Source organism: Malania oleifera, chromosome 3 (genome assembly GCF_029873635.1).
Source record: "Malania oleifera isolate guangnan ecotype guangnan chromosome 3, ASM2987363v1, whole genome shotgun sequence".
NCBI classification, from domain to species: Eukaryota; Viridiplantae; Streptophyta; class Magnoliopsida; order Santalales; family Ximeniaceae; genus Malania; species Malania oleifera.
The window spans coordinates 112431266-112503354 of NC_080419.1; the positions used below are offsets into that span (position 1 = coordinate 112431266).

The following is a 72089-nucleotide window of genomic DNA, read 5'->3' on the forward strand; positions in this document are numbered from 1 at the left end:
AGTGAACAATCAATTAAAAATTTGAGAACTGATAGCAACGAAGTATACTGTTTAAAATGATATTTTTAATGAAAAATGGTAATGTTAATCGTCAGTTATATACACTTTATAGCAAAATGGAGTGGTGGAGAAGAAGAATATGATAGTTGTAGATATGTTTAGATATGCATTTTTAAACGGTATTCTTGATAGGAAGTATATGTTGAACAACATATAGATTATGTAAAAAAAAGGAGAAGTGAATAAAGTCTACAAACTTAATAGGGTTTTGTATGATTCAAGCAAGGCCTAAGAGTATGGTATGCACATATTGATTCATATTTCTTAGATCACAAACTTTAGAGACATCCTCATTATCAACTTTATTTGTTAAGTCGGATTTGTAAGGTGGTATTCTTATGATATGATTATACGTGGATGATTTTTTTTTTTACTGATTTTTAGGAATGTCATGATTCATCAGTTTGAGATAACTTATTTGGGTTTGATGCTGTATTTTTTGGCATTGAATTTGTTCAATAGATGAAGGCATACTTGTTTCCTAAAAAAAAAATATGCCGATATATTTTGAAAAGATCTCAAATGAAATCAATTCTGACTCTTGTTGAAACTAAAATTTATAGTTGCTACTAATTTTTTCAAAAGGTTAGTGGTAGTTTGCAATACTTAAGTCGCACTAAACTTGCTATTATTTATAGAATTGATCTTATAAATAGAATTATGGAGTTTTTGTCTTAATCACATGTGTAGGCAGATAAAATTGTTTTGACATGTTGTTAGACTTGGAGAAAGACATTTTTCTTTATATTATTCAGCATTACATGGGTATGTATATATACATGAGTCAATGAAACAAGACTTCAAATTAATCCTAAATATCTGCTCTATAATAATTATACAATAATTGAAAAATGAAAAGTATAGATATTTCTCTAATACATATGTTAAAGGTTCAAAATCTCATGATTTTTTTTATTTGAATGTTAACGAAGTAGAGATTGTGTTGCATAAATAATGATTAGGCTGAAGAAAAAAAATTAGTCATGTTATGCTTTTCATCCCGGCTCCGAAAATTTATTTTGTTCTTTTGAAAATTAGTAAGTAATTGCTTTTTTCAGTTTTGTGTGTAAGAAATCTTAGGAACCTTTCTATTTATAATAATACCGTTATTCATAATTATCGTAATAAAATATTATCATTATGAATAAATTTTGTGAATATGCATTTTTAAAATGTTTTAATTACCAATTTTCATGCTCATATGCTTTCCATTAACTTGGGAAAATTATGACTGTTAAAAAAAATTTTATCATTAAAAGAGGGCTGGGAAGCTTGCTGCAAAAGAAAACAAAGCGATCGAAAATAAGAACTTGAAGAGCCGGAAAAGTTTTCCGAAGCCGCAAGACACTTCGCGAAATTCAAACTAAACCGACTCTGGAGTTCGGTCTTCGGAAAAACGACCTTGAGGAAGATACCTTGTTAATGTGGACACTCGAAGCTTGAATTAGGAGAGAGTTATGGAAACCCAAACCCTGGTGGTTCAGTAGCTTGATACTGTGATTGATGAAAAATCCTAAATCACGAGAGAGAGAGAGAGAGAGGGTGGGCACGTAGATTTAGTCATGCTCTGCTTGTGATTGTTTCGAATCATCGATGAAAAGCCCTAGGATCGAGGCATCGATCAAAGCGGGGGCGGCGTAGATGCATGTCTCTGGAGTCTCGCTCGATCTGAACTGGTTTCTCCAATTCATCTTTACAGCTTTCGTAATTGCGCTCGTATTGCTCCATCTGGCCAAGAAGACGGCGTCGAAGTACTTCGAGGTCGACGCCAGTTTCGAATCCGGCGGTGACGGTGTTGTGTCCGGTGATCAGACAAACCAGATGCCAGGTGTTTCCAGGAGCGGCGACGCCTGTGTTGCGTGTGGCAATTCTGCTAAAAAGTGTTGCTCAGGTTGCAAAGTGGTTCGATACTGGTAATGCTTTGTTTGGTTTTCATTATATCCTGTTAAATTTTCGCAAGGGCTGTGTGAAATTTTTGTGTTTGATTTTTACTGTTCCCATGCTGCTTGGAATATTTTCGTCACAAAGATCAGAAAATCGTTATTTTAATGGAAAAAGAGCGGTTTGGTGTTAATTAATATTTTTTTTCAAGAATTGTACTAGTTTGTGGTTCAGATATTTCCAGCCTATTCAAGTAGTAGAACTTTTTATACAGTGACCTAAATGGTTGCATATCATTATCCTCATTCACATGGCTGTGGCATGGCCTTTATCCATGTTTCATGCTCCAGGGGACGTTGGTTTAAAACATCTTTCCCTCCTACATTAGCTGGTGTAGTCAGAATTCTAACCTTTTCCATCAAGTTCTAATGCCCTGTTTTGGTGATTGACTTTTGCACTTCGTTCACAAGGCAGAATTATAAATAGTTTGCTGTAAGTCTTCAAAAGAAGTGTGGGGCTTGTAAGCACGACTAGAAGTTGCATGCCATGTTTTTAATTGAGGTGAAATTATGAAGGTTCATGCTACATCAATTATGAAAAAGTCAGATGATGTTTTACCCTCACGAGTCACGACTCATGAGTTTATAACAGGAAAAAATTTGTAATTTTGTAGTCATTGGCTGGAAGTTTTGGAGCTTCTTGTGCCATATATTGGGTTTTTGTGAAAAGAAACTGTATTTTAGGTTTGATCATTGATGCTCAGATTGAAGTGATGATTCTGGTTCCTATGTACCAGCTGATAGTAGGATTTTTTGTGAATTTTGAAGTGGCTAAGAAGGAAAAGGAGTGTGTGTGGGGAACTAGTGAAGCTGGATGTTTCAATTGGTTTCTGTGTGTCAACACAGCTTGGAAGGTTTGCATGTTTCTTAGTAGTCCAAACACCATCCCTGCTAGTAATAGATGAAAGAAACAATTACTTTAATAAAATTGTAGAAGCGACCATACTGCTAAGATAAAGGGCGTCCCCGGACCATAAGGCTCCCCGCATTGTAAGGGTAAGGGGAGGGTCATCACAGTGTACGCAACCTTACCCCTTCTTTTATGTACAGAGGCTGTTTCCTTGGACTTGAACCCATGACCAACTGGTCACATGAATGGATGCAGTTGTGGAGATACAACTGCATCCACAACTGGTGCATGATGCAGATACAATTTCATAGTATTAGAGTGCTTTTGATGGGGTTCATCTGATCTTCGATGCAACCTTGGTGCATGATGCAGTTGTGGAGTTTCTCAAAAGAAAGGGTAAAAGACATTTTGAAATTAGATTTTGAAAGACTTATGATAGAGTTTATTGGGGTTTTCTCGATAAGATTTCAGACAAAAGGTGATTAGGGTGTGGTGGATTAAATAAGTTGGAGGTTATCTCTTTGCTGTATTCTTTGTTATTGTGAATGGGGAACTTTATCTTGGCTTAGAGTCTGTACAGGTGTTAGGCAAGGAAATCCTGGTTCGCCTTTTCTTTTCACACCTGTGATTCATCTTTTGAGTGTGATGGTTCTTAAAAGGGCGGATGGAGACTTGGTGAAAGAAATTACCAGAATAGAAAAAAAACTGTGCAGCACCATACTCCCTTCACATCCTTATGCCTCCCTAAATTTCTAACAGCAATCATTAGAAAAGCCTCCAAGGCACTGGGGCGCACTGGACACTTCCAAACAAACCAAAAAAGTTATTCCATAAGCTCCCAGCTGTGGAGTATTATAGCAATGAAGATAAAATGAGCATGAGATTAACTCCCAATATTTTCTTACATTGCGATTTCACCCGGAGGATTTGGAACAAGCTATTTAATTATTTTTGGGAATTCTGGATTTGTAAATACAGTCGAGGAGTTTTTGGCAATTCATTTTGTTGGTTTTGGCAGGAAAAAGGAGGGTAAGGAGTTATGGAATTATGCCTTATTTGCTGTATATTGGGGGTTTGTGGATGGGACAAAATGCGCACATTTTTTTAAGGGAAGAAGCCGCCTGTTTTGCTATATGGGAGAAGATTCACCATTTGGCTTCTCTTTGGTGCGTCGGTAATGGGAACTTCAGGGGGATGCATTTTTAAGATATTCAGCATGATTGACTTTCCTTGTTGAATTGATAGGGCATGCTGGTTATTTCGGGTTGTTTCTAGTGTTCTTTTTGGTTTTTTATTTTTAATTTTTCTGGGGTAACCCAGGGTTTTGATAGGAGATGTCTTATTTTCTTGCTTGTACATTCCTATTCTATCAATGAAATTCTTTAGTTATAAAAAAAATAATGCAGAATGTACATATCTGGAGACAAAGCCTTAAAATGTTTTCTAGTCTGCTATAGGTTGTTGGTATGAACTCTATTAAGGCTGGCCAGCCACACAAAATCCTGTAACTTACATGGAATTTTAGCTTTTCACAAATGATTAGCGAGAGGAAAGGAGTCGGAGGAGTAAATAAAAAAGATTACAAAAGAATACACCAAAGGTGTCTTAAATTCAATTCCTGACATCCCCTCTTTAGGAGGGACAAAAATACTCCAACAAAGTAGAAGCAAAGAAAGCTCCTCAGCGTCCCTATTGTTGAGGTCCCTTTGAAAATGAAAATCCCAGGAAATAATAAAAACAAAGTTATAGGAGCATCATGATGCATGGTAGGGTGAAAAAGAGTAAGAAAAGCAACAAAAAAAGAATTCCTCTATCCAATTGTCATCTCGAAAGTAAACCTGAGGGCAATCCCCCACTTTATATTTAACACAGGGAAAGGAAAGGGGAGAAACTTTGAGTTGAATTTCCGTGGGCGTTCATGGGAACTTCAGCTCCAACATTAGCATCCCCTGCACCAATTCACTTGCAGATCTAATTTACTATTTATTAATTTATGCCAAGAAGAGTTAAGTTTCCAATGGGAAACACCATAACCACTTACCCACAAAGGCTATTCTTTTTAGACACTAACTTTCCAAGATCCATCCTCCTTCATTCTTAGTCCCACCATTAACCTCCCAATTTAATATGACCTGTCCTCTTGGCTCTCATCCATGCTTGAGCAAAGAAAGTTTTGTAATTCTCTCCAGCTTAGCTACGGCCTTAAAGAGAAACCTTAAAAAAGACAATTAATGAAGTGGAACCAAAGAAAGAGAAGTCTGGATCAGAGCATTATGAAGCCACTAGGAAAAGATGCACCCGTCCAACTAGGGGAGTACAAAAATTACTGAAAAACTGAAAATTGGATGTGACTGAGCCATTTTATGTTTTGCATTTTGGTAGTTTTTCAGTTCCAATATTCGGTTTCTATTTTACCAGAAAACTGAACTGAATGTTCATATATTTATTTAATCTGAACTTATTAATATTTCTATTTTTTGCTGGGAAAATTTTTTTTTTCCTAATTATTAAATTTATGTTCTTTCAAACATTTGGAGTGCGAACTACAAAATGAAGAAGAGGGTTGGAGATATTATAAAGGAGGGGCTCCCTCACCTTGCTCTTTGCCGATGTGTGACAAGGGAGAATGCTTCCACAGTGCCTAGTGCCCAGACCCTCGCTGGAGGGCTTTGGCAGCACATTGCTGCCTTTTATTTGTCCCACATAAACTAGAATGAGAACTTGGGAAGGAAAGACCCTTCCCCCTCTTAAAAATGCTCAACTTAAACAGTTTAGTTCACTACACCGTGGTCCTCAGCTAAATAACATTTGCTGTCTTTTGAGCTCAATTTTTTTAGTTCACATAACTTATAGCAAATTAGCTTGGTTCACTATGCCATGGTCCTCAGCTAAATTGCATTTGTTGTCTTTTTGGCTCAATTTCTTTAGTTCACATAACTTTATGGCAAATTAGCTTGGTTTGACAGTTAAAAATTTTTAAAACCAATAATTACCCAATTGACCAATTAAACTGATGGTTTGGTTTTTATTGAACTCTTGGTTTTTGGTCCAGTTTTGGTTTGCAAGTTTAGAAAACCGAGTAGTTTGGTTCAGCTATGATTGAATTAATTACGTCCCTACCTCCAACCATCAAGACGCTTAGAAACCTGTATTGGATCCTAAAACTGTAAGAAGTGGGGACTACCACTAGGAACTCCTAAATGAATTAAATCAAAGGCGATTGTAAATTCCAACTCAACTGTGAGTAGCAGAACTAGAAATCACCTATAGAGTCAGATTAATAGCAGCTAGACCATACATACGCAACTTAATCTTTAGCATTGCTGCTAACTCTAAAATAATAAGTACAATAGGAATATTATTGAAGGAAGACCTATAATTGACCCAAAAAATTGGTATCTGCAAACTGCAAATGCTAACTACATCTTCCCCTCTAAAAGATCCTGAATGAAACCCATATCAATGACCCTATCAATCGTCCTGCTCAAAACATCACCAACTAAAATAGAGAGAAAAGCAGACATTGAAACCCCTTGTCTCACCCTTACAAGCTGAAAACAAAGCCTTAGGTTCTTATTGGTAATCACAAAAAGGAAACAAAAGTTCCTAAGCCTACTTCTACATGTTGAACCAAAGCCCTTCCTATCTAAAATTCTATCCAAAAAACTCCAACTCACTCTATAATAAGCCTTCTCAAAATCCAGCAAGTCACAAACCTAGACTCCCCCCTCCCAAACCAAAAAAAGGGGGAAAAAAAAAAGAAAAAGAAAAAGACATGCTTCCTCTGAATAAAGTCATGCTCTTATCTACATTCACATCCAGATTTCTAACATCTCCTCACTAGTTTTGATATCTTTAATCTTGTTCTTTCTCCATCTTACCTTATGAAAAAAAACTTAGTGTTACAATCCCACTCTTTTGCCTATTTAAATGCAACCTTTTGCCTCCTACTCATATCGTCCTCCAACAACAAATGTTCCAACTCATACTTAAAACTTAGAAGATACTCTCCTCAAGGCTAAATTTTGTAGAGTACCCAAATCCTCCAAATGATCAGTGGCATCAATCTCATTTAAAATATTTGACTTCTTATTCCTCACATAACGAAAGATGTCAACATCCCAGTTCATCAAAGCCACCTTATGATGTTTCAACTTATTTATAAACCTAAAACCCTCCTACAGACTTATCACACCAAAGGAAAAATCCTCCAAATCTCCTTAATAAAATGATGAAAACAAGAGTAAGCCTCAGTTTTCAAACCTAGGACCCACCTAGTTCTGGAGATTCCAAGAAAAGAGGAAAGTGGCCAGAGGCTGCTTAACTAAACCCGAGGAAACAATAGGAATGGCACTCTCCCATTCACTGCATCATGAAACCTATCTCAACAACTAGCCAAATAGTTGTCCTCTACAATAGACCAAGTAAACAGAGCATTAGCTGAAAGGAAATCCATCAAACCATTCTGTTTAATAAAACTGTCAAAAGACCACATGCTAGAAAGAACCCTAGAGCCTACCACTTTTGGAAATCCTAACTAGAGGAACAACACTAAACATGTAAAAAAGCTCACCGCAGAACAGAGATGCAAGTCCATACGTAGATGGCTCTTAAAGCAAAGAAACCCTCCACTGATCCTTCCCTTGAAAATCCAGCAAAATAGGAAGTGTGAAAGATCAAGGAAGACTATTGACTATGGAGGCAGACCTAGTATACGACAACTCTGTTTGACCCCTCAAGGCACCAGAAGAAGGAAAACACACTCAATCAGTAAAATTAAAGTCCCAAATACTTCTAAGCTGACTTATCAACTAATTGAAGCTTAGTTTCCTACCGTAAAACAACTTAAAGGAAACTCAGAATAATCTCTTGGACTGCCTGACTTGTTCACATTCCTAAACCCTCCCACATTCTAACTAAAGATCCTTATAAAAGCTATCTACTGCCTCCCTTACCTCGGTTCTTCTTCCATCTGCACCCCACCACAGTTAATAAAGGTTGCTAATTTTTGCAACTCCTTCTCAACTCTTTTTTATTTTTTCTCCTGGTAGATCTTAAGCAAGAATGACGCCTTAAATCTTTTTTTTCCAAAAGCACTAATTTGAAACCACAAACCACAAAAAATATTTGAGGATTTGGTTTGTCTCTTTCACTATCAATGGACCCCATACACTAAAGTTCTGAACAGGAACAAGAGCTTGATCTTCCTCCTTGGTTAAGGCAATATTTGAACTTGCAGCTCCTTTGAATGGCTAATGGCAATGAGCAGATCTGGAAAGACCAAAGAGACCACTCTTTTCCTCTTTCATCACCCCCTCCTTAATAAGAACATCAACACTGTTTTTCAGGCCAAATATATTACAGTCACATCTACCCCAATAAATTTATTCTTGGGTTTGACTAGCCGATTCTTTACATTAGCTTCTATTTAACTCAACTTATCAATGTGCATTCCCTCCTCTGCCTCCAAGAGATTCTCTACATCTTTGTTATCCTCCATATCAAGATTTGAACGGCCATTAATATGAACTACATCAATGTGCTCTCATTACAATTGAGAGATTTTTTCGGAAATTTGGGAAGACATTGCCAATGGGAACCACAAAACCGGCCTGAGTCCCAGAAGCCTTCAAGCGTGAAGCACTATGAACCTGTTCCTTTGGTTCACCTTCTCCCAAAATTCCTGCAGAAGAATTATAGAAAGACAATTGACCAATACCAGCATTGACAGATCCATAGACTGCTGACAAGGTCTAACTTGTGGCCACACGTGATCCCCCCCCCACCCCCCCCCCCCCCCCCCCAATTCAAGAATTTAGAAACAGTGGAGCTCCATTTTTTCTGGAATTGCTGGAATTGTTTCAGGGGCTCTGGTCAATCACCCTAGCTGGGCTGTAATTATTGCCAGAGCATCGTGAGAGCACCCAGTTCTATCGCACAGCCTGACTTTCCTCCCTGACTCAAAATTGGGTTTTTTACTATTTTCTTCTAATAGCAAAAGAAGAAATTTCATTAAAAGATTAGGAATATAAACAAAGGAGAATAGGACATCACCCTAGAAAAAATCTGGACGAAACCAGATAGGAAATGCAAATAGAACAGAACAAGAAAGAGGAAGAATCAAACAAAAAACACACTGCTGGTAGGTTGTGTTTACATCCAAAAGGGAGGGAGGATTGGGTCTTGGTAATTTAATGTCCAAAAACATTTCTTCATGGGGAAATGGTTATGGGGGCTTTCATTTAGTACCTAATTCTTTTTGGCACAAGGTAATTCGCAATTTCGCAGTAAATTTGGTGTACAGTGTACTGCAGAATGGTGTGATATTAAAGTTGGGGTTACTATTACTTATTCGAGCCCTTGGGAGTTTATGTCTCATATTTATGATTATTTCCATCCAGAAGTCTAGTATATGGTCGGTAATAGGCAATGGGTTCGTTTTTGGGAGGACCATTGGGTGAGGGAAATGCCTCTGACAATTTACTTTCCCTCGTCTGTTTTGGTTATCTAGTCTTCATGATACCCCTATTTTTTATTTTCTTGTTTTGCAAGGGGATGGTCTTTCTTGGAACTCCCATTTTGGGAGAAATCTTATTGAGAGAGAAATTAATGAGTTGGCTCTCTTAACCAGTTTGCTCGACTCTTTCATGTTCATTTGGGAGAGTCATGACTCTAATGCAGATCCTTTTGCTTTGGACTTTTTGATTTGGAAAGCGAGATCTCCCTTGAAAATAAAAGCTTTATGTGGGCTGTGATACTTGAAATGATCAAAACCAATGATTGGTTTCAGAAGAAAAGGCCTAATAAGGCCCTGTCACATGATGTTTGTGTCCTTTGTTTTAGGAGTGCAGATACTTTCTCACATCTGTTTCTTCACTGCCCTTTTGCTTTGGTGGTTTGGAATAAACTATTTGGTATATTTGGTGAAAACTGGGTTTGCCCCTCCACTTTTGAAGACTTTTTGTACTTATCAGTTTTAGGGGTTTTGGTAACGGATGGAAGAGTCCTGTGTTAATGCGCACTGTTATGGCTATTATTTGGGTATGTTTGGTTGGAGAGGAACTCTAGTATTTTCAAAGGTGTGGCTACTGCTAGTAACTTGTTTTGGAGCTGAGTGGTTTATCTTGTGTTGCTATGGTTGTTGGCAGATGGCTTTTTTCGTCATGTTTCTTTGGAAGACATGCAGCAGGATTGGTTGGCAACTTCATTGGATTTCGGTTTATGCCGTGTTTTCTTTGTTATGGGACTAAGGCTTGGTTTTGTTGTTGTTGTTGTTGTTGTTGCTGTATTTCTTTGTTACCAGTTTCTTGAGAGATGGGCATGTGGTATCATAATACCCCTTCTCCCCATTTAGCTGGACCAAAAATTGGCAGGTGGTAGCCTTTTTGCTTTTCCTTTTTTCCTGAATATTCTCATATTTATTATCAACTGATAACCCTGTAGGAAAACCAAATGAATACATCAGGGAACCCAAATCTCTCTGCCTCTTGTAATAATAATTTGAGTAGTCCAAAAGGAAATTAGAATATGACTTCCAATTTAGGTTTTCCAATTTTGGAGCTTCAATTCTTGAGAAATGGGCATCTGGTATTGTAGTACCCTACTCCTCTTAGCTGGACCAAAAATTTGGCAGGTGGCAACCTTTTTGCTTTCCTTTTTTTTTTTTTTTTTTCTCTCTTGGATATTCTCATATTCATTACCCAGTGATAACCCTGTAGGAAAACCAAATGAATTTATCTGGGAACCCAAATATCTCTCCCTCTTTTGTGATGATAAGTTGAATAGTCCGAAAAGAAATTAGAATGACTTCCAAGTTTAGGTTTATTTTCAATTTTGGCGCTTCAATTCTTTTATGTGCTCCTGGGACTGTGCTGTTATATTCTCGATATATATATTTTTTACATAAATTTGCTGTTATATTGTCATTTTTTAACTTAACTGTGATTAAAATTGATATTCAATTCTTATTCTTTATAATTGAATCTGAATTAAATAGAAATTTCTTCACTTTTATTTTAGAGCTTGTTTTCTACTGTAATAGTTATTTTATTGTTTGTTATGTAAATATACCTGAATGGGCATGAAGCCAGTGTTTTTATGCGTGTGCACACATGGCAGTAGTTTACATTCTAATATATGTCACATCATAATTTAATTATTTTCATCAACCATAACCTTATCCTATTCAATTATTCGAATGCAAGTAGCCATGTATCTGAAGTTAAGGGCTTAAGTCAACGTTTGTAGCACGAGCTGTTATTGTTGCTGCATCGGGAAATAATTGTTTTGTGGATCTGGGCGCTGGGACTTGCCGCCTACTTTACTGTTTATTTATTTATGTATTTTTGATAAGCCTACGGCCAGCTTATCTTGATTGAATAATTGATTTTAGAACATCTTATTTTGGGTGATTCCCTGATTCCCCCTCCCATTTTCTCTTTTCGCAGCTCGCAAAGTTGTCAAGTGCAGCACTGGGGATCTGGGCATAAGACAAAATGCAAGAAGTTTCAATTAGCTGGCAAAGTAAATTTAATGGAATCTGCATCTAACCATGGGAAGACATTTTTTGGAGGTGGTGGTAATATTTCACTGGTTCCTGCTAGTGGAACTACAAAGATTTTTAAGCAGCCGAAAAAGGTGAATAACTTCTTTTTGGTCGGCTTCTCATGATTTCAATAATTCTTATACCACAATAAGATACTAGTAATGCTCTTTATATTTTCAGATTCTATTCCCCTATGATGAATTTGTGGAGCTTTTCAACTGGGACAAGCTGGGATGCCCTCCTTGCGGCCTTTTGAATTGTGGAAACAGGTGACCATACTAATATGTTATAATCTTATCATCTGAAAGTTTGAATGCTCTCTCTAATTTGATTTAAGTATATGATATGCATACTCATATTTATGTGGCACATTAGCTCAAAATTCTGAACATTTGGAAAACTAAGTAATATTTCTTTTTCTGTGCAGTTGTTTTGCCAATGTTGTTCTACAGTGTCTTGCATTTACTCGACCACTTGTTGCCTATTTGTTAGAGAAAGGCCATCGGAGAGAATGTAAACATATGGATCAGAATTACTTATGACATACGGTCTCTTTAGCACTTTTTTCACCCTTCTGATTGTTATTTCTTATTCTTCAGGCAGGCGAAATGATTGGTGCTTCCTATGCGAATTTCAAATGCATGTTGAAAGAGCAAGCCGTAGTCTGCAGCCTTTTTCACCACTCAATATTCTCTCCCGGTTACCTAATATTGGTGGTAATTTTAGATATGGAAAGCAGGAGGATGCTCATGAGTTCATGAGGTTCCTATTACTCCTTGCACCTAATTTCATTTATTTATTCTGATCACTATGTCCAAATGAATCAATCTTTTTGAGGCTATTATCATCACTCTTACAGGTCATTGGCTTGTTGGGAACTGATTCCTTAAATTTAATTAAATTTCTTTGATCATTTGTAGGTTCGCTATTGATACGATGCAGTCATTGTGCCTCGATGAATTTGGTGGTGAAAAAGCGCTACATCCATGCTCGCAGGAGACTACACTTATTCAACATATATTTGGTGGTCACCTTCAATCTCAGGTTGAATTTTTTCTTACTTAGTAGATCTAAATGTTTTGCTTCTTCTCTATAAATTTGTATCTTCTGCCAAACACATGATGCAGTATTATGGATGCTGATGGCACGCCATTGTTTACAATCTGTCATGCTTTCTGCTGGTTTATATCTCAATGCAGCTCTGAACTGTGTTTTTCTCCCAAATTTCTAGTTTGTGTGTTTTATATAGTTGCATTAATGAAATGATGTTCAGTGGTTTCTTGCTTATTTGTATCTATTTCATGTGTTCAGAGTGCCTGCATGTGGCTGTCAGACTCCTTTTCTTTTTTTAAAATTGAATTTCTTGTTGTTCCTGGAATTATTGTTTTTATTTTATTTTATTTTAAAAAAATCTGTCGTTGTTCTAGTGATATTATTGACGCTGAGCAGCACAAATGCGTGACACCGGTGTGAAACCCTAAATTTCAATAACAAACCACTTATTTCAAAATTGGAATAGCTACTGTTGAAGCACTTATATTTCATCTATATAGATAATTAGTTTCTTAAATTCTTAAAGAGACACACTTACCGAATTTACTAAATGGAAATAATGCCATGGAAATAACAAATAGATAAAATAAAATCAAAATTTTGATCATTTCCTAAACAATGCATAGGGATATTAGGTAGGTCCATTTTTTCACGATGATCTCTCTCCCACCATCATTCCTCCCAACCTCCAAGAATCTCAACCTCAAAACACTGATTAGCCAGTGTGGACTTGGGGAATGAAAAATATTCCACAATGATCCAATGACCTCAAGTGACTAACATCTTAGACAATGTTAGAATGTAGATCTTGTTGGATTGAGTCAATGCATGATCATTATAGAGCATGTGACTCAAATTGCCAAGGTCTTCCAAACAACATGTCACTAGAGAGCTAGTTGCTAGCATAGCAGTGCAATCATAAGGAAATTCCCCTCAACACATGTTTTGCATCTACACAAGAAGACATCACATTCATAAAGCCGACTTGGTACTTGAATATCTACATCACACAAGTCTGGAGTGAGTGCAATCAAGTTGGTGACGGCTAATCAAATCCACATGCCAAAAAAGATCATTGAACTTTGGTGATGATCCTGGGCTAGGCTTTGTTGCACCTTGGCAAAGAATAGCATAGACTTGAACCTGTGGTGACAGCTCACTATCTGAACTTGTATATTCATTGCTAGCAGGCTCTAATGGTTCATAGTCATGATTAGAACCACATGCAAAGGCTTTGTCTTGGGGCCTTGCTGAGATATGTGATCCTTCCCCCATCACTCGTAACTCTCCAACCAGGGTTTATCTGGTTGATTTGCCTCCACCCATTTTGGTGGGATAAAAGTCAACGGAGCCCTCCGCTTCGTTCTTCTGGTCCACTTCTTCTAGCTATCTTTCATGTGAGTAAGCTCATTTTCCACATCCCTGTCATAGGACACAAGCAGAGGTTGAAATGTTGGATGAGCTTTATCCAAATACTATAATGCAATCCACCAATATACTGGCTGACATGGTGTTGCCCACTTTCATCAAATTGAAGTGAGATTGCCTGGAGTACATGTCAATGCACTTTCAGTGCTGAGTCAAAGAACACAATTGAGAGTAGACCTATTTGGCATAGTCGGGGTTGCTGAATATTATGAAAATTACTTCCATGTGGCTCCAGAGTTCGCTTCAAGCCAGAGGTTTCGATGGCATCGACCATCTGGTTCCCTTTTATCTGTGCATCAAGTTGCGCAAGACATCTGGCAGTTTGCTGCTAAGGCCCCTGATGTCTCTCTGGAGGTTTGCAATATCCTGGCCATGCTGTTGAGTTGTTGCATAGGTCTGCTCTAAAAGGCCATGGGATTAGTCTCTCAAACCCTTCAAATTGATCCCATTTCGTTGAATAGGCTTGAATTGCCCATAAATTTTTTTTTACTAATATTTTTTCCCTAGACTTGTTCAGTTCTGGTGGACTAGTTCAAAATAGTCAGGTCAGTAATGGAGGCAACACTGTTGTTATTTTTTTAAGAATTTTTTTTCTCATTTTCCTTTATGTTTTTTTGAGAGGGTTGACTTGAAAAGTCATTTGTGCATGTTATGTAATCTCCTTTCATGCATGCTTTAGTTGTCCACTAAGATTACCATTAGAATACAACTTTACCTAAAAGCTTAAGCTATTAAGTTGTGGGCCAACAATTGGAGAAAGTTGGGTTTGTGCTCCCTCGGTGGAAGAATTTTTAGAAATATCCGTCGTAGGTTTTAATAGAAGAAAAGACAGGGCAGCTTTATGGAAGTGTGGCTTTTTCTTAGTATATGGGATTTGTGGATGGAACGTAATACTCAGATATTATCTGGGAAAAAATTAAATCAGATGTTGGTTTGGGAAACAATAAAGTATTTGGCCTCTTTGTGGTGTGTTGGGTATGGATTTTTAAAGAGGCAAGCTTTCAGGAGCTATAAAGAGATTGGAGGAATTCGTTGATAGTATGATTTTTTTTTCTTGGGCATTTTTTATGCTTTTTGTTTAGTATTGGTGTGTCTCAAGTTGTCATGGGAGATTTCTCATTCCTCCTCTTGTAAATTCTATTTCTATTAATGATATCTTCTTTTGTTATAAAAAAAAAGTTGTGGGCTAACAATGTATATCAAGATTTAACACCCCCTTGCGTGGTAGCTTGATAGTAGGTGGAGAGATAAACACATGATAAATAACACCCATTACAGGGAATACAATAATTTTTTAAACATCACACAATAAATGTGGGCAACGATACATGGACCTGGGGCCTCCTAGTAACTAGCTTTGGTAGCATGTTGGATCACCACTTTACGCAAAAGTTTAAGCTATTACTATTGGATTATGGCCCAACAATGTATATCAAGCTTTAATGGTTATGTTCTTTGAAGCACAGGGCTCACAATCATGGTTTTAAATTGCGGTAGCGGGTAGCGTAACGTAATGGTAACGGGTGCAATGGGAAGCAGGAGTAGCAGATATTACATAACGGGAAGTGGGTGTAACGGCTGTGAATTTTTTCAAGCACACACAACCTTGTGCATATTAGCATACTTGCATGTTTTAAGCTTTTAATCCTTCTTAGAAAGAGTTTTAGTATATTTTCGATCCTTTAGTTCGATTAACTAAGTTATTTGGTAAGGACAACAAGTTTACATTTGTTTTAAACCACCATTGATAGAAAAATTACATGTGTGTGCATATTTATACTTCTCATTGTTCTTATCTATGATAAATTCTAATGTGAGCTAAATTAATTAGTACAACAAAATACATTATACACTCCATTAATCTATTAGACACATAAGACATACGAATAATACAAATATAAAATAACTAGAAAAGAAGAAGGTTGAAGTTAAAAAATATAGAACATAAATATCAAAATAAAATATTTTCCTAACAAGTTAGTATTTTTAAATTGTTAATCAATGTATCTATTGTGAGTATTTAAAGAAATAGTAAATTTTGTATCATTGTCATCCTCATTATAATCTTTTCCCCCTCTCACCACATGGTATATTGAGAATGATTTATGAAAGAGAGGGAAAAAGTGAGAAGAAAAAGTAAAAAGTAAAATAAATTTTTTGGCGTAACAGTCCTGTAGCGGTCTTTACATAATAGTCACGGTTCGTAACGGCTGCTACAGCCGTGATTTTTCTTCCCACCGATTTCGAGGTGTGTAACAGTATCAATAACCCAAAAAATTGTTACGTAATGACGTTACGTAATGGTCGCGACTGTTATTTAAAACCATGCTCACAGTTTTGGAAGGTTGTGATTGGGTTGGGGTTGAGAGGCGACTCAATGAGAAGGCCCTTGATTTGGTTAGGGTAGACTAAACTACGATGAGGTTCTGGGATGGAAAAGGATGTTGCCAACATGATATTTGAAGTGTTTAAATGTAGATTTTTAGTGCCGGATAAGGATTTTGATCAAAGTTGGACTTTGGTGATGGGCGCGCGCCTCCTTTGATGCTAAGGGCTTCAAGGACATAACATGTACACTAGGCAAGTAGGTAATTTGACAAACTTATTGCTTAGTGTTCATTTGATGAACATGAGGAGCAAGTAGGTTATTTGGTACATTGGTGGCATTATTGAATTTGGATAAAGCTCATAGTTGACATTTCAACTTCATTGACCCAGCTGCATCCTACATGGTGGATGTGGAAAAAAGCTCGCTAGTATAAAGTTTAACTGGAAGAAGTGGACCGACTGTGTGTTGGCGAGAGTTGAGTACCTTTTATCCTGCTAGAACTGGTGGAGGCAGGCCAATTAGATAAGCCTTGGTTGGAGTGTTATGATTTAAAAAAAAGGGGGAGGGCTGCTTGTCTTGGGAATTGATCTAAGAGGAAGCTTTTGCATGCGGTTGGGAAGAAGGAATAGATAAAACATTCCAATTATGTGTTTGTATAAACCATTGTGGCTCACACAATAAATGCGGGCAATGAGATTAGAACCTAGGGCCTCTTGGTAACTAGCTCTGATACCATGTTAGATCAACACTTTATGCCAAAGTTTAAGCTACTACTATTTGGTTGTTGGCCAACAATGTATATCAAGCTTTAACGGTTATGTTCTTTGAAGCATGGGGCTCATAGGCGTGGAAGGTCGTGATTAGTTTAGGGATGAGAGGTGAATCAATGAGAAGGCCCTTGATTTGGTTCGGGTAGACCAAACTACGACGAGGTTTTGGGATGGAAAAGGATGGTGCCAACACAATCTTTCAAGTGTTTTAAATGTGGATGTCTAGTGCCTGATAAGGATTCTGATCAAATTTGGACTTTGGTAATGGGCGTGGGCCTCCTTTGATGCTAAGGGCTTCAAGGACATTAACATGTACCCTAGGTAAGTAGGTAATTTCACAAACTCAATGCTTAGTGTACATTTGATGAAAGTGAGGAGCAAGCAGGCTATCTTGTATATCGGTGGTATTATTGTATTTGGATAAAGCTCGTAGCTGACATTTAACTTCATTGATCCAGCTGCTTCCTTCGTGGCAGATGTGGAGAAAAGCTCGCTGTTTTGAAGTATAATTGGAAGAAGTGGATCGACTGTGTGTTGACGAGAGTTGCAGCCCTTTCAATCCTTCCAGGACTGGTGGAGGCAGGCCAATCAGATAAGCCTTGGTTGGAGTGTTATGATTTGGGAAAAAAAAAGGGTTGGGGGGGGGGGGGGGGAGAGTAGGGCCACCAATCTAGGAATTGACCTAAGAGGAAGCTTTTGCATTTGGTTGGGAAGAAGAAAAGGGTATGATTATGTGTTCGTATAAACCATTATAGCCCACTTGGAGTGAATGAGCCAATTCTGCACTATTCTTTGCAAAGGGGTACGAGATTGAAGCCCATAGGTAAGGGGAAGCTTAAGAGGTTGTGGGGTCGAGCACTCCAAAATTAAGGGTCTCTCTAGCTGGGGCCCACTATTGAGACTCCTAGAGGTTGTGAGCAGCTTCCATAGAGTATTTCCTTAGCAATAAACCACTAAGTAATTGCATGGAGAAAAAAAAAAAAAAAAACCTCGAAACACTTTGATTAGGACTTCCTAGCAAATTAATAAACACTTCTTTGAGGTTTGAAAATCTCTTCTTGTATTTCCTAATAGTTGGTCATGTCATAAATCCATATTGACGGCAAGATGCACTTGATAATGCAACACCATGTGCATAAAGCTCTCGCACTATATATTGGAGATTTGGGAAGGGCATGACGTATGCAACCTTACCTCCAAATTTGGAGAGGCTTTTTCTATGACTAACTTTTAATTTTGACCTGCAACTTCTCGACTTTTGCTTCGGGTGAAAGTTACTTTTTTTGATTCTTTTTGGGCACATTCTTTTGGTTTTTTGGGGGATTGTCATCGTCTGATATTCGAAGGGATGGAAGGCAGCACTGCTGTAATTTTGTTTTATCTTTAATGTAGGATATCATGTCCTCTTCTTCTTGTAATTATTTCCTTTTGTAATGAATTTGTTTTATTATGAAAAAACCTTTGAGAGAAAGAGAAGTGATGTGAGTCCCCGATGGTGATGGCAAGCACTTTTGATCACCATTCACCCAAATTTTCTAGCCAAAACCAATTTTCTTGGTTAACTTAGATCGGTGTCACCCTCCTTTGCAATAGGGAGCTCGACTAGCACTTCTAAACACCTTACTCCTGAAATTTCTAGCTGAAGCCATTCGTCTTCATTAATCTAGACCTGAAACCGATTAACACCTCCTTCTTTTCGATCATATATCCATCAGTTAGATATGGGAATCCCTTGTACAGACCATTGCAACATCTGCAACAAGTCATCCTTGGCTTTAGGGTTTTTTCGAAGCTTGCGGAAAGCCAACAAGAAATGAACTTTACTCTTGCTTAACGAACATATGTTATCGTCAAACACTGTTGGCCTTCTATATCAGAATCTCTTGCCTCTCACAGCAAACGATCCTTAGTCACTTGGGTGATCGACCTGTGTCTATGGAGTACAAGCAGTGCTACCTAGTGCTGCCTAAGGAGAGTGTCGTAAACAGGGGCACATGCGAAGTTCGAGTTAATAACCATGGAGATGCCAGAGTTCGCATGGGTGGTCATTCAACTATCAAGGTGGAGTGCAAAACCTTCTGTGCTAATCACCGTGACCCCTTGATTGTTAGGATATCAGAATTCTCCGGAAGACGCTTCTCTTACATTATTATGAAGATTGAGGAAATCTTTTGGTTCATTAAAGTCTTGGGAGTGATCTGCAATGGTTCAAGAGGCACAAATGAGTTAATTCAAGGAGGTTTAACCTTAGCAATGAAGGGCAAGAATATCCATTGTGTTGCGACTAAAGGGGAGGGGAATAGGAGGGGAGATTTCTATGCATGGAGAAGGGGTTAATATGTGGAAGACATCAGGATCTATGTATACCAAAAGGTAATAATAGCGAAGGGTGGATAAATTTCTTTAAAGCAATTCCGAAGGTTAGATATGAAATTCTATTGGGAGAGCAGCATTCTGGTGTACATAATGTGGCCTTTTGAACCTCATCGATCATGAGTCACATCTAAAGAAGTGGAATGTGGAGTAGAGGTTATCGAAAAAATGACCTTCGCTGACATTGTCAGAACAGTGCCAGTGAGGGGAGTAGTTTGAATGAGAGAGGCAATTCCTATGATTCCTGGGGCAGAAAGACAACTTCTTTTTCTAGTTTGATCTTTAATTCTAATTTTGGGCGTGGAAAGGAGAAGTTCAGAATAGGGTACAGTGGGCCACCCAAAACTATGGTAAAATGGGTTGTTAACAAAATACTTGGACCAAGCCCACTCATACTCAAAAGGAATCTCAAGCTCCAATCGGATTTAAGGTAAAGGGCCCATTAACTCTTAGCCCAATGAGAATCAAGTGACTAGAGTCCCCAACTTCACGTGGGGATAGGGATTCCAAAGAGAAAGAGGCAGTGAAGGCTTTTATGGTAGGCAACAACCAATCGGAAGAGGTCCTACACTACACTTAAGAGATTTGAGGGGGGTGTTGTTGTAGGCCTTCTCCTTCCAATGATGTTCGTGTGTGAGGTAGCAAAAGAAGTCGAGGATGACAAAATTGAGGAAAAGTTATCAAATTCGGAAGATGATAAAAGCATTTTCTATGACTTTGATAATGGATTGTTATTCGAACAGTTACTGACTGATTTAGATATGGAAGGAGAGTGTGATTGGGACCAATTCGTAGAACTCTTGCTATTGAAGATGAGGAGTTACCAAAGATGTGTTTATTTCCTTCACAAGACACTCAACGTTTAGGAGATGAGACTCTTCATTTGTCTTCTGACATTGAGCAAGAGGGTGTTAATACTATAAATCACAACCTAGACCGGAGCATAACATTGATTGAAACAGGGGCTTTGTCCCTTGTTTTTAAGCATACTCTTGAAAATGTGGACCTAGTTGAAAATTTTCATGATGCTTTTGGAGGGGGGGGGGGGGGTTTAAATTCCTCTAGATCAGGAAAAGGTATACTTCTCGTTCCCTCTCAGTCCTCTCTTTCTTTTGATGCTTATTGTCACAAGGAAGGTATCGCTAGGGGTAGGGCCTTTGCTTTTGGTCTAAGGGGTAGTGAGAGAGACTAAAAAGTTCCAAATGTACTCATGCATGACCTGGGTTTGAAACTTGTGAGTCTTGGCGGTTTTTAGGTTAGATTGGGTTTTGAGTACTTAAAACTTACAAGAGGAGGAAGAAGTAAGTTCAAAAAGAACTTAAAAATTTTATTTTTTCTATCAATTATTGGGGTGGAAAGGGAACAAGGAGAGAGGGGCTAAACGAGTTAAATTATGAAGATTGTAAGTTGGAATGTTAGGGGTCTTGGGAATGTTAGGAAGAGAAGCTTGGTTAGGGAGGTTTTGCTTAGGAGTTCTCTTGGTATTGTTTTGATTCAGGGGACTAAGCTTGAATTAGCCCATGGGGAGGTTGTTATGGGGATTTGGGAAGGGTGCAATAAGGACTGGGTCTTTTTACCCTCTCGAGGATCGGTAGGGGCATTCTAGTGGCGTGTGATATCTGTACCATATCAATAGTGGACAGCTTAGAGGGTTTTTTTTTTTTTTTTTTTCTTGTCTTGTTAGAGGTGAGAGACCGGTGGTGGGTTTCTTTAGTCTATGGTCCTTCTAGGCCTTCTCTAAGGAACCTTTTTTTTGGGACGAGCTTTATTATGTCTCAAATTTCTATTCCTCTATGTGGATAGTGGGGGGTGATTTCAGTGCATTGAGATTCCCTTGGGAAAAGAAGGGGGTAGGCAGGGTTACTCCAACAATGCAAAATTTTGATTTATTTATTAGGGACTGTGGCTTGAGGGATATTCCTTGAGTGACACAAATTTAACTTGGTCGGTGGGCGGGGCAAGTGCTGTGGCTAGTAGACTTGATAGGTTCTTTTTCTCCAGTGAGTGGGAGGATGAGTTCCCTAATCTTTCGCAAGTCACCCTTCCTAGAGGTACTTTTGATCATTTTCCTATTCTGCTGGAATCTAGGAAGGTGGCTTGGGGTCACCCCTTTTAGATTTGAAAATATATGGCTGGAACACAAAACCTTTCAACATTTAGTGAAGGTGTCTTGGACTGAGGAGGTGGATAGGAGTTGGGAAGGTTTTGGATTCATGAGGAAATTGAAGAGGTAGAAAGAAAAATTGAAAAGGTGGAACAGGGGGGTGTTCGAGGACATTAGGCTTAAAAAATCCATATTTTAGGTGAGTTGGTTGAGCTCAATAGTTGTGAATAAGCTTTTAATCTCTTGGGGGAGAAGGGACTGAAAAGAATATCCTCAAAGAATGAGTTGGAATTGGTGATTTTTAAGGAAATGAGAAGTTGGAGGCAAAAGATGAAGTTAAAATGGGTAAGAGAGGGGGATTGTAACACAAGACTTTTTCATAGGTTAGCAAGCGGGAGTTTGGGGAGAAATTCTACTAGGGAGTTGGAGTTGGTTGGGTGGGGGGAAAAATTATCTTGGATAATAGTAGGATAGCTTCGGAGATCACTGATTTTTACTATAATCTGTTTTATGAGGAATATGATTATGGACTAATGGTGGAAGGGCTAGAGTGGGATCCTTTGTCTAGTGATAAAATATATTGATTAGCGAGACCTTTTGAGGAAGAGGAAGTAAGATCTATTATCTTTTCAATGAATAAGGATAAAGCGGTTGGATGGCTTTAATTTGGTTTTTTTTTTCAAGATTTCTTGGAAATGGTTAAGGATGACTTGATGAAGGTTTTTGACAAATTTTATTGTAACAAAACTTTATGCAATAGTATTAACTTTGCTTTCATAATTTTGATGCCTAAGAAAAGTAGGTCTATCAAGACATTGATTATAGGCCTATAGGTTAGTATCCAGAGTTGATAAAATAATTGCTAAAGCACTAGCTAGAATGTTGAGTGTGGTTCTTGATAAGACTATGAGGTTGGGGGAGGAAGACAGACAGAGGATGCAATTTTGATTGCAAATGAAGTTGTTGAGGATATTAGGAGAAGGAAGAAGGGGGGATTAATATTTAAGTGGGATTTTGATAAAGCCTATGATAGGGGGAGTTGGAATTTGTTGGACAAGATTTCTAATGTGTTTTGTTCGGTTATAGTGAATGGGGAACCTAAATCTTGGTTTAGAGCTTCAAGGGGATTAGACAAGAAGACCCTCTTCCCCCTTTTTTGTTCGTCCTAGTGGCTGATGCCTTAAGTAGTATGGTTGATAGAGCTATGGTTAGAGGTTTGGACATTTAGTGAAAGGCTTGCAAGTGGGGAGAGAGGAGGTAATGGCTCCACTTCTTCAGTTAGCTGATGACACTATCTTTTTCTAAGAGGATCATAAGTCATCTTTTGAATATTTTGGGGATTTTACATATTTTTGAAAGGGTTTCATGGCTTAAGATCAATTTGGGGAAGGGCTGAGGAGCAAGTAGGGAGTTAGCCTTGGAGGTAGGTTGTGTTGCTTTGGATTGGCCGTTATCTTATTTAAGAGTCCCCTTGGGGGGTGGGGAGGGGGATCCTAGATCCACTAGTTTTTGGGACCTTGTTATCGAGAGAATGGCTAAGCGTTTAGATGGTCGGAAGAGTGTGGAGGTATGATTACCCTCACTCTAGCTTGTCTTTCTAGTATCCCATTATATTTTTTCTATTTTCAAAATACCTGTGGGTGTGGCTAGCAGAATTTAGAGAATCATGATAGGTTTCCTTTGGTCAAGGGTGGGGGAGGCTAGGTATCGTTTTGTGAATTGGGTTTTGGTAATTTGGTGTTTAAAAACACGACTTTCTTGGTCAAGTGGTTTTGGTGGTTTCCTTTAGAGATTCCTTCCTTGTGGCATAAAGTTACAAAAAAGAAATTTGGACTTGATGGGAATGGGTGGGTTTCCAATTTGGGTCTTAGATGTTCTTTGGAGAGTTTGTGGAATGCCATCGCTCAGATTTATTCCCTCTTTATTCCATGTACTAAATTTATATTGGGTGTAGGGGTTATAACATTCATTTTTGGAAAGACCTATGGTTCGGGAATGTTGTTTTGTCCACCTCTTTTCCTCGTCTATTTCAATTAAGCTCAGAACAGAAGGAATCTATTTCTTCTTTCATTGTGGAATCGAGTGGTCCTTTAATTTCTTGGGATTTTCACTTTAGGAGACCATTGAATGATAGGGAGATGGAGGAGTTATTCTCCTTGTTAATCTTGCTGAATAATTGTTGAGTCTTTTGGAAGCTGACAGTCGTTCTTGTTCCTTGGATCCATTGGGGTTCTATTCCTGCAGATTTTTCTGTGAGTTTTTGACTAGCTCTGGTTTTCCTTTTCCTCTCCATAGAACTGTCTGGAAGGCCAAAGTTCCCTCTAAAATCAAAGATTTTATCTGGTTGGTTGTGCTTAATAGGGTTAACACCAATAACTTGCTACTGATTAGATGACCTATCTGGTTCAATCTCCGGACATATGTGTGCCTTGTTTTAATTGCTCTGAAACTACTTCACATCTTCTTTTACATTGTGATTTTTCCTGGAGGATATGTAACAAGGTATTTAATTATTTTGGCGAATGCTGTGTTTGCCCAATGACAGTGGAGGAGTTTTTGGCATTTCAGTTTGTTGGTTTTGGCAGGAAAAAGGAGGGTAAGGAGTTATGGAATTGTGCCTTATTTGCTTTCCGTTGGGGACAGAACGAAACACGCACTTTTTTGCTGGGAAGAAGTTTTCTCTTTTACTGGTTTGGGAGAAGATTCAACATTTGGCTTTTCTTTGGTGTGTGGGTAATGGAAACTTCAGGGGGATGCGTTTTTCTGATGTTCAGCGTAATTGGTTTTCCTTGTTGAATTGATAGGGCCTGCTGATTTTTTTGGGTTGTTTCTAATGTTCCTTTTGTTTTAACTTTCTTTATTTCTCTGGTGTTACCCAGAATTTTAGAAGGAGATGCTTTACTCTCCCATTTTTGTACATTCCTATTCTATCAATGAAATTCTTTCGTTATAAAAAAAGGAAAAGCCTTTGAAATTCATGTTTGATTGTAACACCCTTACTGTTGGGTCAAGGCTCACCCTCAGGTTTGAGTCAACATCTTGAGGTTAGGGCATGACAAACTTGATGTTGCAATTAATGCAGGGTAAATTGTGTGGTCCTTGTTGCTGCCATTTTTCATACAACCCTGGAATTTGATAGCAGGCTGTCACAGGTGGGCCTTAGCTGATCTATGAATATAAATGATTCTTGGGAATATTGAATTGTATGAAAAATGCAAGTGGTTTGGTTAGGACAAGGTTTCTATGCCAATACTTATCAATGACAAGTGTATGCTGCAAATCAAATAAAGTTTAATAGTCGGACCATTTGAATTGGTTTCTATGCCAATACTTATTAATGACAAGTGTATGCTGCAAATCAAATAAAGTTTAATAGTTGGGGCATTTGAATAGTCTATACTTTTACCAAAATCTAAAAACCAAATGTTTGTAAGTGGTCAATGTTAACAAAATCCAGTTCGGAGCCCAGTTAGACGTTTTGGCAGTTTAGAACAACTTATAGTATGGATAGGAATAGTCTTGGTCACTACCTTGAGAAAGCTCTCTCTCACCACCGTAGATAATAAGTTCTCATTCTACTTCTTTCATTAAGAATATAAAAATTTGCTTCGTTGATTCCCCTACCATTTTGGAAGTCCAAGATACTTCTTGCTTATCTGCTCGCATGATTCCCTAGATTTCCTTCAGCTGGTCCCTAGTAGACTTTATCATATTTTTCATTGGAATAAAGTTCAAACCATCTAATTTTACTTTGTGCCAATTCCCTTTCATGCAATGAGAGATTCCCTAATATCCTCAAACTTTTGTGTGCTCTTCTGGTCCACCTGGTTTAACATTATGAATATGCAAGCTTTAACATGACAGAAAACCCTTCTGCACACCAAAAAAAAAAAAAAAGATATGCATAAAGAGGACCTCCTTGTCGAACACACTTTTTTGTGTGGAAGAAACATATGGGGCATCCATTTATCATTATGGAAAAAGAGCATGTGGTACAATGTGTAATAAGTTCATTCCTTTTTTCTCAAGCTCCAACGTTGCCATTTTCTTTAGAAACTCCCATTCAACCCTATTATAGCCCTTGGCCATATAATTCCATCGCCATCACCCCTTGCTTAGTTATCTGATTTTTCACGTAATGAAAATTCTCAAAGATCACATTACCTGCTGTGGGTAAATGCGCTTCTGCATGCTACTGATAATGTTGAAAGAATTAACTTAAGACGATTGTTGTTTTTCTTTCTTTGTTTTCAGTTTCATTTTTTAGGAACCCCTTATATATATATAATATTTTAGTTTGCCTCTCTTTTCCAAAAGGAAAAAAAAAACTTAAGATGGTTGACATTGGTCATAGAAATGATTTTGTTATGAGCTTTGCACATACTAAGGTGCCTAAAATCACTCATCCTTTATATTATAAGGGTGAGGAGGATTTTGTTAAAACTTTAAAACCCTTCAAGAAAAGATTGGCTTTTAAGTACCGCTACATAAAATTATAAGATTGGTCATTAACCCCTGCAAGTTGCCTCATTGGCCAAGGTGTGAACAATGCCTGTGGTTTTGAATCTTGCACCTACTTACCTGGAGGAGGGTGGGAATTAAGGGAAGGTTGGAGGCTCCTTCCTACTGTGTTAGTTGGGCCCTGAAAGGGGTGACCTGGAAACCAATGGTGTGGGGAAAGAAAAGATTGGTCATCAAATAGAGCCAATCCTATTGAATATCTGAGAAGCTCACTTCTTTAAAGCATCCGGAAACAACACACACAAGTGAAGCTAGGTAATGAATCTTCTTGCAAATCAGCAAAGAATAAGAGCTATGCCCATGAGAAGAGTTCTTTGGAGCTTTTCTGTGTTTTCTGTAGTTTAATATTTGCTGCATACATAATATGAATGGCAACTTTTTTTTTCTTTCCAGTAAGATAATCTGACATTTTGCTTGGATGGGTCATGTTATTGTTTCTCCTTTGATTGCATTTAGAATTATGGATCTCATTGGAACTAATTTTTTTAATACATTAAAACCTGCAGTAGATTCCAATTTCTCCATGAGCGTTTGCTTGCATTCAATTGTTTTTTTTTTTTGGTTTCATTTTAGCACGAGCTTCCTAAGTGTGATTTATTATTTCCAGGTGATATGTATGGAATGCAATAAGATTTCAAATCAGTATGAAAGTATGATGGATTTAACTGTTGAAATTCAAGGGGATGCTGCATCTTTGGAGGATTGCCTTGATCAATTCACAGTCAGAGAGTGGCTTCATGGAGAAAATATGTATAAATGTGATGGGTACTGATGCTGCTTCCTGCCTACTTTGTATTGAAAACTGCATATTAACAATTATGTTCTCTTTCATGCCTTGTAGATCGTTTATCATGTGAGGATTGTAAAGTTATCCTAGGTGAAAGCTTAACCACACAACATAGAGTTTTAGTGTTAGATATATGTATTAAAAAATGGAAGAGAAAGGAGAAAATAAATCAGTGTAAGAGAACTAGATGGTGGAACCTAAAGGGAGAAAATATAATCAAATTTAAAGATAAAATGATCAAAGGTGGTGATTGGCCACCTTTGGAATATGATAGCTAGCTCTATTGAAAAAACAATAAAAGAGATTTTTGGTGAGGCATGAGGAAGATTCTCGAATAGCGAAGAGTTGGTGGGATCAAGATGTTCAAAAAGCCGTAAAGACAAAAAGAATTTGGTATAAAACATGGAAAAAATGTAGAAACATGGATAACTTTGAAAAGTATAAAGAAGCGAGAAAAGATGCTAAAAAGGTTGTTAGTGAAGCTAAACATAAATCATTTAATAATTTGTGTGATAGATTAGATAAAAAAGAAGGGGAAAGAGATATATTTAAACTTGCTAGAGCTAGAGAAAGAAAAAGTAAGGACTTAGGTAATATAAAATGTATAAAAAGTGAGGATGATATTGTCTTGGTTAAGGAAGAGGACATAAAAGGAAGATGACGAAGTTATTTTAGTAAGCTATTTAATAAAAATCAAATAGAAGGCTTAAACTTAGAATTGACAAATCAGGAAAATACTAAAAATATGAGAATTATTTGCAAGATTAGAGTTAATGAAGTTTATTTTGTACTAAAAAAATGAAAAACAGAAAAGTTATAGGACCAGATAACATTCCAATTGAAGTTTGGAAATGCTTAGGTGATAATGTAAGTATATGGTTAACTAATTTATTTAACACAATTATAGAAACTAAGAAAATGCTAGATGAATGGAGGGAAAACACTTTAATACCTATATATAAAAATAAAGGAGATATTCAAAATTGTAATAACTATTATGGAATTAAACTTATTGTCATACAATGAAATTGTGGAAAAGGGTAGTTAAGCAAAGGTTAAGGCTAGAAACTAAAGTCTTAGAAAATCAATTCTTTTTTTATGCCATGGAGATCTACTACAGAAGCTATATATCTTTTAAGGAGATTAATAGAAAAGTTTAGAGAAAAGAAGAGGGATTTGTATATGGTATATATTGATTTAGAGAAAGCATATGATAGGGTACCTAGGGAAGTTCTATGGTGGGTTTTAGAAAAAAAGAATGTATATAGTAGGCATGCTGATGTCATTAACGATATGTACGGTGGAGTAATGACTAGTGTAAGAATTATAGGTGGAGAGAATAGAGAATTCCCAATCACAATAGGTGTACATCAAGGATCTTCTTTGAGCCCTTATCTCTTTGCTTTTGTGATGGACCAACTGACTGGGAGTATCCAAAATGAGGTTCCATTGTATATGTTATTTGCAGATGATATTGTACTGATTGATGAAACTAGGGTGGAGTAGAGGCTAAGTTAGAATTATGGAGAGAAACTTTAGAATCTAGAGGCTTTAGGATAAGTAGAAATAAGAAAGAATATATGAAATGTAATTTCAATAATAGTAGGAGGAATATTAGAGACAAAGTTAAACTTGATAATGTAGAAATAAATAACTCTTGTAGATTGCAATACTTTGGATATATCATGCAAGTTGAAGGAGAAATTGAAGAGGATGTAATGCATAAAGTTAAAGCAGGTTGGGTAAAATAGAGAAGTTTTTCAAGCATGCTTTGTGATGGTAAAATACCCTTAAAGCTAAAACGAAATTTTTATAGGGTGGATATAAGACCAGCTATGTTATATGGATCCAAAAAATGAAAGTTGCTGATATGAGAATGCTTTGATGGATGAATGATATAACATTGAAAAATAAATTAAAAAATGAACATATTCGTAGTAAGTTTGGCATAGCTCCTGTAGAAGATAAGATAAGGAAGGGGTGACTCTGATGGTTTGGGCACTTGCAATGTAGGCCACATAGTGCGCCAGTGAGGAAGAGCGAGCTAGTTATTGTGAGGGGTAGTAGAAGGGGTAGAGGTAGACTTAAAATAACTTGGAATGAGATAGTGTATAAGAGTTTAATAGCTTTGAATTTTTTGAAAGAAATTGTCCATGATTGTATAAATTAGTGGAAAATGATTCATGTAGCGGACCCCACCTAGTGGGACTTAAGGCTTGATTTTGTTGTGTTTTTGTAGTGGATACACTTTGATTTAGGTGTGCAAAAGACATTAGGAATGCTTTTATGTAAGTGTTGTGTTTGAGGCTTTCAGGTGATGTGTAGAGTAGCATAGGAATAAGTTTGTGATGTTCTGATAACTTTGCGTATGTTAAATTACCACTTTACCTAAAAGGCTAAAAGTTTAAGCTATTAGGTTATGGGCCAACAATGTATATCAGGCTTTAACACCCGCATGTCCAGCCTGACAACATGTGGTGTGATACACACATGATAGATGACACCCATTATAGGGAATATAATAATTTTTTTTTAAACACCACATAATAAATGTAGGCAACGAGACTAGAACCCAGAACCTCCTGATAACCAGCTCTGATACCATGTTAAATTACCACGTAACCTAAAAGCTTAAGCTGTTTGATTGTGGGCCAACAATGTAATATCAAGCTTTAACAGCGTATATAGTTTTGAGAACTTGTCATATATTTAAATCTCCAGTTAATTCACTAGATATTGATGGCATGTAACTTTTAAAAACTTTTTCAAAAGTTTACTTATAATTTTGGCTTAATATAGATATTATACCGGATGATATGCAACAAGCATGCAGACCCTTAGAATTATTAGTTTAGGCTTATATTCAGTTTTATTTTTTAAGAAAGTTATTTTCTTGCTTTTCAATATTTAAAATTACTGTTAGGCTAATCTTTTTCGTTGATGCACACAATAGTTTTGAAATGGTTGAGCTAAATTCTCTTCTTTGATTGGGATAGTGGAACTCGGCTCAACTTGGAAGTTTTAAACTCAACCTTGACTTGAGCTTGATTGGTTTTGTAATTGTTCAACTTAACTCACCAGGACCACAAGTTCTTAAAACTTGAGCTTGACTTGATTAAGTTCAAATTGATTATAAAGTGATATTAAATATTTGTATAAATCTGATCAAGTATGTCATATATATGATATCAGAAAGTTTATAATAATATCACTTATACATAAAATATATGGTACGTATATTATCACTTATGCATAAAAATATATTGTATTTATATTATATGCATAAAATGTGCATAAAAATATACATAAATATTTAAATTAATGATACCTTATTAACCATTTATATAATGTGTGCATAATATATATATATATATATATATACACACACACACACACATGCACACATTTTAATTAGATCTTTTTAAAGAATGTACCAAAAAGGAAAATAAAGAATCCTCTTAAGACGATGACACAACAAAAAGGAAAAGATTGCCCACAGAATAATACACGTAACCAAACATACTGTAAACTTGCAAAGCACATCTCCTTGAAACAGCCTGCTGCAACAACCCATAAAGAAGCCAAATATTGAATCCTATCCCATACTAAATTCCATGCGGTCTTCTTGCCCTTAAAAATGTGAGCATTCCTTTCCAATCATATACCCTTGAAAACAGCAAATAAGGACTTCTCCATAAAATATTCACTTGTATAATGTAAGAATTTTAAAATAAAAAAAGTTTGATTAGGCTCACGAGTAGTATAGTGAGATTCAACTCGAATGATCGAGCTACTTGAGTAGCTTGAACTCAAATAGAGTCGACTAAGTTGAGGTACAAAGCAAGTCAAGCCTGAGTAGCTTGTGAGATGGGTTGACTCTTATTTGTCTTTCTGGCAGCTGGTAAGCAAAGGTTGCCTAGTGCAGAAAACACCACAAGCTAATTGCTCATGTCAACTCTGAATTGTAGCCTTTCGAAAGTCTTAGTGACAATAACTGAAAGGCGAAAGGGAAGTCATAAAGGATTTTGTCCTGGAGTTCTTCAAATAATAAAATATTTTAGCTTTCCATCCCGTTACCATATAATAGCTAATGGAGCACCGGGCTACTGAATTTTTATTCAGGGATGGGTTGAGCTTTTAAATTTTTTTTTGTTTTTGAGGTCTACAAATCAAGCACTGCCAATGCTTTATGCTTTTGCATATCCTGGTCTTATCAGCAATGACAAATACAAAAGGGGTACAATTTTCCCCCTTGATTCATGGTGATTTTGCATTGTTTCTCCTTTCACGGGTATCCGTGCATTATGATAAGAATATGTATAGTTTGATAGTGATGTGGAAAATCACTTCAAAACAATTTTACTGGAGCAATTTTTATGGCTTGTACCACTGCCCGTCAGAATATGCTGGTTTTTGTCATCTATTTCTCACTAGAATCTATTGGTATTAGAGTCACAGACAATCAGAAGCTTCTGCAATAAAGATGGTGGAAAGAAAACATAAGGAAGAACTAACTGGTCAGATATCTGTGATATTTTGAATATATTTAATGGAAGCCCAGGAGGAGGTTTAAAGGTGATTGTGAATTCATAGTTCTTAATTTATTAAGAGATGTTTCCATGGATTGCGTTTGTCATCGGCCTTATCATATGATTTCTTGCAATGTCATTGAGGGTGAGTTCAAGTCCCCATGTAGTCATGAAGCTATTAGAGACGATGCACTTATTGTCCTGTCATTATTCAGGAACAATGGTTTAGGCAGGATATCTCAGCATGATTTTTCACTTGAAAGCTTCATTGGTGTTTCAATTGAGAATATCTAATGATCATTATTCCATCATATGCCCATTGAAAAGTTGTTGATGGATGGAGTCTTTTTTGTGTTGTCTTGAGATTTGTAAATAAACTCTTAGTTGTATTAATTAAGGAGAGGGGAAAGAAAATTTTTACAGAATGTTGGGTTGAAAGGACTATTTTAAGAATGCGAGTTAAGGCCGATGTTAATCATGATATTAAAGGCAGAAAAGGTGGACAGGGTTGTGTTGCATGCCATGAATAGTGGAGAAGATTTGATCTTGATGAGGTACTAGTCTGGAACATTGTTGTTTATTTTTCCTAAAAGAAAGTTAGCTTTCAGGAGCCACTTGCATCAGTTTTCATTGTAACTGTGGTATTTATCGTGGAGCAGTCATTAAAGCTAGGGTTAGTGCCAGTTCTGAATGTTTTGATTTGTTTTTATTTTACTATTGAGTTGTTGGTTTTGAATATAAATAATTATGTACTTCTATTGATGGATGCATTTTAACTGTGCATAGCAACGACCAATTTAACTTTTTCATTCATTTATTGTAATGTAAAACAGAGTCTCACCTTTCATTATGTAAAAGGGCATAGTCATGGTTGTGATTAAGGTGAGCATTCTGTTTCTTTTAACTGGACTCGCATGTATGAGATTGCTGTTTGTATTCAAAAAATTGAAAATATGAATAAGCTAGCAGAGTCTCAATGCTGTGCCACGGTCTAAAAAATGCTTGTTCAAAAATTAAAAAAGAAAATTCTCTCTTCAGAAGCTGCAACAGGTCTTGCCCCTTTTTTCATGTCTTTTTCTCATTTTGAGCATTCACATTAGGTCTTCTCCATCTAGAATTGAATGTCATGGTAAATCCTTTTTTCCTCTTATTTAGATATTTGGGGTCCATGCAGAGTAAAAAACTTGATAGTTGTTAGTACTTTGTGTCCTTTGTAGATGATTATTCTCATCTTGCTTGGCTCTATTTGTTAAAAGATAGGTCCTAGTTTCTTTATTTGTTCAATCCATTCTACCAGGAAATTAAGATAGTTTGATATTAGTTTTCAAAATTTTCAATCTGACAATGGCTTGAATTGGTTTAAAATCAGGTTTGGTCTTTTTTCTTGATAAAGGAATTATTCACTAGCCATCGTGTGCACAAACCCCTTAACAAAATGGAGTAGGTAAAAGTGAAAAGTAGACATCCACTTGACTTAGCATAGTCTCTGCTTTTGCATATGCATGCTCCCAAAATTCTCTCCTTACAACCCGTTTTTGACTATCAGGATGTCCTCAAGTATTCTAAGTGGGCAAATTTCCTTCTCTATTGTGTCTAGAGTCTTTGGGTGCACATGCTTTGCTCATGTTCCAAATACTGTTAGAACAAGTCTCCTTGTGCTGTTATATGTGTCTTTGTTGGGTGCTTGAGAACTCTAAAAGGGTATAGATGTCATAATCCTCACACATGTAGGAGCAACGTCAGTGCTGATGTAACCTTTTTTTTTTTTCCTGAGTGGTTATTTCTCTCGTGCTCATTCCTCCTAAGATGAATCTATTTTAAGTTTGTTGATGTTTTATGGTCCCCTCTTCATGTGTTGATCCTCTTTATCCTATTCTTATTCCTAGTGAACACTTCCCTTTATCTTTCCAACCGATCGGTTATACGATTAGAGGAATGAGGTGCAGATGGGACTTGGTGAATCTTCTTCCTCATAAGGAGTTGGTTAATGTAGTTGGGTTGACACCATGAAAGTCAAAAATCTTCTTGATCGTTCTACTGAGAGGCTCAAAGCTTTATTGATTGCTGTACCCAAATATATGAGATCAGTTATTTTGAGGTGACCTCTCGGGTTGCTTAATTGAAGTCTGTTCACATTTTGATCTCATTAGCAATCAATTTTGGTTGGTCCTTATATGAGTTGGCTGTCAAGAATGCCCATTATGTGAGGGTCTGTATGAAGAGTTTTCATGGACAACCTCAGGGGGTATGTTGCTCAGAGGGAGAGTTGTAAGGTGTGTACATTGCTTCAAGTCATTGATGGTCGTAAGCTGTCTTCTCAAGCTTGGATTGACAAATTTAGTATAGTGGTTTCATCTATTGGATTTATTACAAGGCTACTCATCATTTTGTCATATTTTGCAAGAGGAAGACGCATGCGGTACTTCTATGAGGTTGTCTTATACCTAGGGAGTTTGTAAATATTAGGCTTCCACTCCCGGAAAAATTCAAACCAAGAACTTGAACAATTTGCATTATTTTTTGGTGTTGATTTCGTGTGGTGTAAGAAAGGGTTGAACTTGTCTCAATGAAGATACACATTGGACTTTTGGAATGAGATTGGTTTCTTGGGAGCTAAACGTGTTGATACTTCTAGTCCTATGGATCCCATGAAATTGTCTGGGAATGTTGATTCAGATTTTGAAGACAAACATTAGCATAAGTAGTTGGTTCGCGACCTGATTTTGAAAACCAGACCGGCGAGTTGGTGACCAACCTGGTGAAGCCATTGGGTTGGACCGACTAATTGGATTGGTGGGTCAAACCGACGATCGAGCCAGTAATGACCGCATAATAATAATAATAGTAATCGGCTCTTATGTTTTTTACATATGAAAGCATGGGTATGGAAGCGTGAATATAGATCTGAAATAAATTAGTTATATATATAATTCAATGCAATATGGGTCACAAGCGGGTTGTTTTTTCGGTGGCAGCACCACTGACCTTCTAGCATGAGGTCCTGGGTTCAACACCCGCACCATGCAAACCATGCCATTTTTTTTAACCTATTAATTAGAACTAGGTCAACCTGCTTGGTTCTGCAGGGCCGATTGGGTTAGACCAAGTCACCCAGCTCCTGTCATGTTGACACTGGTTCTGCCCGTAGTTGGTTTGCTGACGTCACTTGGACCAGAAAAGTGACTGGTTCTGGTCTGACCAGATCATACCGTCGAGATTGGGGCTAGTCTGCTCCCTGTTTTCAAACTATGGTTTGCAAGCTGATCTATTTGATTGTCAATAGATTCGACATATCCTTTGCAGTGGGGGTGGTTGGTTAGTTTATGGAGAAACCCAAGCACACACATTGGGCCGCTGTTTGTTGGATTCTACGTTATCCGAAGAGTTCTTTTGATAGAGGTTTGGTATATTAGTATGAGAACAGTTGTGCTATTATGGGAAACTTTGATGCAGATTGGGCTTGTTTCATTTAAGATCGAAGGTCCATTACATGCTCAATGGAATTTTGTGAATTCTTCTTTGATAATTCTTTAATATAAAGTGAATAAGAAATACCTGGAGAAGAAGGTTCTGAAATATCAATGCCTTCCTCTTTGAACTACTTTGGATCTTTTGCCAATTGTGACTATTCTAATATTCTATTTCTGAATTCAGATTTTGTAGATATAAAATGACAAAGTTATGCCATTAAAATTCTGTCATGGCTGACATTGAAAACAAGGTTCTCTTCATGTGGATACCTCACACATGGATGGGTCACTGATTGTCGCACAAATGTAAAATAAAGCCACTTTTCTGCATGTGCCACAACCAATTTCGAAATGTACATTGTAGATGTTTTTTTTGAATGGAAAACAGGGCTGAGGGCAGAAAATCCAAAGAAACAGAAAATAGAAAAAATTTAATCAATTAGAACAGAAGAAAAGGGAGTATTAAACATATTTCCACTCTTTATTTGTCCAACAGGAAAATCATCATACATGAACCAGATTGTGACAGTTTTTCCTGCTCGCTTCGATAAAGAATCACATCACATTTTGGACCACCCAAAGTTTCACTCCAAAGAGTTCCATTAAGAAACATCAAACACTAAAGCCCTCCCACTGCCTTGCATTCTGCTCACAACTTTCAGTAGCTGCCTTGGACTGTCTGTGCCACTGCTTTGTTGTTTTCTAGTATGTGGCATTGCCTAGAAACAACATAATTTTCCTGATTGTATAAGCTCAATACTCTCCCCAAAATGCCCCTTCTTGTACCTCTCAATGCGTTCATTCCCTGCCCGCTTCACCTTCTCTGGATCCAAATTTGTCCTCGACAGTTTCCCACTGAGAGTATTTGCTGTTAAATTCACAAAGCTTGTGTTTTCCAGTGATCCTCCTTGCATTATACTTCCATTGCTGTAGTATTTCGTATGGACAAGCATATATTCCTGGTTAAAAGCAGAACATTCATCAGGGGTAATGGGATTTTTAATGTTAGTTTGTCCAGGGGAGGTATTTTAACTTAATAGATAGGGCTGTGTAATGTTGGGGGATTTTTGAAAACTGAACCGGTCTGCCTGGTACAACAGGTTGAACTGGGAAACAGATCCCTCGGTTGGGTTTGAACATATATATTTTAAAAATATAAAACCGGGATAAAATCAATTAAACTGGAGATCTGGATGATCCAGACTCAAATCTCTCTTACTCCATGGATCTGGCAACTAATAGCAATTAAGGATGAGCAATGCTCATCAATTTGAGGGAGGTGGAGATGGAATACACAACACCTAACAGAAATTTTATTAACAGATCTGATGTGCTTCTTGAGCCGCCTGGTGCTTTGTTCAGTTTCTTCATGTGGGAAAACTGTGTATAATTAGTTAGCTATTTTAGGATATTCTTTTAATAACGGATTGTATCCTTAGAATTAGGCCTATACAGCTAAGTTTCCTATTCTTTTAGGGTGTCCCATAAATCATGGGATTCCCTATTCTGTTAGGGTGTCCCATAAATCATGGGGTTTGATTTATTAATTTACTTTTTAGGAATGCTAGGATTGTTGTATATCACACGTAATGTTCAGATCAATACATAACTCTCTTCAATTTTCGACATGGTATCAGAGCCAAATTAGGCTCCCTAGGGTTTCAATTTTTTTCAGCCTTCATCGCTGATATTTCCAGCCTTCATTGCTGGTTTCTTCCCGTCTTTGCAGACCTCTGTCCTACTCTTTTTTTTTAGCTCATGCACCTCTGTTTCTGCCAAACAGGGCTTGTTTTATCAAAGCCTTAAAAACTTCTGTTTGCCTTCATTGCCAATTTTTCTCTTCTGTGAGTTTCACTTTTGCCTAGTCATCATCATCATTTCTGCTTCCAGATGACATCATCATTGATTAGCTGATTGTTCAAGCCTTTAGGATGTCAGAAATTGTGGAGACTACAACTACAGCCCAATCAGAAGAGGTAATCCGACCCCAACAAGCAAGAGGATTGCAGAATATTCATGCCTCTTACAAGTAAGATGGAAAGAACTACCTTAAGTGGTCTCAACTCATTCGCAGAGTGTTGAAAGGCAAGGGAAAGATTAGCCATCTCACGGGTACATGTCCTAAACCGGGGGATCCTAAGTTTGAAGCATGGGATGAAGAAGACTCTTTGATCATGGCGTGGTTGTGGAATTCCATGATTCCAGAAATAAGTGACACATGCATGTTTTTGGCTACTGCAAAGGACATCTGGGATGCGATTCAGCAAAACTATTCCAAAGCTAATGATGTGGCACAAGTGTACAAGGTCAAGGTAAAAACTATGGCTGCAAAACAAGGGAATAAAACAGTCACTGAATATGCAAATCAATTGAAATCCTTGTGGCAGGAGTTGGATCGCTATTGGGTGATAAAAACAAAATGCCCTGATGATGCAGCGCTTCTAAAGGCCTTTATTGAACAAGATAGGGTGTATGATTTTATGGTTGGACTTAATCTAGAATTTGATCAAGTGAGGATACAGATTCTTGGGAGGCCGGAGGTTCCAAGCTTTAACGAAGTAGTGGCTATAATCCGAAGTGAAGAAAGTAGAAGAGGGTTGATGCTTTAACCATAAATCACTGATAGTTCGGCTATGGTGGCTAGTGGGAACAATAAATCAGCCACAAACATGGAGAGAGGAGCAACACTTGAAGGAGAAAAAGGTGGCCAGTCAAAAACCCAAAATCGTGACGGATTATGGTGCACTTACTGCAAGAAGTCCCATCACACCCGTGAAAAATGCTGGAAACTTCATGGAAAGCCTCCAAGTAGAGAATGGGGCCAAAAAGGAGGACAACCACGGAACAATGGACAAGTCCACATTGCTGCAGGACCACATGGTGAATCCGCATCACAGGAGCTGAGTAGTTTCAACCAAGAAGAGATCGAGAGGCTGAGATCGCTTATCAATAGTCTTGGAAAACCTGAAGGATCTCTAGGTACTTGTTCTTTGGCATATTCAGGTGAGCTTCCATCTTCTATTGGATTAAATGTCTTAGATAAAACCTTTACCAACTCCTGGGTCATGGACTCAGGAGCAACTAATCATATGACCCATTTATCCAGTATTTTTTCAACCTATACTCCATGCCTAAGTAGTAGGAAAATAGCCACGGCAGATGGATCCTTGACCACTGTAGCTGGTTTTGGGGATGTGAAAATAAGACCATCAGTAACTTTGAAAAATGTCCTTCATGTTCCTAAATTGTCCACTAATCTGATCTCTATACATAAACTCACTCAAGATTTATGTTGTAATGTGATTTTTGATAGTAGTAATTGTATATTTCAGGACAAGGATTCGGGTAAGATGATTGGACGTGCTAGGGAAAGGAATAGCCTCTACTATCTTGAAACACCAAGTCAGTTGCCCATGACCAAGGACAAATTATCTTCTTCCTTTATGTCAGAGTTTGTCTTATCCAATAAAGAAAAAATTTTACTTCATCATTGCCGACTTGGACATCCATCGTTTAGGGTTATTAAAGTTATGTTTTCTTCCTTGTTTAAGGATTTGGAAGTTGAAAACTTTCAGTGTGAGGTATGTGAACTTGCTAAACACAAGCATGTACCTTTTCCAATTAGTTACAAAAGAAGCTCAATTCCTTCTATCTTATTCATAGTGATATTTGGGGTCCATCTACTGTTTCTAACATTTCTGGGGCAAGATGGTTTTTTTCTTTAATTGATGATTGCACTCATGTTACCTGGATTTTCCTGCTTAAACATAAGTCTAATGTTAGTATTGTGTTCCCAAATTTCTATTCCATGATAAAAACCCAATTTGGGGTCAATATCAAAAGGTTTAGGTCAGATAATGCTAGGGACTATTTCAATCAAATTCTTACCCCATATTTTCAGATAAAGGAATAATACATGAGTCATCTTGTGTCAATACCCCACAGCAAAACGAGGTAGTAGAGAGGAAAAATGGCCATCTCCTTAAAAAAACCAGAGCTTTGTTGTTTCAAAAAAATGTGTCTAAGGTTTTTTCGGGGGAAGCAGTTCTGACAGCCATTCATATGATAAATTGTTTGCCTTCAAGAGTCTTGGGTTTCAAGAGTCTTATGGACATCCTTTCCACATTCTACCTAGACCTAACCACTACAAACAACCTTGTTCCTAGGATTTTTGGGTGTGTGTCATTTGTCCATGTTCATAGTCACAACAGGGGGAAATTAAATCTGAGGGCTCTAAAATGTGTCTTTGTGGGCTATTCTTCGACTCAAAAATGATAGAAGTGTTACCACCCTCCGTCAAAGAAATTCTATGTCTCGGTGGATGTTACGTTCAATGAACAAGAGTCTTATTTCACTAATCCTTATCTTTAGGGGGAGAATTCAACTAGGGAAGATAAGGAAGATTTTTTGTTTGATTTGCCATCAATTCCTATGTCTAAAACCTCGAACCCTATGCCTATACCTCCTTGTTCATCTTGTTTCAACCATGTACCTGAGAGTTCTTTTGAACCTGTGCCTGAAACACCAAATGAACCCAAAGAAAAGACTGATTCTGCTCCTAGAAATACCATATTTGGCAAGGTGTTCACAAGAAGGAAGATGGCTGTTTTTGAACCAATGCAGGTCCAAGAGTCCAACTCAGATCGTTTGAATGAGGTAACAATTGTTAACCATCCATTGCAAGATGAAACTGAATCTCATGTTGATAATGATGACCAGGACCTTCCAATTGCCATTAGGAAGGGAACTCAAAAATGCACAAAGCAACCATTGTACCCTCTTGCACATTTTTTGTTGTTTAAGAATTTTTCACCATCCTATAAAGCCTTTCTTGTAAGCCTAAATACCATCACCATTCCTACCACATTATCTGAGGCTTTGTCTAATGGGAAATGGAGACAAGCTATGAATGTGGAGATGGAGGCGTTGGAAAAGAACAAGACTTGGGAGTTGGTGAAGTTACCGGCAAGAAAGAAACTGGTGGGCTGTAAGTGGGTATATAGGGTGAAGTATAGGGCAGATGGGTCGATTGAGAGATACAAGGTGTGGTTGGTAGCCAAGGGGTATACTCAAACCTATGGGATTGATTATTTAGAGACCTTTGCTCCTGTTGCAAAGATGAACATGGTTAGAGTATTATCATCACTAGTAGCTAATTATGGTTGGGAGTTGCAACAATTTGATGTCAAGAATGCTTTCTTACATGGGGAACTAAAGGAAGAGATTTATATGCTGGTTCCACCAGGATATGGGAAGAATTTGGCTGCTCACACTATGTGTAAATTGAAAAAGGCACTGTATGGCCTTAAGCAATCACCACGAGCATGGTTTGGGAGATTTGCAAGAGTTATGTTAGCTATGGGATGCAAAAAAAGTCAAGGGGATCACACATTGTTCATTAAACACTCCTTTAGGGGGAGTTACAGTCCTTCTAGTGTATGTTGATGACAAAATAGTAACAGGAGATGATGCTAAGGAGAAACAGGTCTTGAGTCAATATTTGGCTAAAGAGTTTGAGATTAAAGCGTTAGGGAGACTAAAGTATTTTCGGGATTGAGGTTGCTCACTCTAGGTAGAGAATTTTTATCTCTCAACAGAAGTATGTCACAGATCTTCTCAAGGAAACTGGCAAGACAACATGCAAACCAGCAAGTACTCCCATGGATTCTAATCTTAAACTTGGAAAAGTTGAGGAGGATGTTGCAGTAGACAGAGAAATGTATCAACGCCTGGTAGGAAGACTCATTTATTTGTCTCACACACGACCAGATATAGCATATGCAGTGAGTGTGAATAGTCAGTTTATGCATAGCTTGAAGGAAGTTCATTTACAAGCAGCCTGTAGAGTACTACAGTATCTCAAAGGAACACCAGGGAGAGGTATCATGTTTAGAAGAAATGGAGGATTGGTACTTGAGGCATACATTGATGCTGATTATGCTGGTTTAATTGTTGATAGAAAATCAACCTCAGGATATTGCACCTTTCTTGGTGGGAATCTTGTGACATGGAGAAGTAAAAGACAAAGTGTGGTAGCTCGGTCGAGTGCATAGGCTGAATTCCGGGCAATGGCTCAAGGTGTGTGTGAACTACTTTAGCTGAAGATCATCCTTGAAGATTTGAAGATTAAGTGGGATGGTCCTATGAGATTTTATTGTGACAACAAATTTGCAATCAGCACAGCTCATAACCTAGTACAACATGACCGAATGAAGCACATTGAAGTTGACAGACACTTTATCAAAGAAAAGTTGGAGAGTGGATTGATTTGTACACCTTACATGTCTACACATGGTCAACTTGCTGATGTCCTTACCAAAGGGTTGAGGAGCTCTGTTTTCCAAACTACTGTTTCCAAGCTGGGAATGGAGAATGCCTATTCACTAGCTTGAGGGGGAGTGTGGGAAACAACAACAACAACAACAAAATCAAGCCTTAGTCCCACTAAGTGGAGTTGGCTATATGAATCCTTTTTCGCCTATTTATGCGATCATGGACTATTTCTTTTTGATAGATTCAAGGATATTAAATCTTTACTCACTATCTCCTCCCAAGTTATTTTAGGTCTACCCCTACCCCTTTTATTGCCCTCCACAGTAACTAAGTCACTCTTCCTTATAGGTGCACTATAAGGATATTAGTTAGCTATTTTAGGATATTATTTTAATAACAGATTGTATCCTTAGAATTAGGCCTATACAGCTAAGTTTCCTATTCTGTTAGGGTGTCCCATAAATCATGGGATTTGATTTATTAATTTACTTTTTAGGAATGCTAGGATTGTTGTATATATTCACATGTAATGTTCAGATCAATGCATAACTCTTTTCAATTTTTGACACTTCATTTTCTTGCTGCACCCTGCACATTGTAGTGGGGAATATTGGAATAACAAGATGGGGATTAGTTTCTCTGTTTGGCTCACAGGTTGTAATGGGGATTGGCCCTTTGGGGAGTAACAAGGGAAGAGGATCAGTCAACACCCTATAGGATATCTGACAACCAGATTTACCAAAATGCTGTTGTGCAAAGGACAAAAAAAAAAAAAAAAAAAAAAAAAAATGGTTGCAGTCTTGCAGAACCTATAGGAGGGTTTGAACCCCCTACTTAGAGGGTGAAAACATGTGGAGCCACCACCGAACTGCAGGTCTGTTCCTGCAATTAATGTTTAAGATCTTGTGTATAATCATACTAAGTTCAAATTTAGATACTAAAACAGAACTGGTCTGGTCTGCAGTCCAACTGGTCCAACTAAGAACCTGAAGCAGGACAGCCTTCTGGTTAAATCCAGTCCAGTTTTAAAAACATTGCTGAAAGGGAAATGGGAACATAAGAGGTGGTGAGTTTTGTAACTCAAGATACAAATGTATTTATGGTAAAATTTAAATGCATTATACTGGAAAATTAGGATTCAAAGTTTGGTGTATTTCTAAGATAATGGTGTGTTTTAACATAATAATATAGACGTATTCTTTTTTTTAACAGTATGCTGGTGGGTAGGGTGGGAGGAGTGGTGGTTTGTATGATAGTGTTTCGCAATAAATGTTACAAGAAGTATTTACAACATTTGGAATATTCTGCTTTTGCTTTGAATTCGTTCGGTTCTATTCAAATTGCATGTATCAAGAAATTATGCTTTCCTTTTTGGCATATCATTTCATACTGAATTTCCTTTTTTTTTTTTTTCCTAATACTCTGCAGGTGCAACGACTATGTCAAGGCATCTAAGCGTCTTACTGTTCGACGGGCTCCAAATATCCTAACATTTGCCCTTAAAAGATTTCAGGTGTGAGCTTCTATTTCCCTTCTCTTATTTGGCGAATTGAAATTTAATTTCAAGATATGGTGAAAAAACTTATTAAAAAAAATGAACTGCATTCTGGATAGGTGTTATTTGACAGTCATATGCTCTAGACTTGGGTATTTGTTTTTGTGATAGAACTTGTGGATCTATACCTTAACCATATTTGGAACTTATTCGTGGTTTCTCTAGTGATTCTCAAGGCATTCTTTTAAAAATGTTTACAGAGTGGGAGGTTTGGGAAACTTAACAAGAGAATTTCTTTCCCTGAGACTTTGGATCTCACCCCTTACATGAGTGAAGCAGGAGATGGTACAGATGTTTACAAGCTTTATGCAGTTGTTGTCCATGTGGACATGTTGAATGCATCATTTTTTGGTCACTACATTTGCTATGTCAAGGATTTCCGCGGAAACTGGTATAAAATTGATGATGATAAGGTAGATCTCTCTCTCTCTCTCTCTAAATGTGTTCTTATTTAGTATTTTATGGGAAGATCAGTGTTTTCCTTAACTTCATTTATATAAATAGCCTTAAGTTTTTTTGCACATGGTTTTAGCACCTGTAGGATTTTTTGAATTTCAATTGAGCCTTTAGGTGAAGATCCCTGACCCAACTCTCTATGTGCATGTTAATTGCACATCCATGTGGTGCAATGAGGGGGTTTTCCCCTTTCTCTTCACCTTTCCAAAACTTTTCACATGTGGGCTCTACTTCTCCCTCTGTTTCAGCTATCCATCACTCCCTCTTTATGCTGCAAATTGGCTGCTGCCAGCACTACCGCCCTTCTCCATTCTCATTTCTGCAGAAAATCAAGTGCCCTCACCTATGCTCTCATATAAAAAAAATTCTTTTACTTTTTTACTTCTTCCAATCTGACCATGATTTTCCGCATAGTTGGAGAGGAAGTATCTCACCCCACTTTTATTTATTAATTAATTAATTTTATATTATTTTATTGTTGACCTAGCCTTTCCCTTTGTCTCCTTGTCATCCCCCACAGCACTTTTTTTCTCTACAGCTCTATTAAAAAAATTCTCATATGAATTTAGTTGATGTGAAGTGACAGGAGTTGAGTTAAAAAAAAAAAAAGGGTTCCTTTGACAGGTTTCTGTCACTTGGTGCAGGTAAGAATTGTTGAATTGGAGGAGGTACTTTCTCAGGGTGCTTATATGCTTTTATATAGCAGGTAACTTTATTTTTAGTACAAAAATCTTCATTGACAGTCCCAATGGCTTTATTAAATTTACCCTATGAATTGTCAGTTTCTTTAAATATGGTCTATAATGCCTACTTGCGGTTAGTTAGCTGAAACCATTTGATTCGGATAGCCATTTGTACAGCTTAGCAACAGCCCAAAAAACAAGGATACTCATACTTAAAATCAATTTTAGTGGAATGCAGAGGGTTTGTAGTAGTATCCTGGTTGGGTTGTTTATTACCCACACAGCATCTGATATTGTGAGGTGCTGAGTAACTTTGACCCTGATAAAATTAAAAGCTTGGAAAAAGTGCAATGATTGAGAAATTTATGGAGTTGGTGTCTCATGCTGACTCACGGACAATGATGGACACCATTATATTCTCTGTCTCTTATTTTCTTAATGCATTTTCTCATACATGTCATGGGACGGCAGACCCTGACTGATTCCTGTTGTAAATTGTCAGGTTTATTTTTTGATTTCATTTTGGGTGTTAATGCTTTTGTTTTCATATGGTGCATTCTTGTGATTGTGCGTGTGGAGATTGAAAAGCTACTGTTCTGTGTGCTTGTGTGCGCATTGAGAAGTACTTGCTCTATTGAATATATTATTTCTATTTTGAATACTGTCATATGTAAAATGATCCTATTTATCTGTTGCTGGGCAGGGTTTGTGCCCGGTCATCTTGTCTAAATACCATCGGATCTTTCACAAGTGAGAATCAAATAACGGAAGTGGCTCAAGAGGTTGAGCCTCATTCAAAGCAACTGGCTGAATGTTTCACTACTTCAGAGCCCAGTCGAAACTGTAGCTTTTCTGTGTTGGTGCCTTCAAATAGTAGCATACATGTGAAGGTTCCTAGTTGTGAAGTTAATTCCGAAGCTCAAGAAAAAAACCCAGGAGCTGTAGATGTGATTAATTCAAGCTCTGGCTTAATAGTGTCAAAAGATACTGAAATGGATGCTAATGGTAATTGTAATGCAGAAGATATTGCTGTGGTAGATCAAGCCCATAGGCTGTCTAATTTGGCTTCTTCAAGTAAGACATCGTGTGCAGAAGATCAAAATCTGATGCTTGAATTGCATACAAATTTTGGGGAGAGTAGTGCGAGAGAGGGGGCATCGTGTATTGCCACTCAGATTCCTCTTTGTGAAGATGGTGAAATGTCTTGTGATGTTCCTGTTGCTGCTTTGAGCTCTGCTGAAAAACCTGTGCTTGAAGCAGATCCACTTAGTTCCAAAGGTTTGCCACTTTTGGCCGTGGAGAATCTGGAACAGGTTAAATGTGGTGCGGTTTTGCCAACATCTGATATCAGTATTAAAGATGCTGGAGGGAAATTTGATGGAGAAAGTTCTTTCTCGGGGGTAAAGTTGAAGCCACTATTTTCTCGTGGTTTTCTTGAAAAACGTCACGAGCACAAATCTGCCAGGAGAGATTGCCATGCCCCTGGTGAAAATGGTGACTTGGGCAGCAAGTTGAACACCAGCTGTAATGGATTTGCCAAGCCTGCTTTTAATCATCAGATAATGGATCAGGCAGTAGCTTATTCAGATTGTAATGGTTTTTCTTCTCGAACTTATACGATGGAGCAACCTGACAAGAGTGTGAATAAGGATGATGATGTCTCAGGTGATTTTGTTGAATCTATTGACCTTCGCAATGGCAATGCTAATGCTTCTACTTCTCATGGGCAGCTGAGCGAGGATTATTTGAGTCACAGTGGTTCTCCTGGTTCTGTAGTCATGCCAGTAGCACAGCAATCTTTGATCGGCCATGGATGTGATTGTGAAATGGGCTCGCCCGCTCCTTCACAGAGGTCTGGAAGAAAATTGAAGACTCTCTGAAAGGGACACACGTAATTAATCATTTGAAGACATAACAAGTTACATTTTTTACAGGAAGATCTTAGTTCCTTATTTTTTATTTTCTTATTTTTAAAATTTTTGAATCTGAAATTGCATCTGAGAATGAAGCGTGGGGAAAGACTCATGGGATTCTCAATAGGAGCTGCAGCGATAAGTTGATAATTCGTGGTAGCCTGAAACTGCATACGATAGATCTCTGTAATTATGATTTTGCTGCTGAGGTTGAACAAATGCCAGTGGGCAGGAGCAGCAATCTCTTGGGCAAAATTTACTGTTTAGCTGAATTAGATAGTGATTTTTTTCATTTTGCGAGGGGGAAAGGTAGCAGAAATAATGGATGCTTGTTAATAATAATTAAGGTGCATTCTTTCCACCTCTCTCTCTCTCTCTCTCTCTCTCTCTCTCTCTCTATATATATATATATATATATATATATATAATATTTTATATATTGCATTGCTCTGTTGATATTGAGAGATGGTTGATGGAAGAAATTCTGTCCAGAGTTACATTATTGCTGAAATCTCGGATGATCTTGTAGCATGTTTACCAATAAATCTTTTTCAGACCTTGTAATAGTGTATTGTGGGAATGTTCTGTTCAATCTTCACTTGTTAATTAAACAACATTTTATGAATTGAAAATGGACAGTTGATGCCACAACTAGAATCAAAACCACCACTCAGGCAACAGACGATTGGACCCTCTTCTTCTACGCCCACTTTCCGCGTGAGCGATAAAACTCCCTTACATAAAATTGAAAATTGAGTATTTCCCAATACACGAGCTGTAGAACTCCCAAACGTAAAGTTGAGTAGTGCCGCGGAGAGAGAAGTTTAGGGTTAGGCTGAAACTCTATGCAGGAATGAAGTATGGCCAAAGATGGGATGTGTCTTGGTTGAATCCTGCACATGGCTGTGGGATTTACATTTAGTCCTATAAAGTTGGAACATAACCCGAGATCCCAAGTCAAGAAGTAGTGCAGCCTACGCGTAGATCATCAGGTCATCTCTTATTTTCTCTAGAAGTTAATATTTGTCAAAATGGCAAATAAACTCCACTTTGTTCGATAAAACAGAAACAAGTTTTAGCTTAAAAAATTCTCACTTAATAATTCATTGATGAGTTATCCTTAGCTAGGAATGGTTTTGAGCAAAGTCAGGAGAGACAAATGTGTCGAAGAAAGTTTATTGCTCAGATAAATTGTTTATCGACTAGGAATAATTCTAGGCACTTCTCCTCTATCAAATATGATAAATTTTAAAAGAGGTGTAACGATGACTATTGCAATTTTCAAAATAGAAAACTGAAAATAAAGAATGATTTATTAAAAGGGCTCAGAAGTTTAGCTAAAGCCACAAATACAAGGTAAAAGTTGAATGACACGAAAAAGAATCACAAAGAAAGAGATCTAATATATATATATATATATATAAAATATTTTGCACTCCTATGTGAGAGAGAGAGAGAGAGAGGATTTTAGGGTTGCACCTGAAATCTTAACTACATAGGAAATAGAATGTAATTTTTATCTCATTCCGAACTCTTAACTACATAGGAAATAGAATATAATTTTTATCTCATTCCGTTCTATAGATCAAACATGACATAATTTTCTTCAAAGATAATTTTTTAACTACTTGACTTTTAATCTTGGGCCATGTCTCGGTTGGAGCCTGCACATGCATGCAGGATTAAATTTACCCTTACATGGTTGGGATATAACCTGGGACCCCAAAGTTGAGAAGTGTGGCGCAGCCTATGCATTGGTGGTCATTCACGCCAGCTCTTATTTTTTTCCTCAAGGTATATTTGTCAAAATGGCAAATTTCATTTTTATTTTTCCTGAAGGTATATTTGTTAAAATGGCAAATGAACTTTATTTTTTTAAATAAAAATAGAAATAAGTTTTTGGTTTAGAAAACATTTTTCTTAATAATTCATTGATGAGCTAGGAATGGTTTTGGGTGATACTAGAGAGATAAATGTTTTGGCTTTATTGCTCAATAATTTGTTCATCGAAACGGCTACGAATAGTTCTCGGCACTTTTCTTTGATAAATTTAAAAGAGGTGCAACAATGACAACTGCTATTTTCGAAATTAACAAAAATAAAAATAAAAGAGGCGCCGCATCAATCTGACTCCTTTAAAAATTGGATGATTTATTGAAAGGCCTCAGAGATTAATTAGCTAAGGCCTAAATTACAGGGTAGATTGTTTATGACATGCACTGAGAAAAGACCCACAAAGAAAGAGATCTAAAACAAACCCCCCCAAAACTATCAAATTTATTTAAAGGGCTCATTAAGGCCCTGCACGTAAACATAGATAGCTTTTTACTAAACTAAATATCTTTCCAAGTAACTTTCACTTGAATTTCACCGCACTTTCCGGAAATACTTTCCGTATATGTGCCGGAGAGATAGGGAGCGAACGTTAGAGTGCCATTGGCAATTTCTTTACTTGAATTAGTCCTTGTGTCACGATCAAATAATTCAGCCCTAATTACGAGGGAGGAGTCCAATGACACAGCTATTGCAGATCTCATTAAAGGAAGGAGCTGGTTAGCGCTCACTTTTATATCATCATCATTCTTTGTCTTCCAAAAGAGCATGCTTTCATTGCTAAATTTGCTACTACGAGCAGTAATTAATCCATAAACTTCCGCAAAATCTTTCTCATCTCCAGTATTTATGAGCGTAACCTCTACAGTAGCTTGCACCGCATTACTCAAAACTATATAGTTGACTGTCACCGAGCCACTCTTGTCTCCAATATCCATCAACAACGGCTTGTCATACTCATTTGCGGCCGTCAAGTAAACATTCCATGACACTTGCCCATAGCTAAATTTATCACTAGAAACACTATTTTTGTCTGTGAGATCCACATCGATAGTGAAGCTATCTAGGGCTGAGATGGATCGAGTTGGGCCGGTCAACAGGATAGTATCACCTGCATAAATGCGTTCGGAATTGTCCCTACTTCGATCGTAAATGTACTGGGAAAACAGCCCGTCGGTGACCTTGATCGTGCCGTAGAGGGAGCTTTCGCCGCTGGTAGTGGTACTATTGTTGATGCTCACAGATAATACCTCCACCAGTGGTTGTCCTTGCGGAACACCCCTGTACCCTTTGGGATTCACAAGCATACGTTTCTTAACAAGCCTGGCGTGGCAATCCTTGATGACGCCAACAGTACCAGTTGCATCCAGCAGCGTTCGGATTCCCAAATTGTTTTCCGAAATGTTCAGTTCCCTCGCGAGATCATCACTGTCATGACTATTCCGCAATCGAGCGGAGATGTTTCCCCAGCCGCGCACTAGATTGACGTACTCGGAAGGGAACACACTGCTCTCGGAGTAAAGCCCAGCAAAGAAATCTCTAACATCATTGAACTTAATTGCTTCGTTGATCATCAAACTCGCGACGAGCAGCGATCGTGCTCTCTCCCGACGGTCTGCGGTCCTACTGAGATTATCTACGGCCTCCCGCAGGGGAGTCAGACCCACATTCACCTGTTTCCAGCTCCAATTGCCGCCGTTGGAGCTCAGCAAGTGGTCGTGGCCGCCGCTGAAGCCTAGGTTTGTGGACCCGTCGATCAGGTTCTGAGGCTTTCCGGCGGCGTCGGAGAGCTCAAACCATTGGTGGTGGTTCTCCGGGCGGTAGCCGGTCTTGTAGAGATTGTTGACTCGGGTCCTGAGCCTGACAGCGTGATTCTGTGTTGTTCGCAGGACGACGTCGAGCCATTGCGTGGGTTCGTCTTGTTCGGCGGGGAGGATGGGAATGGAATGCACCGACCTTGCTCCCAGTTTCTCGCGGATGTCATCAATGAAACTGATGTAAGCAGATTTCCAGTCGCGGCTGGAGAGCGGTCGGGATAGGTCGAGCTCGAATTCGTAGTGAGCTGCTGGTTTGCCAGCCATTGATTCTAGAAAGGATGGATCACGTAGTAATGTAACTACTGTTATTATGAATGGTGATCACTGATCAGAGCTGCATGAAGGAGACAGCGAGCTAGGGTGTATATATATATATAGTTGAGGACACAAAAATGACAACCAAAATCCATCACGTGATGATTGATTGTTCACAGACTATGCTTTGTGTTGGCCACAGCCATGCATGGTGGGTTAAAGCTATTCTAAGCCACACGTAGGCAGTTCATTATCCGGGAATGTGTGGAGGAGAATGAACACTGAATGGATGGACTTATCCATCGATCTGTGGGCGAGAAGAGGCGATGCGTTTGGGAGTTCCTTGTCCGGCTAGCTATTCCGGCCATCAGTCAAAGAACGTTTTCTCCATTTTTTTTTTTTTCATATATATAAAATAGCTTCTTTTAGAAAAAAGGAAAACTGAAAACACAGTGGGCGGACACTCTTTTTTTTTTTTTTTATTTGTAAAATAAAATAATAACTTACTCCTTTTATCTTTTAATTTATAGAGTGAAATATTAATAATAAATTAGTTCTAATATTGTTACCTGAATTTATGTTAGTCACAGTTTAACACTTTATTAAGTTAAGTATTATATAATTTTTAATATTAAAATAATTTTATGTAATGTTTGGGAGCATAAATTTCGAGTCTTGGATTTGAATTTGTGTGGAGTTAAATGAAACTCAATATAATTTTGCAGCATTTTGTTCAAATCCATACAAATTCAAATTTAAGTCACAAAATTCAAGCTCTCAAATGTAGAATTGAAGTACTTTTGAGTTGAAGGGAGAAAAATAAGTTAGTGAAGGCTCCTCCACGGTTCCACCCTATGAAAGACATTGAAAATCATATATTATGAAAAAAATATGTATAAAGCTTGAACAAATTTTATGCTAATTATACATCACTTTAAAACTAGAAATGAAAAGTCATAAGCACTTCATAGTTAAAATATTGGTAAAATAACACATACACAACACGTGTGCATGCGCGCGCACACAAACACACGTGCATATATTTTCCTGTGATGAGACTCGTGTTCATGAAAAAAATACTACACAAATGAACATAATATTATCATAAACCATTTGAAAGATACAATATTTTGAATGTCGCATCTTAGACATTTATATACATATATAGAGTATGAATTTCAAGAAAGAATATTTAGTTTGAATTTAAACTAACAATCATTTTTGTGTAGAATTGTGCATGTCTTTAAAATAATCATTTTTATGTAGAATTGTGAATTTAAACTAACAATCCATTGAATTTTGAAAAAGTCTTAAACTAATCTAAATCTTTTAACTTCTCTCTTTTCTCGTTAATTTAGATTTTTACAATTTCTATGGTTCTTTTTTCTTTAGAGCTAAGAACAATTTTATTCAAAGAATGCAAACTCCTAAGCAAGGAGCTTGAGAGAAAGGGCACACAACGTAGACAAGGAGGATAGAAAGTCTAAACAACAATTATAGTATAACATTAGCACAAAAAAGTAAAGTCTTCCCACTTCATGGAGTAGAAAACAAAGTTTGTCTGACCCCAATGAAATATAATGTTAGGAGAGTTTCTATCAACAGTAGAGACAGTACTAAGTTTGGCATGAAAAGCTCGAGGTTCTCTCCTTCCTTCCCAATTATAATTTTCAGATTTGAAAATTTTTACTTTCTTACACTTCCTTTGCATTTAGAGAAAACCAACAAGATGGAAATCATGAAAGGTTTTTGGCATGATCCATTGCAATTTGAGTTTATGGAAGAATGAGGACCACACATGTTTGCTAAAAACACAGTGTGAATGAAAGGTGATCTATTATTTCTTCTTCATGTCGATATGAAAAGATGACATATAAAAGGCATCTATATCATCCTCTCTCTTGAAGGTTATTTTTTGCAATTTCGATGATTCTTACTGATACTATCCTTAAACTTCTGATGAGAGTTGACATAACATGTTTATTCACAACCAATCAACCACCTACCATCTAAATTTTTTACTATCCCTTAAAAAGATGTTTGATTTTTGATCTAGTAAATATTTAATTTGAATTTAAATTAACAATTATTTTTATGTAGATTGTGCATCTCTTGATGAGTTCAAATTTAGATTATTTTTTTAATTGTACCCACAATAAAATAAGTAATTCTAATGTGCCAAGTACTTCACAAAAGCAGCACAATGTGTGTTGGGGTAAGCACCAATATATAATGAAGTTCAAGTATATCCATATGTACATTATATATATCCCCAATCCCTAAGATGAAATTCATCATCACAAAAAAGAAGAAGAAGAAAAACCTATAAGAATTAACATACTCTATTGTGAATCATTTGAGGATACAATATTAGATTGAGTTTAACCAATCAGTACATGATTATTTATAAGCTTTACTTAGAGCCTATTACATGAATATTCATAATACTCACTATTAACACATTTATTATAGCCTATTTATGTAGTTACATGAATTCCCATAAATACATCTTGTTTAAAAGACCTTTCAAATACTTGAAACAAACACAATGAATATACATCAAGTTTAACTAATTAATTAATTTTAATTTCCAATACCCTTACTCAAACTTGACATTGACTTCATTTCAAGAAGACTCCTTATTTTATCTTGTACCATCTTCAACTCCTTTAACAAAAAATTTGAGTCAAATTGCAGGGCATACACTTGCATGATGTGACTGTAACATACTCTGCTTCACCAGTCCAAAGAGTAATTATAGATTATTTCTTTGATATCCATGTGAATACTTTCTTTCCTATGAAAAATACAAATATGATTGTACTTGATCTTCTGATCATCCAAATCTCCAATCCAATCACTATCATTAATTGTATCTCACAAACTTGAAAACATTAGAACATGAATAATATATTCTAAAATCAACCTTACCTTTTGTGTATCAAAGAATCCTTTTGGTTGTCTTCAAGTGAGTTATAGTTGGTGCCTCCACATTGTTTCAATTCATGGAAAAAATAGTTTTCTTTCTTCTAATTTTTCTGTACATGACTTATTAGTATGTATATATTGCAAATAATTCTATCTATTCTAGGCTATACTTAATTCTAGGCTATAATTAAGATTGACCCTTATATCAACGGATTTACAACTATCAATTCTGATTACAATTTGAAATAACCCCATAATCTCTCTAATGACAACTCATGCCAACACTCCCCCTCAAGTTGGTGTATACAGGTCTTTGATGCCCAACATGTCAAGTGAGCTGTAAAAAATCTTATTGCATACAACTTTCGTAAAGATATCTGCCAGTTGATCTTCATACTTAATAAAAGGAAATCGAATTATCTTAGTCTCAAGATTTTTCTTGATAAAATGTTGATCCACCTCTATATGTTTGGTTTGGTCATGTTGGACTGGATTGTGTGAAATATCAATGGCGGCTTTGTTATCATATAATAGGTCCATCTCATAGCTTAATTGGGGCAAAGCCAATTTTTCTCAACAGTATTTTAAGCTAGAGAAGCTCACAAATATCCTTAGCCATCCCATGGAAGTCAGCTTCAGCACTTGATAAAGCCACCACGTTCTGCTTTTTACTTCTCCATGTGCCAAGGTTTACACCAACAAACATGAAGTATCCGAAGGTAGATTTTCTGTTTGATATATTCCCTGCCCAATCTGCATCTATATATCCATAAACTTTTAGGTGATTATTTTTTAAGAACATAAACCCTTTTCCTGGAGAGGACTTTAAGTAATGAAGAATTTTGATCACCGCATCCAAGTGATCCTTGCTTGGACAATGCATGAATGGAATAACTACGCTTATCGCATAAACAATATTATGGCAAGTATGTGAGAGATAAATAAGCTTCGCAACCAAGCTCTGGTATCTCTCTTTGTTTTTTGGCATTTGGTCCGGATAGACTCCAATTTTGTGGTCTTGGACAATTTGATGCATGGAATACTCCAAGAAGAGACATCTTATGGCACAAGGATCAAGCTTTGTGCACTGGTTCTTATGAAGGTGGACAAATGCGACACATCCAAAACTCCAGGGAGGAATTAGTAGCATTATAGGTAAGGAAACATAAGTCGAAAGAGTTTGAAGTGGAGTCTTTAAAATTCAAAAACCTTGGAGGGTATCTGATTGAGGAGATGCACGACTATGGCAACAACATCGGCCCAATGGCTGTTTGGTACATAAGCTCCAAGAAATAGAGCCCAAGCCATTTCAAGGATATATCGATTTTTTCTCTCAGCCACACCATTTTGCTGAGGATTTTGCAGGCATAAGGTCTCATGAATAAGACCATGATGGTGGAAATAAGCACGAAACTGGTGGTTTACATATTCACCATCATTATCATAGCGAAAAATATAAACCTTCGTTGAGAATTGGGTTTGAACCATTGTATGAAAAGGCTGAAAGACAATCAGTACTTCATCTTTATGTTTCAGCAAATAAAGCCAAGTCATACGAGTACAATCATCAACAAATATCACAAACCAGCAGAAAACAGACATAGTTAAAACCAGGGAAGGACCCCATACATAGGCCTGGCGAAACAGGTCATGACCCGTCGGGTTATCCGAACCCACCCATTTAACACGGGTTTGAGTTTAAAGAAGTCAATCCATTTAATAATTAGGCGGGTCACAGGTTGACCCGTTTATAAACTGGTTTAATGGGTTCGGGCGGGTCACCCGCTGGGTGACTCGTTAATTTGGATCCTTTATATATATATATATATATATTCAGTTCAGGTTGTTCAGCCTTCGCTCTTCACTCTTCAGACGACTCTCGGCATTCCATAGTCTCGAGTCTCGACTCTCCACCCACACAGCCACATAAAAAAATCCTAAGTGACTAAGTCCCTAACTCGCGTCCCCAGCCGCGGTTCTCCTCTCAGGCTCTCAGCCCTCACCCTCTCAATCCTCTTGTCTCCTCTGGACCTCTGGTGCGCTGCTACGTTTTGGCTCACGGCTCTCCTCTCAGCTCTCACTCTCTCAATTCTCTCCTCTTCGGATCTCCTCTCAACTCTCACCCTCTCAATCCTCTCCTCTCCTCTGGATCTCTGGTGCGCTGCTACGCTGCTGCCCACGACTCTCCTCTCAACTCTCACTCTCTCAATTCTGTTCTCTCCGGCTCTCCTTTGGTGCGTTGCTACTTGCTGCGGTCCTGGTGCTGCGAACGATCCACTCACGGTCCCGGATCAAGCCACACCTCCAGCCTCCACTGTCCCTCTGGCCTCCATAGTCCTGCATTAATAAATATAACGCAGTATTTTTTTTTTAAAAGTCATTTTATATGGAATTTTTTGAAAAATTTTAAAATAAATAAATTATAGTTTTGAAACGGGTGACCCGTTACCCGCCAGTTTATTAGACAGGCGGGTTAGGGTTGGCATGTGTGTGACCCGTTTAACATCAACCCGTTTATGACCCGACCCATTTATGACTCGGCCTGTTGGTGACCCGCCCAGATCTGGCCTGCCCGCCCGTTTTGCCACCCCTACCCATACATTAGAGTGAATTAAAGAAAAAGGAACATCACTTTTATTCATATGCAAAGAGTATGTAGTTCTATGACTCTTAGCTAGAATACAAGTGTCACATTTGAAGTCCAATTTTGACATATTGGAAAATAAGCAAGGAAATAAATGTTTCATATAAACAAAAGACAAATATCCTAACCGACGATGCCAAAGCCAAAGTTGTTGCTCTTGTTTATCAATTGGAGGATGCATATGATGTCCATGGCCCATACTAAATCCTCCACATAATACAACCCCCCTCTCTCAGTCCTATGCCTAATGATCTCCTTGGTAAGAATATCTTGAATCAGACAAAAAGTAGGATACATGAGTACAACACTGTTGCGATAGGGATAGGATAAATACGAAGCATATTGGAATTAATACAACAAGTAAATGCAACACAACCAGAAAAGGACAAACAACAAGAACAACAACAAGATTTACATAGTTCGGCAAAGCCTACATCTACGGAGCAATGACAAACAAATTTGACTATGGAAATCTCAAAGTACACAATACACTTCTCAAAATGATCACTCTCATTCTATACATGCCCAGAAGGACATATATAACAATGTTTCAGAGGCTTCCCTTCGATTACCCAACCATCCCAACGTTCAAATTCAAAATTAAAAAAAAAAAACTGTTTGCTAGCTCAGAACTTCTTGTCGATGAGAATAGAAGATTTGTCAACGAGACCAAGAAGTACACTCATGGACGAGAACATGACATTCATCGACGAGCCTATTTTTTGCTCTCAGTATCTCAGGATCTCTGAGTTTTTCTTGCTCTCTAGATCTCATCGTCAACGAGTACATGACACTCGTTGATGAGTTTTCTGCTGCCACTTAGGAATACTTCAAAACTTATGTTTTTCCTCCTTTGTTTGTGAATCCCACTAAGTATAAGAGCTACACACAAGTATAACAATCTCCACCTTGGCAATTATACACCCTTTAGGAGAATCCCGAAGAATATATCTAACTGCTCCACCTTGAACTTGAATCGCTTGGTTGGGTTTGTCTCCCTTTTATCAATTGGAGACATGGAGTAAGTCCAAGCAATGATTGAACTTCTAAGAAGTAACTGATTTAGTCAGAATATCCACTGCATTTTCAGGCTTGTGAACTTTCTCCAATACAAGCTCACCCGAAGCAATCAATTCCTGAGCCTTGTGAAACCTCATATCAATGTGCTTGGTTCTAGCATGGTATATCTGATTCTTTGCCAAGTAAATAACATTCTGACTATCACAATGTAGCACCACTCCATCTTGCTGTAATCTCAACTCTTTGACCAAATCGGTAAGCCATAAGGCTTCTTTTGCAGTTTCAGCAATTGCCATATATTTCGCCTCATTCGTGATAACGCTACCATAGACTGTACCATGGATCTCCAACATACCAGTCCTCCTACAAGGGTAAATACATATCCCGTTGTAGACCTTCTGTCATCTATATCTTTAGCATAATCAGCATCTACGAACCCCATAACTGAAGGACAACCTTGTTACTTGCTGAACATGATGTCATATCCCGATGTACCCTGTAAGTATTTGAGTATCCATTTGACGACTTCCCAATGCTGCCTTCTTGGATTAGAGAGAAACTTACTTACCACACTCACCGCATGAGCCAAATTTGGTCTCGTACACACCATGACATATATTAAACTCCCCACAGCACTAGCATAGTGGACCTTTGACATGTCCCGGATTTCCTCATCTATACTTGAGCAATCTGCAATAGACAAATTAAAATGATTCGCTAGAGGTGTACTCATCGGTCTTGTATCAGTCATGCTAAACCTCTCTAACACCTTATGCATATAACCACTATGAGATAGCCATAATGTAATGACCTGCTATTTATTTTCTAGTTCTGATTTTTTTTTATACTGTAAAATTTATAATGCTCTGATACCTACAAGATTAAACCAAACCATCAACCTAAGTAGCAAGAAGCGAAATTCATATAAACACAATCAAGAAAATATACAATACCAGAGTGCTAAAATGTTCCCCAAAATATGCATATATGACTGTTTCCCAAAATACCCTCAACTGGGCTAGGGCTATACATAAATACTCCCAAAAATACTCACTCTGCTGACAGGCCAGTATTGAAGCCCCTTTATCTGCTCGCCTGATCTAGTCACCTACCTGGATCACCTAAAAAATGTTAAGGTAATGGGATGAGATGATGCTCAGTGAGACAAAATATGCTATTGCTAGTGTGTGGCAAATGAGTTACAATACTATGAAGATCTGTTTGTATATAATCATGTATAACTGAATCTGTAGATATAGTACAAATAATATATCCACCACCTTTCCTATGTTGCTTAACATATCTGTATTTTTAGGTTTCTATACATAATACTTTTAATACATATATACATATATACATATATTCCCAGTTTCTGTGAAACTGTACATACATAATAATAACTGAAAATTTCCCTAGATGGATAACTGTATGTCATGATTTAACACCTCATGATAGGGTTGTGCGGCCGTAGGCGAGATTTATCCTGGCTAGCCGACCAGGATAGACCACTATACTCCATCAGTCTGATTAGCCCTCTTCAACCCATATCTAATGGGGAGCCTGTCCACACGTGGGCATTTGATCGACCTACTTACCACGTTTTATCTAAATAGGTGGTTGCACTCTATTCTGTATATAACAATGGTACCGTGCTCTGTAAATTGTATCTGTAATGGTCTATTAGGGTCTGATACTATATAATACATTCTTATATACAACTATCTGTTCTACTATGATTCTGTAATAACTATATTAACCATGACGCTATGATAAACTATATCTGTATCAACTTTATTTCTGAAATGAACTGTAAAACTGTATGTCATGGTACTGTAAACTGTATAATCATGGTATTCTTTAATTACTGTAAAACATATCCATTGTCTGTATATTCTGTAAAATGTAACTTTGAAAAATAATGTAAAGCACGTTTCTATACTATATCTATATTCTCAAGCCACACAATAATTTAAAACATATTATTCATAATTAATACTGCATAAAGTTCTGCTGTGAATAATAACCTGGTAAAAATATATATTTCATACTGGAAATCATTCTAAAGCTGCCTACCATAGCATATTTCCCTTACTTGATTCTTGCTAAAATCCCCCTACTATGACGGGTCTTACACCTGTAGGGTTCTCCACTCAATACCCTGAAAACCATATATCCCAGAACAAAATATTACTATTTCTATGTCAACAACATTTCCCACAACTGCTTTAAAGTCAAATTTTAACAAAAAGACCTTACCCTGAATCTGGCATGAAATCCAACTTCGTCCCACCGATGATCCGCTTCGGCAGACTTGAAGAGAACTTCCCCAGGAGCGTCGTGATAGCCTCAGATCGTCGATCTGATGACTAACGGGGCTGGAATAGAAGAGAGAAGCGGGAGAGACCATAGAGAGAGAGGAGAAAAAAAGAGTTTTTGTGAATTTTCTGCGTAAAAATCCAAGTTTCAGCTATTTATAAAATCGGATTCGTCGACGAGACACATTACCTCGTCGATGAGTCCTGTAGAAAGTTCGTCGATGAACTTGCACCCTCGTCGACGAATTTCAGACTTCCAAAAATCCTTTCTCGGTAACTTCTCATCGACGAAACTTGTCTTCGTTGACAAAGCCCTCTTGTACCCTCGTTGATGAATCCCCTGTGTTCATCGACGAGGACTTGATAAATTCTCTTGGGTCATTACATCCCAAAGTGCAACGTCATCGACAAAGTCAACTGCCTCATTTTGTTATTGACTCCATTTTCCTCCCTCTTTATTAGTTAAATACCATTATTCTTTGGGTCATTACACATAATCTCCCTGCAGTTCTGTCACGACGAATCTCCATCCCAAGTATTTTCTTGGCCGAGCCAAGATCCTTCATGTCAAATTCCTTATACAAGAGGTCCTTTAATTAATTCACCTCAGTTAAATATTTTGTAGATATCAACATGTCATCGATGTACAATAACAAGAAAATAAGAAAACCATCTTCAAGCTTGTTCACATATACGCAGTAGTCATACTCACACCTTTTGTAGCCAATCTTGATCATGTAAGAATCAAACCATTTATACCACTGCCTTTGACACTGTTTCAGCCCATAAAGAGATTTCTTCAATCTACAAACTAATTTTTCTTTTCCCGATTCAATGAATCCCTCCAGTTGTATTATGTAGATTTGTTCCTCCAAGTCACCGGAAGAAACACCGTGTTCACACCCATTTATTCCAAATGAAGATCATAATGGGCTACCAACCCAGACACAATTCTTATAGAAGTATGTCGGACTTTTGGAGAAAAGATCTCATCATAATCTATCCCCTTCTTCTATAAGTATCCTTTTGCCACAAACTGTGCTTTGAATTTCTCTCCTTCCATTTATGAAATTGCCTCCTTCTTCCTATATACCCATTTGCAACCTATTGGTCTCTTCCCATCTGGAAGTTCTACCAAATCCCAAGTTTGGTTCTTATGTAGTGGTTCCATCTCCTCAATCATCACACCCATCCACCCACCTTTCTCCTGCCCATGCACTTCCTCTTGAAATGTAGCTGGATCGTTGCAACTAGTAAGGAAAGTATAAGATACTAACTCTTCAAATCCATACCTTGGTGGAGGTCTAATAGTGCGTCTAGATTTTTGTATAGGAATATCGCCGGTTTGCTGGTTTTCCGAGCTAAAACTCCCTGCAACCATAGGACTATGATCATTTCCATTGCCCTGAGCTTCCAACTCCACATGCACAACATATTCATCACTGCCCCAGCTTTTTGACTCCTATTTTTGTTCATCACACTATTGAGTATGCTTTACCATAACCTTTTCGTAAAAAAACTACATCCCTACTGACCACCATCTTGTTTGCCACTGGGTCCCATAGCTTGTACCATTTCACACCCTGTGGATATAAAAAATAAAAAATAATAAATAAAAAAATGCAACGATGAGACGTTGGGTCAAGCTTAGACCTTTTCTCACTAGATACGTGAACATAGGCTGGACACCTGAATACCTTCAATCTGGAGTAGTCTATTGCATTTCCTGTCCAAACTTCTTCTGCCACTCTACCCTCTAGTGATGCCCTTGGTGATCAGTTTATCAGAAAACAAGCCATACTCACTGCCTCAGCCATAAGTTCTTTGGTAGTCTTGTATTTAATATGAGACACCGAGCCCTTTCAGAAAGAGTCCGATTCATCCGTTCTGCCACAACATTTTACTAAGGTGTCCGGTAAACTGTAAAGTGTTTCTTGATGTCCTGCTCTGCACAAAACTCCATAAACCAAGAATCAGCTTACTCGATCCCATTATCTGACCTTAAGTATTTGATTCTCCTCCTTATCAAGTTTTCCGCTTCAGCCTTCAAAATCTTAAACATGGCAAACGTATTTGATTTGTGACGTATGAAGTATACCCAGACCTTCCGTGAGTAATCATCAATGACACTCACATAATAAACATGTCCACCCTTTGATGCAACTCTAGCTGGACCCCAAACATATGAATGCATATGATCAAGAATATCTGTTGACTTTATGAGTCTAATCCCGTTTTGATTATGACAAAACCAATGTTTCTCACCTGTGCACTAAGCTTCTTGAACAGGTTTATCCTTAGCATGCACTGTTGGTAGGAACTTAAGCAAGCCATATAGACTATGAAGATCAAGCTTTATTTATGGCATCTAAAGAATTGAAAGAATGAAGACCTATTTTTCTATTGTATTTGCATTCATTTTTAATTGGTCTGTAATAGTAAATATGGGAAAATGTTTGTAATAATCTCTGTATGTCATGCATGTATGTAATTATAAGTTCAAGACCTTAGAAAGACCTTAAGGATCACGGTTGACCAATGTCGGATTTTTGGGACCATTTTAAAATGTTCCTAGAAAGACCTTAGGTCCCAACACAAATGCACAAAATAGTCCCTATAGTCACTTATAATATTAGGGGAATTAATTGAAGGGAAAAATGGACATAAATAGGCAAAATTGTGTGAGGTTGGGCGACCGAACTCGTGTGTTCAAAACACCTCAAGCGCCCGAACCGTGGACCGATCAACATGTTGACTTGGTTTCAGGCGACTGAACTAAATATGACCACACCATCTACGAGCGACCGAACCGCTGAGGTGACCATTCTCACCAACTCAGCCAACCGAACTTTACGTTCAAAATGGCCCTGAGTGACTGAACACTTGAGTTCGGTCCACAGAATGAGAGACTAGGCGACCGAAACGTGGACATAATGAAATTGCCTCAATTCAACAAACCAAACATACACCCGAGCACCCAAATCATCAAAAGTGGCTTTTTGAACTAAGTCTATTTGGGCGACCAAACCAAGGTTCAGCCACCCGAAAACTCTCGGGTTGTTTTTTTTTTTTTTTTTTATGAAGGTTAAAATTATTTAAACGTGGTTAATTTTTCTAATTGGCTTTTAAATAATTCTAATAATGCCCTATGAGTCCTCACGGTCATAATTTGGGCAACTTCTATATATAGGGCCTCATTTGCGCAACTTAGCAAGAGATTAAGAAAATCATTAGTGTAAAAATCCTCTCAAACTCTAAAGCTCGTTTTAGCCCATACTACTCAAAATACTCTCATACATCCATTCTTTTGATTCATCCTAACTTTGTGAGAGTTCTTAGTGCGCTATAGCTATATCATTGATTGCTTAACACTCTCAACATTGTGCTTGATTGTTTGTTGATTTTTGAAAGTTAAGCAAAGAGTTATTCCAAATATTTTATTTGATAAATCTAGTGTTGGGAAAAATTCATTAGCTTGAGGATCTTTGCATTGTCATTGCAAAATTCCTATAGCTATATTTTTGGTGTGAAAATACTTTACAAGCTATATTATTTTTCAAACAACTCTTGTGCCTATTTCATTTGAGGAAAATATTTTTGAGTTGATTTGAATATTGTTTGCAACATCTTTGAAACCCTAATCTAGTATTGAGATATGATATATCTAGTTTCAAAGAAATAGCTTGTTAGAACACTTTTGAGCATATTTGTGATTATATCTTGTTGAGTGTTGCTTGCACAAAATCACATCACAGAGGTTACAATTTCTTATACTGTTGATGTGTGGTTGATTGATTACTTTTGGTACATATCTATTTGATTGAGAACCATAATCACTGTACTCAGTTTATATTGTGAAATACTGTTGTATTCCACGTGTGGCCTAAAGGGGTGACTCACTCGAAAAATGAGCAGCTCGTAAGCTATCCCAAGTATAGGAGTTCTGTTGTGTAATATTAAGCCCAAGGGCTAGATCGTCTCCTCAGGGAATGCGTTTTAATTTCAAATTTTTCGTTCGATCAATCGAAAATAAAAATGTATTGAACTCAGTTCAGATTCGGGGTTTTTCAGAGGTGTTCAATTTTACTTCTGACAAATTAAATGACACGTAATTTAAAGTCCTAAAACTAACATGCATTGAATTAAAGAACACTAATGGAAACCCTAATCTACTCAAGGAAACATCGAAACACATATTAATTAAAGATGGTAACCTAGAACATGGAATTAAAAATACCCAATGGAAACTTAATCATATTCAAAGCACACACTAAAAACTGAACCTTTAACAAAATTACGGAATTAAATCAAGAATCACAATTTAAACACAAACACGGACTCAACGAGAATTTAACACTCAAACAATAACGGAGCACGATAAAAATATGAAGTTTAATAAAATGGACCCTAACTAACCGAGCTTTAGGAACAAAAATAAATCTTGGAAAGATGACTATTCTAATTTCGTTAAAAACAAAACACTTCCTCTTTTTTTTCTTTTCGCATTTTATTTTATTTTATTTATTTATTTATTTTTTTTAAGAAACAAAATCAAAATTTAAATTAAGCGAAGATAAATAAAACAGGACTAATTTAAATGCTTTAGGCCTAATACTAACTGTAATTAAGAACAATAAGAGTAAATAAAAAAAATTAAACTTCAATAAAAAAATTAAAGTCCCTTAACACATACTCAAATCCCAAATTCCAAATAAACTTAAACAAATAAAAAGACACATCATTCATTGCAACTAAAAAAAAAAACAGAAAAGAAGAGAAAAGAAAAGGAGAGAGAGAGAGCCATGGCAAGCTGCTGGAGACTGGCCGGAATAGGGGGTTGCTGGTGTTGCCGGCTGCTGGTTGACCGAGGCAGTGCTGTGTCTAGTGTGTGGAGTTGCTGGCCGAAGGTGCTGCTCACAGGTTGCTGGTATGGCAGGATGATTGCCGGTGATGTGGTGCTCGGAGATGCAGAGATGGGCTGTAGTGGCTGGGCTTGGTTGTTGGAGGGAATTGCCACAAGCTGAAAGAGGGCTCGGGACTGCTGTTCCTGCTCGGGTGGGTGTGGAGTGTCTGCTTCGGACAGCAAGGGGAAGGGTGGCTGGCTTGGTTTGCTGTGTTGTGTTCGGGAACTGCTCTGAACGGAGTTTAAAATAGAGAGGGGGAGTACAGGGAAGAAGCAAGGAGAAAGTAAAAGGGAAAGAGGAGGAACTAGGGAAGAAGGAAGAGCAGGGGAAGATAGGGAAAGAAATTTAAAACCAAGGAGAGAATGAGGAAGAATAGCGAGAGAAAGAAAGTTGAGAGGAGGAACAGGCAGAGAAAAAAGAAAAATAGAGGAAGAGGATGGGAGTAGCCTAGTGCGCATGGAAAAAACAAAAAAGAATTTAAAGGATAGGGGGCGGTGCCCTAGGACCCGGCGTGGAACAACTTGACCCGGCCATGCATGGCCGGGTCACGTCAATAACCCAATTATTATATATATTTTTTTATTTTTTTGTTGTTCTCTGTTCATCGCAAATTTGACTCTTCTAGAGCTGGTTTCTCGCAAAACATAAAAGTTGTAGATAATCCTTTCCTCTTTCTCCAAAAATTTGAATCTTCTCGATCGGAGCTCGGACGAAAAAGTTATGCACAAAATACGAACAGGTGTCGGTTTTGGTTTCCAAGATTTTTCCTGCGACAAAAAAATTACCAAAACTTCATAAATAGTGCAATAAAGTTCAAGAATGATAATTTTGGCACTTTATTAAAATATTGGACAATTTTGGATATTTAATTAAAAATATAAATCGTAAAGCCCGGTTTAAGATGCCTAATTGCGCAGTTTCGGCGCGTAATCAGGGGGCGATAATCTAGTTAGGTAAAGATTGTATGTAAAGGTTGAGGTCTGCCTGTGCTAATTGAGCTGGTTGTTTAAGTGCCACTCCACCCGTTAAATGAGCTAATAGTGTAATCCTTGTACTGGCGAGTCAAGGTGGGGATGTAGGCTGGATTGGCCGAACCCCGATATCATATTTGGTGTCACTTTTACATTTCCTAAACTATATTCTGCTTTGTTCTTGATTTAATTTCCATGCTGAATATATTGCATATTTGATTGACACTAAATTGTATCTGGTTGAGAAATACTAAAATTGTGGTCCATGTACTAAAAATTATTTAATATATCATATCTACAATTTCATATATATTTGGACTGCTCCTAGGTTGCATTATACTGTTGTTAGATCAGTTTAACCTAGGAGGAAAATTTTTAAATCTCCAATTCACCGCCCTCTTGGGATTGCACCAAAGCTAACAATATCCTTTGTCTTGTTCATAGGTGATTTGAACTTTGCCCTATTCTGTTTTCCAAGAACACAAAATGTAATGCCCCAAACCCGCCAAATGGGGCACGGGGTATGTTCCATTCACCTATCTTTGATATCATAAATACCATTCACGTAGAAAAATAATTAAAAATTCTCAATTAAAATACTAGAGTTCCATACTATACATCCCAACAAATGTATCCATTCAATTTATATTACATAACCAGGAATTTAAACCTAACTTTTAAATATTTCATATCTTACAACCACTCACAATTACGAAAAACTAAACCCTGCCTTGGAGCTTGCTAAGCTTGATCACCTAAAGAATCTGAAAAGTTAATAATTTTCTAGGGTGAGACACTTCTCAATAAGGCAGAATAAATTATAACAGTGTGTGGCAGATGAGTTTTAGTGTATACAAAATATAACCATTTGTTAATCAATAACAACTGTGAAGAAACATGCAGACTGTACTCACACATACATAAAAATTCATAAGTGATAGTTCTCGAGGATTGGGGAAATTACACGTCCATACATGTAACGCCCCTTTGCTCTGATACTATTTGTAACTTTGCCCTTTTTAATTTGGGTGTGGCTACAATTGATACTTATCAAGGCACTCACCTTACTTAGTAAGCCTTTGGGTGGTGTGCTTTACTTCGCCATAAACATTCATGCAATTTAATTCACATACATGTACTCACACACATTCAACATCACTCACACCCCAGAGTTCCATGTATACACATATCAGACATCATATCAGAACACATCAATATTCACATCACATTCAATTCAAATGCGCGTACTCACGCCCACAGTAAACAATACACAAATACTTCACTTCAGCATTTCACTTTCGGTGGTTCTTTGGGCATCCCTCCCCATCGCTCCCTCTACGTACTGAACATCCCTCCCTATCGTTCTCAGCACATACTTTACTTCTGACATGTACACTTTCACATTGACCTATTCGTAATAAACTAGTAAAACGACCTCCTGCCCTGCCATGTTTTACCCCATCTATATAAATGACAATATAACGACCTCCTCAAATCCTACCAATGTTATATTGCGATTTCTATCATGGACAATATAACGACCTCTTCATAGTCTGCTAACGTTATATTGTGAATTACACGAATAACCACATAATCACCCAAATACACAAGCTTAGATATCATAGTGACTCATAACCAGTTTATTATGAAGAGTTATTCTTATGCCACATGGTTTGAGTGTCAACCATACTATTATATACTATTAATAAATAATATACCCTACTCACATTGGTTTTTCCCCAAAGATGAATTATAATAAAAAACCATCGTTTTCAAATGCCTAATCCATTCAGAAAATTATACATATATACAAAGACTTATATACTCAAATTTAACCGGTTCAAACTTAATAAAAGCTGGTATAATTTATTCCCCTTACATGGTTTTTCGAAAACGGCCCAAAACGAGTGAGAAAGCAAAACCTTAGCTTTTTGAAACTTAGCGATAACGGAGATCGAAAATTCGAGAGAAGAGAGACACGATCAGAGAGCAAGCACGAACTCTGATTAGGATTAAGAGAGTGAGAGAAACCTGAGAGAAGACCAAATCCCGAAGCCCTAGGTTTTTGAGAGAGAGAGAGAGAGAGAAAGGAATTTTTTTTTTAAAAAAAAAACCCAATTTCTATTTATAGAGTTGCTGCCCCGCACGAAATCGTTGAAGGTTTCCATGAAACTGTTGACGGTTTGGCCTGTGCCAAACCCAAAAATGCCCTTATATGCTTTCAGTAGTTTGCCATATAGGAAAATCGTCAACAGTTTTTCTGAGTCCTACCAAACCGTCGATGGTTTGGTCATAACCAAACCCTTTTCCTTCCTTTTTCTTATTTTTCCTTTCCTTTATTTATTTTCCTTTTTTTTTTTTTAAATTTTTATTTTATTTTTTAGGTTTGTATCCCTACACAAATCTTGCAAAATTCTAGTTGAGATGATTTCAAACCCTTCAAAAGTTTCCTCTTATGTAGTTCCTTCATGTCGTTTTCCCCCATATGCCCAAGGCCCATATGCCACAAGATGGTCTCATCTAATTTAGCATCTACGGCTACAGATCCACCTACAATGGTAGTTCCCTATAATGTGTAGATATTCCCATCTAGTTTCTACCCATTCATTACAATCAGATTACCTTTCTGAACCATCAGAACTCCACCTTTGGACTTGTAACTAAAGCCATTACAATCCAAAGTATCGAGTGATATCAAACTCTTTCTTAACTCTGGTATATGTCTTACATTACACAACATTCTTACAGCATCATCAAACATTTTTATCTTTACATTTCCTTTACCAATGATCTTGCAAGAAGCATCATTACCCATAAGAACTAATCTAGAATTCACTAACCTGTAAGTGCTGAACCACTCCTTGTTCGGAGTCATGTGATAAGAACATGCCAAGTTAAGTATCCAAGAGTTTGTTAAATTTTCCGACCCTACTGAAACTGATAGAATATCACTATCACTACATGCTGAATCTCCTTCTTGAACAACATTCGCAGATTTTGAAGTACCTTCATGTTTCTCAAAATTTCCCTTTTTCCAATACAGACACTCTAGTTTCACATGCCCCTTTTTACCACATTTATAACATCGGTTTCTTTCTTCTTTTTGGATTGATTTCGGGATTTCTAACTTGATCTATGTTTGGATTTTCCTTTGCCTCGCTTGTTATTACCCTTTACCATAAGTCCTTATCCTTCATAACGTATCTTCAATCTTTGATTAAAATTTAGCAAAGCACTTGTTACCTCTTCAAGATCAAGAGTTTCTTTTCCCCACGTAAGAGTGGTCACAAGATTTTTATAGGTATGAGTCGAGGGCAAAGAGTTTAACAACATTAAAGCTTTGTCATCCTCATCATACTTAACATCAACTCTCATCAAATCACTAGTAATTTGATTAAAAGCATTAATGTGTTGATCTAAGTTTGATCCTTTAACCATCTTAAGTCAATACAAACGTTGCTTAAGAAAAAATTTATTATTGAGAGATTTGGACATGTACTAGCTCTCTAACTTTTTCCAGCCTCTGTAGAATCCTCCTCCAGCACTCGATAGAGTACTTCGTCGGCCAACACATAAACGTATTATAGAAGTGACCTTTGCTTTCAATTCTCCCTATGCTGTCTCATCCATTCCATCTGGTTGAATACCAAGTAATGCCTTTCCCATTCCTCGTTGTACAAGAATTTCTTTCACTATCCTCTGCCATAAACCAAGGTTCCTAGTTTCATCAAATTTGATGATGTCAAATCTTGTAGAAGACGATCCCGATGCCATAACAACAATCGCTCTGATACCAATTTATTGTGATATGGATAGGATAAATATGAAGCACAATAGAATTAATACAACAAGTAAATGCAACACAACCAGAAAATAATAAACAACAAGAACAATAATAAGATTTACATGGTTCAGCAAAGCCTACATCCACGGAAGTAATGGCACACAAATTTCACTATGGAAATCTCAAAGTACACAATACACTTCTAAAAATGATCACTCTTACTCAATACATGCCCAAAATGACATATATAACAGTGTTTCAAAGGTTTCCTTATGATTACCCAACCACCCCAACGTTCAAATTCAAAATTCAAAAAAACTGCTCACAACCCAAAACTTCTTGTCGATGAGAACAGGGGATTCGTCGACAAGACCAAGAAGGACACTCATCGACGAGAACAAGGCATTCAATGGATTGATGGGAATAGTTTGATATTGTATTTGAAAATTTTTTAATTGTTGTTTCATATACAATGTTTGTGCACAACAACTTCCTACAGTAATGTATTCTGCTTCTACTGTGGATAATGCTACAGACTTTTGTTTCCTTGAAGACCATGAAACTAAAGAGTGTCCTAGAAAATGACACGTTCCACTTGTTATTTTTCTATTTATTTTACATCCAGCAAAGTCTGCATCTGAATAACTAATCATTTCTAATTCAGAATCCTTTGGATACCATAATCCTAGTTCAAGTGTGCCTAATAGATACCTAAGAATTCTTTTGACTGCTGTTTGGTGTGATTCCTTAGGAGCTGACTGAAACCTTGCACACATACATACACTAAACATAATATCCGGCCTACTTGCTGTTAAATAAAGTAAGCTCCCTATCATCCCTCGATAGTGTTTAGTATCAACTTGTTTCCCTTTTTCATCTTTGTCAAGACTAGTTGAAGTACTCATAAAAGTTCTTATAGGTTTACTTTCTTCCATATCAAACTTTTTTAACATGTCTTTAATGTATTTAGTTTGATTTATGAAAGTTCCATTTTTTGCTTGTTAGATTTGTAATCCAAGAAAGTAATTTAATTCTCCCATCATACTCATCTCAAACTCTTTTTGCATACATGTGGCAAATTCTTTACATAGATCTTTATTTGTAGCTCCAAATATAATATCATCCATATATATTTGAAGTAATAGCATATCTTTGTTTTTAGTTTTAATGAATAAGGTACTATCGACCTTTCCTCTTGTAAATTCATTTTTAAGTAAAAATTTACTTACCTCTCATACCAAGCTCTTGGAGTTTGTTTTAAACCATAAAGGGCTTTTGTTAATTTGAATACATGGTTTGGATTTTTAGAATTTTCAAATCCTGAAGGTTGTTTGACATATATTTCTTCATTTATATAGCCATTTAAAAATGCACTCTTCACATCCATTTGATATAACTTAAAATCCTTGTGGGTTGCATAGGCTAAAAGCATCCTAATAGCTTCCATCCTTGCCACAGGTGCAAAAGTTTCATCATAATCAATTCCTTTTTCTTGATTGTACCCTTGTGCCACTAGCCTAGTTTTGTTTCTTACAACAACTCCATTTTCATCCTTCTTATTTCTAAACACCCACTTAGTTCCTATGATTGATTTATCTTTGGGTTTTGATATTAGTTCCCATACTTGACTTCTTTCGAATTGATTTAATTCCTCTTGCATAGCTATAATCCAAGAATCATCATTTAAAGCATCTTCAATATTTTTTGGTTCATCTTGGGATAAGAAAGCATAATGATTGCAAATATTTTTTAGTGAGGTTCTAATGGTTATTCCTTTTGATGTTTCATCAAGAATTTGTTCTTTTGGGTGATTTTTGTCATATTTCCGCTCTTTAGGAAGTTTCAGATTCTTTGAAAAATTTTCATTTAGAGCATCATTATTCTTTTCTTCTTTTATTTCAGGAACTTCTTCCTTTTGTGAAGTGACTTCTTTTTCATCATTCATATCTTTAATGTCATAATGATTTGATTCATCAAAAGTTATATGAATTGATTCCATAATTAAAGAATTTCTTTTGTTATAAATCCTATAAGCTTTACTATTTGTAGAAGATCCTAAGAAAATACCTTCATCCGACTTTGCATCAAATTTTCCTTGATCATCTTTAGTATTAAATATAAAGCATTTACAACTGAATACATGAAAGTAGGATATATGTGGTTTTCTATCTTTCCAAAGTTCATATGGTGTTTTATCTATTTTTGATCTTATTGATACCCTATTTACAATATAACATGCTTTATTTACAACTTCTGTCCAAAAATATTTAGGTAGACAATTTTCATTGAGCATTGTTCTTGCCATTTCTTGTAAAGTTCTATTTTTCCTTTCAACAACTCCATTTTGTTGTGGAGTTCTAGCTACTGAAAAATTGTGAGTTATTCCATATTCATTACAGAAATTTTCAACTTCCTTATTTTTAAACTCGCTTCCTTGGTCACTTCTAAAACTTGTTACATTATAGTCTTTCTCATTTTGTAATTTCTTGCATAAGGTTATTAATTGGTTACAAGCTTCATCTTTGTTTGCTAAAAAGATTACCCAAGTAAATCTTGAAAAATCATCTACTATTACAAAAGCATATTGTTTTTCACCTAAGTTTAAGGTTCTAGTTGGACCAAATAGGTCTAAGTGTAAGAGTTTTAGGGGTCTTTTGGTGGATATGAATTTTTTCTTTTTAAAACTTGTTTTTACTTGTTTTCCCTTTTGACATGCATCACACACCTTGTCTTTTATGTACTTAATATTTGGTAATCCTTTTACAAGATTTTTCTTAGATAATTTAGATAGTAGGTCTATGCTAGCATGTCCTAGTTTCCTATGCCATAACCAACTTACTTCATTCATAGTTGTTAAACAAGTTATGTTTTGATTTGCTATTTTCTCAAGATTTATACAGTAAACATTATTTATTCTATGAGCCATAAACAAGGTTTCTTTATTTTTGGGATTTTGGATAACACATTTTTCTTTCATGAAAATTACTTTGAACCCTTTATCACTTAATTGACTAATACTTAAACGATTATGTTTTAATCCTTCCACTAATAGTACATTATCTATAGTGAGTGAAGATTCTTTACCAATTTTTTCGAAACTGACAATTTTACCTTTGGCATTGTCGCCGAAGATGAGATATCCCCCATCCTTTTGTTTTAAGGTAATAAACTTGGTCTTGTCACCGGTCATATGCCTTGAGCATCTATTGTCCAAGTACCATTTGTCCGTTGTCATTGTTGTCCTAAGGCAAACCTATAATGAGGGACACTATATGTTAGTTTTTGGAACCCAGATTCTTTTGATTTTCATTGTTTTATTGTTGGTTCCACTATATGTTTTCCATTCTCCTTGAACTTTAACATATTTTTTCTTTAATGAGCAATTGAACATCACATGACCTTTAGTCTTGCACATATAGCAAATGGTGTGTTCATGTTTGTTATTTGATGAAGTGCTAGCATAAAACTTAGCTTCCTTAACAAAATATCCCATGTATAGCTTTTTATACCTTTTATTTGTTTTACCATTGTAGCCTATTTCTTCTTTGTTTCCATGAAGCCTTTGCTGTCCAATCATCTTTTCAAAGTTTTCTTTACCTTTAGTAAAATTATAGACAATCTTTTCTTTATCCTCAACTATCTTTTTAAGTTCATTTATTTCTAAATCTTTCTTATTCAAATCATTTTTATGAGTTTTATCTAATTCTTGTTTTATTTCTTCTTTCAGCTTCTTAATATAAGTATTTCTTTCTTCTTCAATAACTTTGAAAGATTCTAGTTGCTTTACTAGTTCTTGATTCTGATCTTTCAAAATTATATTTCTTTTAGACACTTTTATAAATCTTTTATGTAGTGAAAAAAATTCAGTTTGTAATTCCTTATAAGAAGGCAAACTATCACATGACTCATCACAAGACATATTTTGAGATTCTATTGAAGAGTAATAAGAATTTACCTCTTCATCGTTTGTCATGAAGCA

The 72089-nt window shown here is 37.0% G+C and overlaps 2 protein-coding genes across 2 annotated transcripts; one reads left to right on the forward strand and one right to left on the reverse strand.

Moving 5' to 3' along the window:
* Positions 1-1321: 1321 nt before the first annotated feature.
* Positions 1322-46000, forward strand: LOC131151104 (ubiquitin carboxyl-terminal hydrolase 18). Its single transcript, XM_058102306.1, has 11 exons — positions 1322-1973; positions 11298-11487; positions 11576-11664; positions 11823-11908; positions 11995-12157; positions 12316-12439; positions 26581-26738; positions 42461-42545; positions 42788-43000; positions 43688-43749; positions 44430-46000. The coding sequence occupies exons 1-11, from the start codon at positions 1702-1704 to the stop codon at positions 45604-45606; spliced, it is 2619 nt and encodes an 872-aa protein (XP_057958289.1). The 5' UTR covers positions 1322-1701; the 3' UTR covers positions 45607-46000.
* Positions 46001-47766: 1766 nt separating this feature from the next.
* Positions 47767-49748, reverse strand: LOC131151105 (uncharacterized). The gene has a single exon (XM_058102307.1). The coding sequence runs from the start codon at positions 49551-49553 to the stop codon at positions 47973-47975; it is 1581 nt and encodes a 526-aa protein (XP_057958290.1). The 5' UTR covers positions 49554-49748; the 3' UTR covers positions 47767-47972.
* Between the last annotated feature and the right edge of the window lie 22341 nt (positions 49749-72089).

Coding starts and splice junctions, on each gene's coding strand:
- LOC131151104 (XM_058102306.1), top strand. CDS start 1,702: ATGCATGTCTCTGGAGTCTCGCTCGATCTGAACTGGTTTCTCCAATTC. Junction 1,974..11,297: donor TGCAAAGTGGTTCGATACTG/GTAATGCTTTGT, acceptor CTCTTTTCGCAG/CTCGCAAAGTTGTCAAGTGC. Junction 12,158..12,315: donor GATGCTCATGAGTTCATGAG/GTTCCTATTACT, acceptor GATCATTTGTAG/GTTCGCTATTGATACGATGC.
- LOC131151105 (XM_058102307.1), bottom strand. CDS start 49,553: ATGGCTGGCAAACCAGCAGCTCACTACGAATTCGAGCTCGACCTATCC.